Source organism: Humulus lupulus, chromosome X (assembly GCF_963169125.1).
Source record: "Humulus lupulus chromosome X, drHumLupu1.1, whole genome shotgun sequence".
Classification (NCBI taxonomy): Eukaryota; Viridiplantae; Streptophyta; class Magnoliopsida; order Rosales; family Cannabaceae; genus Humulus; species Humulus lupulus.
Window position 1 is genome coordinate 94,924,253 of NC_084802.1, and position 72,089 is coordinate 94,996,341.

Below are 72,089 nucleotides of genomic sequence, written 5' to 3' on the forward strand. Positions count from 1 at the left end.
CATTTTTGATCAATTGTGTAAGTATGGGTCCAAGGAAACAACCTACTAGGGTTGCATCTTCTAAGAACACTAATCAACCCTCAACATCCCGAACCCAACCACACCAAACTCAACCAATCCCGCCAACACCTCAACAAATTCTAGATTATGATCCAACCCAATTTATTAACAAGGATGCCTTTGATCACTATCAAAGGTTATCTAATTGTCCAGTCATTCAAGAGCGTGGAATGGAATATCGAGAAGATCTGTACCCTCAAGAATTTTATAACATTATTAGGAATGAGATTCTACGTCGAGGTTGGAAACTTTTTGTGGATGATAAGATGCCAAAGGCCAATTGTTCACTGGTTTATGAGTTTTATGCCAACTTTCCTGGGGCCGTTAATAAAAAGGTGTTTGTTAGAGGAGTTTCGGTTGAGTGTGCCATTGATAATAATGATGCTCTATATAGATTATCAATGTTGTCTCAAGAAGAAGATGATTACTATCAATTGGCGTATCATAGTGATATAAATTGGACTGAGGTGGCAGAAACTTTAGGAATTCCTGGTGCTTCTTTTGTTATACAGAATGGGGAGCCGAAACATTTACGGAGATATCAAATGAATTATGTGGCCAAAGCCTGGACTCTTTTTGTGAGTGTGTGGCTTATGCCCAACACCGACTGGTCTGAGGTGGGGACTGATAGGTGTCTTCTGGTGTATGCAATTATGAAGGGACTCTTTATTGATATTGGCTGAGTTATTCGCCAAAGCATAAGGGACTTATGTAGATTGACTACAACTGCTGGGTTGGGACACGGTTCCATGATTGATCTGTGTGAAGTCTGGGAGGTACCTAAATATACCAGTGATATTTATAGGAAGGCTATGGGGCCTATTTCTCGTGCTACAGTGAATAAATTCAATGCCTCATCCTTAGAGCCACCAGTACCGCTACCCAGGAATGTAAGAGTTGAAAGGGAAAGAGAAAAGGCTGAGGAACCCATACTTTCCAATGATCAACAAGATGGATCAAGGGCAGCTGAGGAGGAGTGGAGAGAAGAATATCCTCAATAACTGGCACTTGAGGCTCCACTGAATTCGCACTTGGCCAGATTAGATTATATTATTCGGCAGAACCAACATACTCACAATTATTTGGGAGAGCTTCATGATTTTCATAGAGCTCAGGTTGATAGACAGAATGAGCTGGTTTACTAATGGTCAAACCAAGAGGTGGACCGCCAATATTTTCCTTATCCACCACCATGGCATCCTTTTCCAGACCCACCACCATTTTAAACGCGATTCGCACCAGGTAAGTTTTCTTTCTTTACTTATTTATAAACCTTGGGGACAATGTTTAATTTAAGTTTGGGGGAGGGAGCTTATTTTTTTTAGTTTTGTTTTGTGTGATTTGTTTAGTTTATGTTAGTGTTTAGAGTTTTGTTTTAGTGTGTTTAGATCCAACATGAATAATGATTGACAAAAAATGCCGATGAGAATAAAGTGAATGTTATGAGTATAATTCAAAGAATATGAAATTTGAAAACAAAATATGTGTGCTTGATTGAACACTCCGTTAGTTCATTTTAGTTTAGATAACATTTGTTGAATATTTTGTCATAATGTTAAATTTATGTTTTTGGATATTGATCATGCTTGCTGAAATTGGTTAGTGGAATGATGAATGGAAAGTGAAAATTATTTTCTATGATTCTAGAACTTGCATACTTGTTATTTGCGGTGAAATAATATATCATGTATACTTAGGAATATGATTTAGGCTATCATTTGGATCATTTGAGCTTTTCTTGCAAACCTTAAATTACTTAATCCTTTGTTTACTCCTTTTGAGCCTAATCTTGTATCTTTTTGTTCTAAAGCATCATTTAAGCCTAATATTTGAAACTTGGTTATATATCCATCCCTGATATACTATGAGCATATGATTGAGAAAAATTATGGGGATTGATGTGTAATGGGGTTTAATTGTGATTTTAGTGGGTTTAGAAAATGAAAAGTGAAAAAAAAAGAATTAGAGAAAATATATATATTGAAAACAAAATATTTCAGCACACTCCCAATATGAATATATAGAAAAATCAAGTTTGGGGGAGTGTAGTTATTATTGAAAAATATATATATATATATATCTCTCTCTCTCTAACGTAAAGAAAAAAATAAATAAGAAAGGGGATTATGGGATTGTATTATTATGAAAGTAAAGTTGGTGAGTTTTGGTCATGAGCTTATAGTATAGCGAGCTTAAAAATTACTTTGTCATCTTCCTTTACCTAAGCCATCATTACAAGCCTATAAGTCCTATAAATTCTTATGCATATCATGATTTATATTAGTGGAGAATTGCAAGTAAGTGAGCTTATGGAATTATTTGGTTTGAATGGATCGATTGGAAAGAAATTTGGTGAGCATAATTGATTTCAAATATGTTTATTTAATGATCATGATTTGATAATCCAAAATGTTAGTAGACTAAGGTGTGTTGATGGAGTGTTTTGATCAAAATTTTAGATTGACTAAACTGTTGGGTAGTTTTCTGATAATTATATGATTAACATTCATAATTTTGAGGCATAATTGTTGTTGTTGGTATAATTCATGTTGTTAGAGTCTAGGTTTGTTTGAGTCCTTTGTTCGAGGGCGAACAAATAGTAAGTTTGGGGGAGTTTGATAACTTCATTTTAGTGTCATTTTAGAATGTATTTTTGTGGTAATCTTAAGTCTTTATGTGTGTTTTGTGCAAGATTACACTTTTATTTGTCTTTGTTGTAGGTTGGTGCGGTGAATCATGAGAAAAATGTAAAAAGAAGTGAAAATGATGGAAAAACGATGATTTTGGCGGTTGTTGGAATCAAAATGATGCTAAGGACGATTGAAAGTCAATTTTAGATGAAGAGACGAGTTGAAAGAAGTAATTTAAGAAAAAATGGAATTAGAGCCGCAACTTGGGCCTACAAGTCGCGACTCTAGGCAAGTCAGAGATGCATGGCTGCTGGAAGCAATTAGTGTCGTAACTTGGGCTTACAAGTTGCGACTTAAGGCGAAGTCAGAGGCTCAGCTAAGGGAAAAATTGGACATGAGCCGTGACTTGATATTGCATAAGTTGCGGTGCTTGAGGATTTACACGGAATCAGAAAGGCTCAAAAATAGACACGGGTCGCGACTAAGAGAAGGCCAAGTCGCGGCCCGGATATGAAAATTACACAATTTATGTAATTTTTTTTATAAATTTGTATTTAGGGTTTAATTAGGTTATTAGGTCAGTTTTTAATTACATTTTTAGAGACTAATTTTGATTCTTAGGCTAGTGATTATGCATTTTTATATTTTTCTTTCTTCTTTAAGCTTGTGAATCTTATGTTTTTGAATTATTATTTTGTTGATTTAGTCATGTCTGATATGAACTAAACAATTTTATCTAGGGTTTAATGTAGTCACTTGGATTTCTATCTAATTTAATTATGATGTTCTTTTGATTTTTCTTCTCTATTCTAATCTATATAATGTGTGTTTAATGCTAGGAAATACTTGATCAATATTTGCTTGATTTTATGATTTAGATTCAAAATTCGAAAGATGAGAATTGAATATGCTATCATTATATAGACATAGGTTGCATATTGGACGAAAGTACTTGTATGACTTGTGTAGTAATTAGGTTTCCATGCTTAATGCCTTCTATATGTTTAAGTTTATCACATAGATGTAGAAAACCTACATATAGGTTGAGATCCTATATCTTGAAAAAGAATAGGAATCGAATTATGTTAACTTGCTATTAGAATAGGAAGAAAGAAATTTAGAATTGATTAATAAAAATAGTAGAATGAAAAGTTGATGAAATTAACACCCTAGGTCTTTTTAATAGTGCTTTAAATCTTTTAATTAGTGATTCTTGTTCTTAGTTTTCTTTTATAATTTTAAAATTAAATTCATCTAAATTTTGATTTCCAAATAGAAATTAGAAGAATAATAAGTGGTACTTGGAAGATAGTCTTCATGGGAACGATACTCTACTTATCATATATATTACTTGAATCAATTACGTGCACTTGCTTATATATATTTTCGCGATCACAAAGCATTGTTATTCAAAGAATCATGTCGAAGGCAGTGCAACAACCTCCAAAAAGACGATTAATACTGAAGAAGAATGGGATTTTGAAGCATCTTTTGCAGTAGCAAAGTGCAAGAAGAAGGATGCAAGTTCTTAAGAAATGGCATTGACAACAGTCGTCCTAGAACAAATTAATTACAAGAGCGATTGGATTATTGATTCCGGATGCTCAATCATATGATTGGAGATAAGGAGAAACTACAAGATGTAACAACATACAAAGGAGAACATGTAGTGGCAACTGCAAATAATTAAAGATTGCCAATCACTCACATCGGTAAGACAGATGTAGTACCTCACTCTATTTCAAATCAAGTTCAATTACCAAATGTTTATCATGTGCCTGGAATGAAGAAAAATCTACTATCAGTAGCACAATTGGCATCATCATGAAATTATGTTGTATATGGTCCTAATGATGTCAAGAGTTATCGAAATCTTAAGATTTTTGGAAAACCATTGATAGAAGGGCGACGATTAGAATCTATCTACGTTATGTCATATGAGACTGCTTACGTAGATGAGGTTCGAAAAAATGAGACATCATACTTATGGCACGCCAGACTAGGACATGTTGGTTACCACAAATTAAAGGAGATGATGGAGAAAATGGTCCTCAAAGTTCTTTTACAACTTAAAGTCAAAAGTGACACTGTTTGTGCCGGATGTCAATATGGGAAGGCGCACCAATTGCCATACATGGAGTTAGTCTGCAGCCCTCTTGGAGCTAGTTTACTCTGATGTATTTGGACGAGTCAAGCAGTCTTCAATTGGTGGAATGTGTTATATGGTGACGTTCATTGATGACTTCTCCAAGTATGTATGGGTTTTCTTCATGAAAGAAAAATCTTAGACTTTAGAAAAGTTTAAGGAATTTAAAGAACAAGTAGAAGGAGAAGTAGGAAGAAAAATTTGATGCCTGCCCAATGATAATGGGGGAGAATATACATCTGATGAGTTCTCTCAATATTTACAAAAGTATAAGATACGTCATCAGTTAACGTGTCCGCATACACCACAGCAAAATTGTGTAGCAGATTGAAAGAATCGACATCTTGCTGAGACTTGTCGAAGTATGTTAAATGCAAAGAATGTGTCAGACAGATTTTGGGCTGAAGGAATGAGAATAGCAGCCCATATCATTAATAGGCTTCCTTAACCCAAGCTTGGCTTTTTATCACCCTTTGAGAAACTGTGGAAAATAAAACCCACAATTAGTCATTTTCGTGTTTTGGTTGTGTATTCTATGTCTTCATACCAGATCACCTGGGTAGCAAATTTGATAAAAAAAAAGCTATCAGGTGCATCTTTGTGGGATATGACAGTCAAAGGAAAGGGTGGAAATGTTGCGATCCTACTAGTGGTCGATGTTATGTATCAAGGAATGTTATGTTTGATAAGGCATCTTCATGGTGGTCTCCTCAAATGGTCATGCTACCTGATTCAGAAGAAATTGAAGACAAACTTCTTTTGAAAGAAGAAGAAGAGCAAGCAGGAGGAGCAAAACCTGATGACAAAGAACAGTTAGAGGAGTTAGGTTCCAGTGAGGAGTCAGATCACATGGCAATTTAGAATCCTTGGAAAACAGGAGAACATCAAAGCACACCAAATGAAGATGAATCACCACAAGATGGGAGTTCGTAAAACAATCTAAGGAGGTCAAATCAACAACCAAAGCCAAATCCTAAGTACGCAAATGCAGCATTGGCAAAGGCGGAAGCAAAAGAACTATTATCATATGAATAAATAAAAAAAAGAATTGTTAACAAGAAGAAGCTTGAAGAGATTCGGTAATTATCGGTAATGAGGGGGAGTGTTAGAAGTCATTACCGTATCTAAAATGCTCTAGAATTCTAGAATGTTCTAGAATGTACTAGGAAGAATATAGAACATTCTAGAAAGTTTTGGAAGAAACTTAAAAGTCATTAGCAACTCTAGAATGCTCTAGGAAATTCTAGAATGTTCTAGAAAGTACTAGGAGAAACCTAGAACATTATAGAAAGTTCTAGAAGAGTCTTAGAACTAATTAGACCATGTATAGATAGTTCTAGAATTATTTAGAAAATAGTAGAGAATAGTTAATTACTTAGAAAGTTAGAAAATTCTAGAATGTTTTAAATGACTCCTTGGTTGCCTATAAATAGAAGCAAAGTATGTGCCTAAAGTAAGTGAGAAAATAGTCCAAGTGTGTGTGATTACAAGAGTGTCTAAGAGAGTCTACTTGTTCAAAGTGTTCTAAGCTTGTATTACTTTTCAATAATAATAAACATAATTTCATATTGCCATAAAAGCATGCCCATGGCAACCAGAAAGATATTTCTAGAAGTCACTAATGGAGTTTGCATGTTCCATTTGCTAAGCACCATAATATATCATTCAAAAGGAATGGAAAAAGGTTTAAAGATCCATTCTTTGGTGCTCCAACAACATACCCTGAGAAACAAAATTTGAGTATCATATACACGAGCTAGACAATTTATATAGAATAAATAGATTTTTTCCCACGAATTATGATCACTATCAAATTGTGCTCCCCGAATAATTTGTGATGTTAAAAATTCCCCAAAACTATAATGTTATCGAAAAGGTTTTTTTTTTCTAGTTGCAGTCCTCATTCTTTACACTTTGTAACACTTAGGTACCGAAAGTTGATTTTGTATCAGTTAGGTCCCCAACATTTTCAAATCGTATCATTTAGGTCCACAAATGCTATTATTTATTTATTTATTTTTCTTTCAAAATACATAAATAAAATATAAAAAAATGTGAATCAATCTTTAAAAAAATTGGACCACTTAATTTTTGACAATATCAAACATGGCATTGAAAAAAAATTTATTTTCATCACATTTTAAAAATATTTAATAGTTTTACAAATTAAATTAGTGCTTCATTAAAACAAAATTTTACCTATATTTTTTTTAATATTAATAACTGAACTATCAAGAGATTATCAATATTTATCATATATATATTTATTTTTATTTTGTAAATTTTTTCTATGATGCAACTTATAACAAATCATACATATATATATATGCACATAAATAACTTTATATACACTATTAAGTTAAAAAAAATATGAAATAAATAAGCATAAACATAATAAAAATTGATAATATCAAGATAATCAAGATAATATAGTTATCAATATTAATTATAAAACAACTAGGTAATAATTTCTTTTAATGAAACATTAATTTAATTTTTAAAAAATATTATGTATTTTTAAAAATGTCATGAAAATATTTTTTTCTCATGTTATGTTTGTTATTGTCATAAATTAAATTTCCAAATATTTTAAGAATGATTCAACATTTATTTTGTATTTTTTTATGTATTTTAAAAGAAAAAGAAATAGAAATATTATTTTAGGACCTAAATGATATGATTTGAAAAGGTTGGGGACCAAACTGATACAAAATCAACTTTTGGGGTCCTAAGTGTTGCAAAGTGTAAAAAATGAGGATTGCAGCTGAAAAAAAACCCTTATTGAAATGTGAGACTTTTATTAAATTTCGTCATACGTGGCTAACAAAATATGACGTGACATTTTGGCCGTTGATGTGGTAGTGCCACATCAATATCACGTGTAGAATAATTTACAATTTTTTCCCTCGAACTTTGACCACTACTAAATCGTGCATCTTTTATTAAAAAATTAATTTAAAAAATTATTAAAAGGGAAAAAAACTTAGTTAGGGAAAAAAACTTAGTTTCAGGATTTATTTTTTATTTTTATTTTAAAATAGATTTATTTTATATTGTAAAAGAAAAGAATTGAAAACTTTTTATATGTTTTCTTAATCTTTTAAATTGCTTTTTAATTATTTTTAAGGTTTTAATTTTTAAATTAATTTTTTTAATAAAAGGAACACGATTTAGTAGTAGTCAAAGTTTGGGGGGCAAAATTACTAATTATTTCACTTGTGGCATTGCCACATTAGCAGCCAAAATGCTACATGACTATTTCGTTAGCCACCTAGGATGAAATTTATTAGATTCCTATGTTTTAGTAACGTGTATAGTTCATAAATTTTTTTTAATATCACGAATTATTCGAGGGGCACGATTAGAATCGGTCATAGTCTGGGAAGATAAAAATACTATTTATTCATTTATATAATTGCATTTAAGAAAATTGGATTTAAAAAAATTGGATATCACTAATGGTCACAACTTCACTTCACAAACAATACTCAGTATTGATATCAAACTTTGTTGAATCGCTGAAAGCTGCTAAAGAGTTATCTCTACTAGAATGCTTGCGTGCATTAGTCCAATAATAGAGCTGAACAAATAGAAACACAGTCAATTCTACATTCATACATTTGTCAAGAATTCCATAGCTAGATAGGGCTAAAGTTAATCTAAAGCTTGAGATAAAATATTTATAGTGTTAATTCAATTAAATATCAATTTATTTATTTATTAACAATTATTCTCATTGTAGGAATTTTCATATTTTGAGCGGATTCGATATGAAAAGATGTTATTTTGGCTAATAAAAAACACTGGAGTACTTTAATGATCTAGATGTATAGGTGTTGATATTCAAATGATTGAATGAGTTTATATTTTTTTTTGGACCCTGTGTTTTAAAAAATTTATTTTTGGACTTTATATTTTTTAAAATAGTTTAAATAGACTCCTAAACTCAATTTTGATAAAGAAAAAATTGAATAGAACAACACAGTTTTTAAGCAGAATGATTTTATTTTTGTTATGAATTGTTAGATTGGTGAATTATTTGCAATTTTAGTTGATAAAACTTTGACAAAAATTCGGTTTAGGGTTCTATTTGAACAATTTTACAAAACATAGGGTCTAAAAAATAATTTCTCAAAACACATGATCTAAATAAGTAATGATACAAAATACAGGGTCTAAAAATGTATAAATGATTTCATTTTTAGTAGGCGGATGCTGATGCTTGAAGACAATAATTTGGTATTGTTGACATGTGGCGTGACACACTTTTTGAGCCTAGTAAAGGGTGAGTTCATGTAGACACTGAGACAACATATGTAAGTGTCAACAATTTTCATCATTTAACTATAGTAGGAACTGTTTTTTTTCACTTCCGATTTGTATTTTTAGTATTTTCGACATATGGATAAGTTACAATTTTATTTTTGTATATGACAGTATATAATGTAGTTACATGAGACATCCCACAAATTTTCAGGAAATTCTGAAGTATATAGGATGCCGAAATCAAGATTCAAACAACTTGTTGCAGGCGTATTTGTTTCGATATTTATACGAGTGTGCAACAAACTATTTAAATTTTGATTTTGACATCCTAAATCATCTGAAATTTCTTAAAAATTTGCGGGAAGTCTTCTGTAACTACATTATACAATATCACGTAAAGAAGAATTACAACTTATTCATATGTCGAAGTGAAAACACTAAAATTACTTATAGGTATTAATTAAAAACAATCACTACTTAATAATTTTTCATACATATATTTGTTACATTTTAAAATAATAGCATATAATATATTTTAGAGAACCATATGACACAAGTTCCTGAAAGTTAACCATACCCAAGGTTCTAATGTCTCAATTGATCCAATTCAATTGGCAACTTCAATAATTGATGAAAGACGATAATGTCATGTTGGTCGACAAGGCAAACCCAAAATTAGAAAAGTGAAAATACATGCATCTTTTTCATGGGCTAACTTCAGTTTCTCCATCATACCTGATATATATAAATATATATACATATGAGCATTATTAATGGTTACTACCATGAATAGTTACTTTAATATTAATTATTGGATTAAAATCAATAATTCATATTTATAATTGTTAATTAATATTTCTAAAAATAAATTTTGATTTTTTCAAACTTTTGGAAAGGCTACCTGATAACATGATAGTCACATATTTATTAATTAAAGAATAAAAAATGAATCTTATTTAATATTCATTCTTCATTCTTGATTCATTCATTTTATCTATTCCATTAGAAAAAAAAATCATTTTGGAATTAATGAGAATAATTAGTGTGACCATTATTTTTCCAACTAATATTTATTACCTAATTAATCTAAAAAATTCGAAATTATTGATTTTATATATTTTATTTATTTATTTTCATCATCGTTATAATAATTCCTTATCAAAAACATATTTAGTGATCTATGGTAACCATCCACGGGTAATAACTATTGAGAAATATTATATATATATATACACACACTAGTGATGGAAGCTCATGCAAAACATGCACTGTTATTATAATAAAAAATATATTTATACAGAGACAAAAAATTATGTAAATATATAAATAATAATAATCAAAGTACATGATAAAATTTAATTTATATTAGAATAGCTATTACATAATTTTTCTCTATACAAATATGTTGTACCCTAAAATTAACACGAGTTCAATTATTCAGCTCGGGTACAGCTGAGAGGTAAATATGTAGAAAAATAACAAAGTAGAATATCTGGTTATTAATGATGTGAGCAACTCGAGACTCAATCCAGTTCGTGCACGATATACAGGTTATTATCTGACCAATACTTAAGGTAACAATCGAGTTCGAGACTCATGATGGTCAAATCCAACTTTGGGTGCTCTGAATTTACTACGAGCTCAGAGTAAGGTAGTTGTTAAACACGAGCTCGGGTGAGATATTCAACTCATGAGAACCTAGACATAACGCATACTGAAGGATCCCAGGAGATTCGGGGATTCTTTATACGCTCATTAATGACCAAGATGTATCATATATATATATATCATTTATTATCCGAGATAGCAGGAGTATATTTATTCTATTATCAAATCATATCCCAATGTAAATGAGAATAATCTGTTTTAATTATATACCTTATTTAATTACGCGGTTTATTAACACAATTACCCAAACTTGTCCATGAAATTCTCCTATAAATACTAGGAATATTGGACAGGAAGAAGGGGAACTATTATTTTTGTATTACCGAAACTCAGCAGAAATAGAGATAAAAAGTAATAATATTGACTCATGGACTAGGTGGATTTTCACCACTGAACAACGTAAAAGTTCTGTGCTTTTGAGTGAATGCTTACTATTTCATTGCAGTTTATAATCTAACTAATCTACCCGTTTAATTTCTAAATATACTGTTTGTAAAAAATCGCGTCAACAGTTTGGTGCTTTCATTGAGAGGAAATTAGTGCTTCACAAGTTCTAGTCAACTTTCATCATGGTGTTCACTTGATCAATGCATGATAATGAGATAGAACATCCTGGTGGGCAGGAGGCCCATCATTCTGCTGTTCCCAATGAAAGAGGCCCGATGTTCAGCAATGTCTGGGAAAACAACCGGCGGGTCAAGACGATACTGGAAGTTCAGCGTCACTAACGCCAAATCCTAATCCAGGATACCTGACTGCTGTCAAGATAGAAAATGCCCAGTTAAGAAGCCATCTCACTAAGGAAAATAGGAAGATTGATGAGGTCTTGGCTCGGTTACCCCCTCTTGCAACCGACATTAATGTCAGAAAGAGGAAAAGTGGGTCTCATAAGTCCCACAGGAATAACCAGTCTAAACTGAGTCGATCTGTTAGAACCGCCACTTCGAGTTCTGTGCCTTCAAGGCGAAACCACCAGAATGCCCAGCCCACTGGTCATCACAGGGGTCATCATCAGCATGTCAGTCGGCCGGTCAAGATTGCGACCCCAAGCTCTGTACCTTCTTCACAAATTCCTAGAAATGCCCATAACAATCCGCAGGGAGGGGCTGGGACAAGCTCACGAAGGCACAATGCTCCAACAAATCCTTCTGTGCCACGATCAGAGCCTCAGGTACAGAGAACTAGGGACATTGGAATAGAACCAAGGCGGGCTAGATTAGTCCGTCTTGATGGAACGAGGATAGCCTCGCCCATAAGGCATCCTTCGTCGCCTGTAAGACATCCAACACCACCTCGTCCTCAACGAGATGTTCCAGCTCATGGGAACAGTAGGAGAAATCCTCCCTCGTCCGCAAATACTTTCGCCCCACGAACGCGTGTTGAGAACCCAGGCCCTTAATCTCAATCGCGACCTGTAAGTGATCCACAATCTGACCTGCGCGATCATTTAAACTCACAGAGAATGTATCCATCTCGGGATGAGGATGTTAGCTGTACTTGACACGAGGGAGGTCCGTCCATTGTACGCGACAATGGGAATGCCCCACATAACCAAGCTCAAACTTGGAGGGACAATATCCCGTCAAACGTATATAATAGGACGGGAGCTGTTGAACAACCCCCAGCTAACCTAGGGACTAGGGACCAAACCCTTGAAAGACTGGCTCTAATGGAAGAGCAAATGAAAAGACTCTTATCTGGAAGGAAAAGGACGATTGCAACTCAGATGAGGATGCAACACATGTCGAAGTTTGATGGAGATGGAGATCCTTCTGATCACCTCGGAATGTTTAACACTATGATGATGGCCCATAATGTTGGGCTCGATCTAAGGTGTATCTTGTTCCCTACAACTCTGGTCGGACCTGCTAGACAGTGGTTTGAACAATACAAGAGGCATTCGATAAGCTCGTGGAAGAAATTTTCCTCCGAGTTTAAAAGAGCATTCCGAGCTTCGCAGGCAGCTCGAGTCGAAGCCAATTCATTGGCCAACGTAAAGAAACAACCTGGCGAGACATTGAAAGCATACCTTAGCAGATTTGCCAATGTTGCTGCATGAGATAGGGACGCTGATGACAGCTCCAAGCTCATGGCAATGAGAACGGGAATCCTCGTCGGGGGCGACCTGTGGAAAGAACTCCAAAGAAAAGGAGTTAAAAGCGTAGATGCATTTCTGGCTCGAGCTCAGGAATGGATACACCTGGAGGAGGCACGAGTTTCTGTCACAGGAACCAACTAGACCCCTGTCCAACCCGTTGGAGCAGTAACAGATGTTGCAGCTACGACTCAGGCAGTTATCCAGAATAACCAAGGGGGGAATAACAAAAGGAAGGGGAATGGTGAGGGCGACCAGAGCGGAACGAAGAAAAACAAGGCTGTGGAGAAGTTCCAAGCCCATTTACACTACTTATACCGACCTAACAGACACTCGTGAGCATATCTTTCTGGCTAATTCTAATTGCCTCCCATGGAAGAAGCCAAAACCTTTAAAAAACCAGAGGGCGAAGAAAGATCCTTCAAAATTGTACCGATTCCACAATGACATCGGTCATAACACTGATGACTGCCGGTAGCTGAAGGATGAAATTGAGACTCTCATTTGAGTTGGACCATTGGCTCAGTACGCCCAAAATTGGTAGCTCCCAATCAGCCTGTCGGGCAAAATTCTCAGTCAGTCCCAGGAGCTTCGATAGGCCAATTTGGAGCTCAGGCGAATCAGGTCGATCCTCCTCCAATAGTAGGAGGATATATAACCACTATTGTTGGAGGACCTCATTTGGCGAGCACGAGCAACGGGGCCTAAAAGAGGTACATCAATGAGTTGAAGGCTCATAACGGAGTGGAGTTCATCCTACAGCAGCGGCTATCGAAATAACAGTGATTAGAAAAGCAACCAATTATTTTCATGAAAGAGGATGCAAGCCACATCCAATTCCCACACAATGATCCGTTGGTGGTAACCGTGCAGCTCGCCAACCGAAGGGTACGGAGAATACTGGTGGATAACGGAAGCTCCATAAATTTACTTTTTAGGTTCACATAAACCCCATTGTGACTTCCCGCTAACTAGCTCCTTAGGATCGCCTCAAGTCACACGCTGCAGATTTACCCACATAATAATGTGGTTCTCACAAATATAGCATTAATATTCATATAATCATACAAGCATGCTTATCATGTAATCATGCATTAAATCAATAAATTCACACATAAACCAATTATGCCCATCCGGCACACTAATCAAGGCTCTTAAGACATATTAGCGATTTTGGGTCATTACAACTATCCCTTCCTACTGAGAATTTCATCCTCGAAATTTACCTGAATAGTTCGGGATACTAATCTCGCATCGCTGTCTCTAACTCCCAGGTCGCTTCCTCGAACTTGCTATTTATCCACAACACTTTAACTAACGGAATTGTCTTATTCCGTAGAACTTTTTCCTTTCGATCCAAAATCTTAACTGGTCGCTCTTCATAGGACAAGTCTGTCTGTAACTCTAAGTCCTCATACTTCAGCACACATGTGTCGTATCTGAAACATACTTCCGTAACATGGAGACATGGAACACATCATGAACTACAGGCAGCGACGGTGGCAAGGCCAACCTGTAAGCCAACTGTTCAATCCTCTCAAGAATCTCGAAAGGTCCAACAAACCAAGGGCTCATCTTGCCCTTTACTCCCAATCTCCTCACCCCTCTCAGTGGTGAAACTCGCAGAAACACATGATCCCCAACCTGGAACTCCACGTTCCTACGCTTGGGGTCAGCGTAGCTTTTCTGTCTACTCTGTGAAGCAAGCATTCTGGCTCGAATCTTTTCAATAGCCTCATTGGTCTTCTGAACCATGTCTGGCCCCAAATACTTTCTCTCACCTATCTCATCCCAATGAATGGGTGATCTGCACTTCCTTCCGTATAACATCTCGTAAGGAGCCACTCCAATCGTGGACTGATAATTGTTGTTATACGAGAATTCAATCAACGGAAGATACTTACTCCAAGATCCCTTGAAATAAATCACACATGCTCTAAGCATGTCCTCCAATACCTGAATCGTCCTCTCAGACTGTCCATCAGTCTGATGATGAAAAACTGTGCTAAACTTCAACTGGGTCCCCATAGCTCTCTACAGAGCTCCCCAAAACTTGGAGGTGAAGATAGGGTCTCGATCAGATACTATAGACTTTGGAACCCCATGGAGACGAACTATCTCCCTCACATACAATTCTGCATACTGTTCCACTGTATAGGTCAACTTCACTGGCAGAAAATGAGCTGACTTGGTGTATCTGTCTACTATTACCCACACCGAGTCACAAAGTCCCACTGTCCTGGGTAGTCCTCCCACAAAATCCATCATGATGTCCTCCCACTTCCACTCTGGGATACCCAAAGGCTGAAGCAATCCCGCTGGTCGCTGATGCTCAGCCTTTACCAGCTGACATGTCAAACATCTAGCCACATACTCCACCACATCCTTCTTCATCCCGGGCCACCAATATAATGTCCGTAGATCCTGATACATCTTCGTGGTACTCGGATGAAGCGAGTATGGCGTAGTGTGAGACTCATCCAGTATCTTTCGTTTGATCCCCTCATCTGCCGGAACACAAATCCCTCCCTGATATCGAAGCATACCAGTCTCAGAAACAGAATAATATTTAGCTGTCCCTGCCAAGATATGCTGTCTAACTTCCTGCAACTGTGCATCCACCAATTGTCCCTCCTTAATCCTCTCTAGCAGGGTCGACTGCAAGGTAATATTAGCTAACTGGCCCACCACCAATTCTATCTTTGCACTGGCCATCTCATCAGCTAACTTTCTTGAGATCTGGGTGGAACTGTACAAATGTCCTGGGCCCCTCCTACTCAACGCATCTGCCACCACATTGGCCTTCCCTGGGTGATAAATGATATCGCAATCATAGTCCTTAACCAGCTCCAACCAACGCCTCTGTCTCATGTTCAGATCCTTCTGAGTGAAGAAGTATTTCAAACTCTTATCACTACAAGAAAAAATGCTTTTAATAACACCGAAAATGTGTTATCAAAACATACGATAACACTTTCTGATTTGTTAAGACCGACTATGTTATCGTAGGTCAGGGTACTTTACATAACACTTTATCAGTGTTATACAGATGTGTTATTGTACTGTCAACGATAACACAATTTCTGTGTTATTTTAATATATAGATAAGTGTTGAATTATGTTATTTATAGTCGATTATATAACACTTTTTTTGTGTTATACTACACTTTAGTATAACACTTTTTTTGTGTTATACTATTCTTTAGTATAACATTTTTTTTTGTGTTATACTATACTTTAGTATAATACTTTTTTTGTGTTATACTACACTTTAGTATAGCACATGTGTTATATTAGATTAGAGAAACATAATCTTTTTTTACTTACACAAAACTAGGAAAACAAATATGAAAGTTGAAGCCAAATAAAGTAACATAAATAGATTTTTATTAATTACTCAAATGTAATTACAATATTTAGTCTACTAGTCTAGGCTTAAGAAATCATATTACAACATAATTTATGCCCAATTCAGATTCCTTTATCACTAAATACAAAACAAGAAATGTATACAAAAATTAGTGAAATACATTCTTCCATTCTAAAGGCCTCAACTACAAATGTTGTCAAGAATTGCTCCAAAGAAATCATCTCAATATACCTGCACATTGTAAAAAAAAAGTCCTTTTATTATTAAGAACATAAGACTTAAGCTAGTTTCCACCTGTAAGCATATAAAGTTTAAATTAAATTTGTAATAACTCCAAAACTTGACAAAACAACAAGGTATAGCAAGATGTACTACCATACAAAATAATGACTGAAGCAACAAAACATGAAACTTAAAACAAGGCTTGTGAAATGTATCAAGATAACAAATATATCTATAAGAGCAACACAGACAAACATCAACATTTAGAAATGGTCAGAGAGAGAGAGAGAATGAAAGAAAGGACCTATAACAACTGTTATGCTTGCAATGATCACTACTAAGATACCAAAATGAATTAAAAAAAAATCTGAAGCTTGAGAAGATGAGATTTTCAGATAACCAATACTAGACTAGATAGAATCTCACATCCATTATTGGAGGAAGAAACCTAAATAATTAAATAATTAACAAGAAACTAAGATATACCATAAACAACATGACACATGCATTATTTGAAGAAAAAATTGCTCATGAAACTTTACCCATGGCTGGCTATAACAACAGACATATTCATATAACAACAGAAGAAAAAGAAATCCCAGACCAAATGCAATATTCATTTATTTCATAAAATTATGCATAAAACAATATGAATCTACTTTCTCTAGTATAAGTATAGCTGTAATATCACAAAGATATCTTTTAAGTATAGCTGTAACAAATGACTCTGTGCATGAATATTACAGCTTCTGGATAGTTAAAAGCCTCACCTTCTCTAGTACTAGTCAAGCACAAAATAATGACAGAGTAAAGAAATTTTTGAACTTTTCTATCCTAAAGTTTACAGTATATGAACTAGTTACCCATTGGAATAAAATTAGTGCAAGTAAAATATATCAGAGAGAGCATAGTTACCAATGTCTCTTTTATTCCACAGCTAAACTCTCAACAGAAATTTAAAAGAATAAATGGAAAACACGAGATCACTTCACATGAGTATATGTAGAAAGCATAAGCTTAGATATGTAGAAGTACTAAACACATTTGGCCATATTATATATATGTAGTGTAGATTCATCATAACCCTAAATTATCTACCAGTGCTGATAGATAATTATCCAAAAGAGAAAAAACAACTTTTAAGCTATTGTTTGCAAAGTGTTAATAAGGACAACACAAGGATTCACCATTTGTATCGGCTAAATCCAAAGAATAACAAAGAAAACTAGAGAAAATATATAGAACAAGAAAAGATTCAAAAGAGTACAAGCAATACATCAAGTTTCACACATTATCTATTATCTCTCCAAAGCTTATCGCAATAAAACAATAAACAAAGTTTAAATATGCAAAAGAGCCATAAAACTAGTTTCTTATATACATATATAGACATCAACATAAAAATTACGATAGCAAGCATATAAAGATATAGCAAACATATTAAACTAGTTTCAGCAAGCAAAACAAGCCAGTGCAGAATTTGGCACAAATTATTCAATAGATTTAAATAACAGTAGAAAAAACTAAAAAACAACACAGATAACTATTGTAACGACCCAAAATCACTAATAGGGCTTAAGGGCCTTGATTAGTGTGCCAGGAGGGCATGTTGGGATTTATGTGTGATTTTATGAGTTAAATGCATGGTTATGATTTAAAGCATGTTATTTGACTATTTATTTATCTGTGATGCATGACTATGTGTATTAGTATGCATGTAGGCCCTGACTGTGTTTGAAGGGCATAATTGTAATTTTGGCCATGATTGGGCATAGCTGTATTGATATGTGAGAATTGTATTTTGTGATTTGGGCCACGTGAGTGTGGTGTTATTATTGTGATGCACGTGCCGAGACGGTCCTAGAGAGCTAGTTAACTCAAATGTCACAACGGGATTTTATACCCGGCTCGGGAGGAGCCTATGAGTAATTCGAGGATTTTGTAACGTAGTTCTTGAGAGATTTTGGTGACTGGTAATTTTGGTAACTTGTGTAGCTGTTAGTAACCATAGAGAGTAACAGGTTTTGATGGTAAAATGGTAGAATTGTAATGGATAGGAAATGACAAGTAAGCCCTTGAGGTTTAGTTAGGAAAGGATGAGCAAGGAGGGGTAATGTGGTAATGTGGTAATTTGGCAAGGGTAATAGGCAAATTTCAACTGGGTTATATAGGGGGAACGGTTTGGCACTTACCCATTTTGATAGTTTTATTCAAAATTTAGAAAAAAGAAAGCTAGAAGGAGACCTAGGACAAGAATGAGAAGAAGGAGAAGAAGAGGGGTGAAGGAGCTGAATTTGAGACTTAGGAGATGAATCAAGGATGCATAGGGTTGGATTCTTCATTCAAGGTAAGGATTCTAAGTAAATTTAAGGCTTGCTTTTGTTATGGTTTGAGGAATTAAAGCATTTTGAAGTTTGATTAAGTTTGTTTTTGGGTTTAATATTTTCTGAAGTTGAAAATCAAAGATGTGGATTTTGGGGATTTGATTGTGTGTTTGGGTTTCTTTGATTGTGTTTCTGAGTTGTTAAATGGTTCCTATGAACTTTGGAATTGAGTTTTGGGGTTGAGATATGAGTTTGGGCTGTTTTGGAGGTATTTTGGATGAAGGAATTGAAGGTGAGAAACCCAGAAGTTTCGGGTTCGTAAGGGCGCGCCGCGGCCCTGTTCTTGGGCGCCGCGGCGCAAGGCTGGTTCCAGGGGAGGTGTGGCCTCTGACTTGTTAAGCGCCGCGGCCCTGTAGGGCTGAGTCGCGGCGCTAGGCCATTTTCAGGACACCAAAATTTGCATTTTTCAGCTTTTGCTCCGGGGGTTCGGGGGATGTTTCCGATGATTTGTTTTAGGAATTTGGGAGTCCCGAGAGTGTGGGATTGGTCCCGGGAGACGGTTTTATGATTTGATTAGTCTTGAGGGATGTTTCTTGTGTGTTGTGACTAGGTTATTGGAGAGGCTCGTGCTAGAGGACCGTGCTCGCGGCTTTAGTGCATCAGGAGGCTCGGAATACATGTAAGAAAACTATAACACCCGTAGGATAGGGCGTGGGCCCATAGTGTGATTGCCGGGCATGGCCCTATATTGCATGTTGCATGATGAGATGATTGCCGGGCATGGCCCTATATTGCATCACATGTTAGGGTGCAGATTTAAAATAAATTGGCATATGTTTGAATGATTGCTTGATTTATGTTATATATGTTTGTAATGAAATGAACGGCAAGGGCCGAGTGAGGCGTAGGCCGGGTACGGCAGCGGAGCCGAAAGTAACACCTATCACATGGGATGCTATAGTCAGGGCGGGGCCCGGTGGATACATGAGTTATCCTTGCGGTGAGAACCGATACCCCAGGGCTTTGGTAAGGTTTCTGGGGCGGCATGGCCGTGTTTGCTTAGTCTAATGGTTGACTTGTTTATTTGTGGATTATCTGTTATGATAAACTGTATACATTGCATATGTTATGTTCTGCATGAGTTTTCTTGCTGGGCTTCGGCTCACGGGTGCTCTGTGTTGCAGGTAAGGGCAATGACTGAGTCAACCAACCATGAGTACGGAGAGCGTGAAGCGACGCGTACATGTTTGGCTTGCCCGACTGCTTTGGTTGGGGGTTTATTCGAAAATGGCTGTAATAATCTATGATTTTATGATTTCTCAACTGTAACCTTATTTCAAGATGTAATTAGTTTTCATACCTTATTTTGGGATCCCAAATGTTTAATGATAGAAGTTTTAATGAAACGACGCATTTTCAAAGATTACAGCCTTAACTTTTAATTAGTCACACTTTTGTTCAAAAACCTCGGTTAGCGAGTTCATTGCACACTGTTTTGTCTTAAAAACTCACTTAGTAACGGCTCTAAGGAAGTAGGGCGTTACAACTTGGTATCAGAGCGAGCCAAGGTTTATTGGTTCTGGAGATCGACCGAACATGTACGCTCGCTGTCAGTGACAAGCTCGACTCAGGGTTGGTTGGTATGAATGATTGACATGTCTGAATATATGTTTGAATGCCCTGTTTGCCTGCTTATTTATATGGAGCATGAGGAATGAAATGACATATGCATGAGATGCTGTTGGGCTGGGCCCTTGAATATTGCATGTTGAGATTGATGCATGCTGAATAATACTATTATGCATATGGATGAATATTGGCATAATGGTTCGCATATTGAGTGTACGTGGTTAATTTTCTGGATTAAATTCATATGTTATATCTGTATATTGGCTTGTATGAAGCATGATGAGTATGGATATACTTAGTGAGGTTAAAATCTGGTAGTTAAATGTATATTATTGTGGACTTGACCTAGTATATGCTTGTATGTGCATTATACCTGTGGATATTTGGATCTAGTTGTGGGTTGGTTCAGGGTATGAACCTCAGAGTTCAGGAGTTGGGTCAGTTTTGACAGGTGAACTCGAGTTGTTGGTTCCTAGAAGGGTGTGGACCTGATATTGGGTTGAAAGGGGGATTCTAGATATAAGTTGGAGTTGAGATCTCCAGTTATCCCTGAAAGCAGCAGCAGAGAGTCGCTAGTGTGTGAGTTAGCTGTGGAGTTTGTTGGTTAAGATGGGATGGAAGAACAGCGGATTTCTCTGGGGAAATAGCTGATTCTGATGTGATTAACAGTAAGATTACCAGTGCTGGCTTACTGTGAGGGTATGGACGGAAAAGGGTATTAATGAAAGGCTTAAAGGGTGTTATCCTCGGGTTTTGAGGAGAGTACCGGCTGACAAGGAATTTATCAATAGGTGAGCAGAGTTAACTCCACCCTTGGTTAAGAGGATGAGAGATCCTGATTAGAGGGTTGTGTTAAATGTTGAGGCAGAGAGATGCCCGGAAATGGTACTCGGGCTGAAGTACGGGCTTATGGGTTGGAAAGAACCTAGATGATGAATGGTTAGAAGAGATTGTAAAGACATGATGAGAACCGTGGAGACGGGCAAATGTTTAAGTCTGGTTTGGACTGTTAGGGGTAACGACAGCGTAGATCAATGGGTTTGGTGAATTGGATAGTTCATTTCAGAAATTTATACAGATGGATGTATTTGGAATTGGTGGCGACCCATTTAAGGATATGAGATCTGGAATAGTCTAAGGCATTCGGGCAGCTCTGATGTAAGGACTTATCGTCTGCATGTGGATGGCGGAGAGGGCCATGTGGTTCGAGGAACTGATGGTTGATGTCTAGAGCATGAGTGCTAGAGTCGCTATGGCGGTGCTTCTTAGGATGGAACTAGTAAAGTTAGATTCGTGATAATCGAGTTAGAGGAACCCCGGATAGTTCTATGGCTTCTGGTTTGCCAGAAAGGGGGAAAAGTCTGATTGATAAGATGGTACTTGTGTTGATAGAACGCAGCGAGGTTGGATTCTCACTTTTGAGGGGAAAGGATCCCAGACAGTGCTTGGGCACCTAATTTGAGATTTGAAAGAAGTTTGGTTACTAAGGTGGTGGTCGAGCTGGCGACAGGAACCAGGGAGGTTATTGGTATGCGTGAGGGAGAGGATGCCACCTGAGAGGAGGTCAGGCGAGGGCATGACGTCTACATGGAATGACTCGGTATGATAGAATGGAATTCCCGTGGTGAGGGAACAGAGAACTTGAATGCCTCGCTACTTTCGTAGTTCGAGGCCGATTCCTCGAGGGTGAGTATTTAACAGAATGGTTTATGCTTTGGTCATGTAACGAACTGGAAGGACTCGGTGTTGAGAATGTCCAGTGAGAGAGATGGACATAGAGAGGTTTCCTCAAAGGTGCTATTTGAGAGGCTGAGGATAGTAATACTTATTAAGAAGAATTAAGAAACTCTGGCAAATGGATTGTAGAGGATACCTTCTGGAGTATGCAAAAGAGACTGAGTGGAAACTGAGCTGGCCAGTGGAAAATTCTGTGGGTATGAAAAGAAATATTTGGGAGTACTTCAAGGTCGGACTACAGGTAGGATTGGTATAAGGAACGGTGTAAAGGACGGTTATGGCTGACAGAAAATCTATTGAAGCAACGAGGGAATTCAACCTTGGGGTAGCCAGAGTGTTATACTGAGAGGATTATTAGCATCGTCGGGTTAGAACGGAATGTGCAAGGTTGGATACAAGGTGGGACGATTTCCCTAAGAAGTGATCTATGACCTGGTGGTTACCAGTTGGAAACCGAGGATAGAGACAGTTCGGGAAATTGTCTAGTTTGCACCGGGTAGGGTGTGAGGAGTTGGTAACAAAGATTCTGGAATGGTTCAAGCTACAACAGCACAGGTAAGTTCTTTAGACAGAGAATGCATGAACAGTATGGACGAGTCCCCTTCAAGCTCACGAGCAGTGCATGTGGATTACTCCCAGACGGAAATGGTGAGCAACTGATTATTATGCTGCAGACGTTAGTACCTAGAAGGCAGAGTCTCAGGTAAGGTTCTACGGAGTGTTAGATGGGTGTCATCAGGAGTACTCAGATTAGAGCTACAAGGAGAAAGGCTAGGCATGAGGAGATTTGATCTGAAGCCGCAAATGAGCTAATGAAGAACGTCTGAAGAATTGAAGGCATAACAAGACTGGTAAGCGCGTCATCTATTGCACAAGCATCTCCGGGGACAACTACATCAGAGATGAGGAGAACAGTAAAACTTGAGGTTAGACGGACTGAGTGGTGTCACATCAGAAAGAAATTCAGAGGACAAGGTAAGAATTGATTGATACCTAGTGAGGCCGGATTGTGTGTGTGTTAAGGTTAAGTAAAGAGTGATTGCATAAAGGATCTGATCTATGATGAGGGTATGGAATTGTGGGAGTGCATCACGGATTGTGCACGCCCAGGTGCAATTGACGCGAGGGTGGATTGAACCTTGCGGGAGATGAAAGAATGGATCATGGTTGATATCCTTGGAGCGTTAAGGCGATTGTTGTGCATGGCATAAGGTACTTGAGTGTTGGGTATTAGTAAGAAAGATAACGTTGAGGCGCAGATGCGGTGAAAAGTAATAAACGGATGATCAGTGTTTGAAATCCTCGATTGAGCAAGGGGAGATATAATTGGAGGCGGAACTCCTAGCTGTGAGGCGTGTGTCAGTGAAAGAATAACACCATAGATTGTAATGAAGAGGACAAGGCAACGACTGAGATTGGCGTAACATTAGTAGGTATGATTAACTGGTGAGGGTCACTGAGCTATGGAATCCGAAGTGTCGGCTTGGGTCGAAGCAGAGAAGAACCCTACTAAGGTGGTACAAGTTAGGATACCAGGAATGGATGAAGGATCCAATTAGATTTGGTTTGCGAATGAGAATTCTGAATGGATATCATTCCACCTCCTAGGGTACGTCGTACCGGGAGGGTCGAGCGGGTGACAGAGTCTAGTGTTTTCCTTTGGACCCTGAAGGGTTAGGTGATGTGGTGGTGCATCGTGGGGATAGACCACAATAGACCTTAAGTAAGACGTTTGGACATGAAAAGTTTTAACTTTGTTGTTTGAGTTAATGTTGTTGGGTCAAGTGAACTAGTTTCAGGATGGAGCGTCGATGATATCGAATTGAGACCCTATAGTATTTTAAATTTTGGAATGGACCTAGAGAACGAAAAGAACAGAGTGGGAATCTGGGATTATCAGTTGATTGCAAGTGAATTGGCAGTCTGAAAGTTTATCAGATAACTTAAAGAATTGAGCGCCGAGTAGGCGAATACTTGAGATATTAAGGGAAGTGTAATCCCTGATGAATTAGCTGTGGTGACAGTTGCTGGTATCTTGTTAATGTAATGCGACATAGGGCTTGATAAGAGGTGAAGCATAGTGAATACTACGGTTTGGCTTTAGTTCAGAGAGAAAGCCAGAGAGGTCGTTGAAACTTCTTAAGGCAGGAGTGTCTGCCTATTTGAAAGAATTAAGAGCTCGTAAGTTGTTAAATTATGAGGAAATAAAGCTTTGGAAGGAAAGAGTTGCATCTCTGCGTAATAACAGACAAGGATCTGTAAGGTGTTCAGAGAAAGAAGGGAGAATTCTGACTCTTGATTCAGCATAAAATTCTGGAGTTTTACCAAGGGTTAGGCCAGCAGGGCCTACTAACTGATTCCATCTAGTAAGGTGATGACTTTTGAGTATCTCTGGAATCAGGAATAAGACAATGAATTGGTCATTGTAATCTGGGCAGACCCTGAGGTTTCAGCAGGGTTGTGGTGTTAACAAGAAGCTATCAAGGTATGGCTATTAGACGAGATCTTGCGGGGCAAGATTGTTACTCCTGAAAGAGTGTTGTTGGGAACTAAAGTAAAGGTGGTGGACCTTGGGATTCAGGGTCAGAGTTGCGGGTTTACTGACTGATGTGTTTGGACAAATTTCGAGGACGAAATTTTTATGAGGAGGGGATAGTTGTAACGACCCAAAATCACTAGTAGGGCTTAAGGGCCTTGATTAGTGTGCCAGGAGGGCATGTTGGGATTTATGTGTGATTTTATGAGTTAAATGCATGGTTATGATTTAAAGCATGTTATTTGACTATTTATTTATCTGTGATGCATGACTATGTGTATTAGTATGCATGTAGGCCCTGACTGTGTTTGAAGGGCATAATTGTAATTTTGGCCATGATTGGGCATAGCTGTATTGATATGTGATAATTGTATTTTGTGATTTGGGCCACGTGAGTGTGGTGTTATTATTGTGATGCACGTGCCGAGACGGTCCTAGAGAGCTAGTTAACTCAAATGTCACAACGGGATTTTATACCCGGCTCGGGAGGAGCCTAGGAGTAATTCGAGGATTTTGTAACGTAGTTCTTGAGAGATTTTGGTGACTGGTAATTTTGGTAACTTGTGTAGCTGTTAGTAACCATAGAGAGTAACAGGTTTTGATGGTAAAATGGTAGAATTGTAATGGATAGGAAATGACAAGTAAGCCCTTGAGGTTTAGTTAGGAAAGGATGAGCAAGGAGGGGTAATGTGGTAATTTGGCAAGGGTAATAGGCAAATTTCAACTGGGTTATATAGGGGGAACGGTTTGGCACTTACCCATTTTGATAGTTTTATTCAAAATTTAGAAAAAAGAAAGCTAGAAGGAGACCTAGGGCAAGAAGGAGAAGAAGGAGAAGAAGAGGGGTGAAGGAGCTGAATTTGAGACTTAGGAGATGAATCAAGGATGCATAGGGTTGGATTCTTCATTCAAGGTAAGGATTCTAAGTAAATTTAAGGCTTGCTTTTGTTATGGTTTGAGGAATTAAAGCATTTTGAAGTTTGATTAAGTTTGTTTTTGGGTTTAATATTTTCTGAAGTTGAAAATCAAAGATGTGGATTTTGGGGATTTGATTGTGTGTTTGGGTTTCTTTGATTGTGTTTCTGAGTTGTTAAATGGTTCCTATGAACTTTGGAATTGAGTTTTGGGGTTGAGATATGAGTTTGGGCTGTTTTGGGGGTATTTTGGATGAAGGAATTGAAGGTGAGAAACCCAGAAATTTTGGGTTCGTAAGGGCGCGCCGCGGCGCAAGGCTGGTTCCAGGGGAGGTGTGGCCTCTGACTTGTTAAGCGCCGCGGCCCTGTAGGGCTGAGCCGCGGCGCTAGGCCAATTTCAGGACACCAAAATTTGCATTTTTCAGCTTTTGCTCCGGGGGTTCGGGGGATGTTTCCGATGATTTGTTTTAGGAATTTGGGAGTCCCGAGAGTGTGGGATTGGTCCCGGGAGACGGTTTTATGATTTGATTAGTCTTGAGGGATGTTTCTTGTGTGTTGTGACTAGGTTATTGGAGAGGCTCGTGCTAGAGGACCGTGCTCGCGACTTTAGTGCATCAGGAGGCTCGGAATACATGTAAGAAAACTATAACACCCGTAGGATAGGACGTGGGCCCATAGTGTGATTGCCGGGCATGGCCCTATATTGCATGTTGCATGATGAGATGATTGCCGGGCATGGCCCTATATTGCATCACATGTTAGGGTGCAGATTTAAAATAAATTGGCATATGTTTGAATGATTGCTTGATTTATGTTATATATGTTTGTAATGAAATGAACGGCAAGGGCCGAGTGCGGCGTAGGCCGGGTATGGCAGCGGAGCCGAAAGTAACACCTAGCACATGGGATGCTATAGTCAGGGCGGGGCCCGGTGGATACATGAGTTATCCTTGCGGTGAGAACCGATACCCCAGGTCTTTGGTAAGGTTTCTGGGGCGGCATGGCCGTGTTTGCTTAGTCTAATGGTTGACTTGTTTATTTGTGGATTATCTGTTATGATAAACTGTATACATTGCATATGTTATGTTCTGCATGAGTTTTCTTGTTGGGCTTCGGCTCACGGGTGCTCTGTGTTGCAGGTAAGGGCAATGACTGAGTCAACCAACCATGAGTACGGAGAGCGTGAAGCGACACGTACATGTTTAGCCTGCCCGACTGTTTTGGTTGGGGGTTTATTCGAAAATGGCTGTAATAATCTATGATTTTATGATTTCTCAACTGTAACCTTATTTCAAGATGTAATTAGTTTTCAAACCTTATTTTGGGATCCCAAATGTTTAATGATAGAAGTTTTAATGAAACGACGCATTTTCAAAGATTACAGCCTTAACTTTTAATTAGTCACACTTTTGTTCAAAAACCTCGGTTAGCGAGTTCATTGCACACTGTTTTGTCTTAAAAACTCACTTAGTAACGGCTCTAAGGAAGTAGGGCGTTACAACTATAGAGCCTAATATGCTCCATAGAGCCTATCATTTAACCATATGTATTATGCAAAAGAATAAGAAAAAATCTAACTTGTAAGATGACACATTTAACAACATTAGCAAGTCACCCATAATAAAATATTTATAATAGAATAAAACATAAAGAACAATAGAACGAATTGCAACTTTTATTAGGAGACAATACCTTCAACACAAGATTTCCTTCAAACCATTGCATGGAGCCTTATAAGAACTGAGCAAAAGGATAAGAGACAGAGAAAAAAAAAGGGGGATAAGTCTTCCAAAAATAAGATAGTAACTTAACATACAAATAAGAGCAAAAATAAGACACTTGAAACATATTTATTAAGTGCAGTGCAAAAGAGATCACACAGTTTTAAGCTCACTTATACCTGTCAATTCAGGAATAATGACAAGCAAAAATAAGGAACTATCTATCAACCACCAAACAACTAAGAAGCCAAATACTCGTGCAAAAGAGATCACACAGTTTTAAGCAAACAAATCCCAGCTCCAAACTTATGATCAACCAAAACCAAGGAACACTTACCCAAAAGGCAAAGCACTAGACACTTCTTAGGAAATTTGGTTGACGAAGAGGCTATGAAAGTAACAACTTCAATAACCTGCTGCTGAACCTGCACTATTCAAACTCCAAGCCTTAAATAACTATCTTCACAGCCAAAAATATCCACAAAGGTAAAAAAGACAGATATCTGCAGCAATGAAACCTTTAAATACCTGGACATTTTTCTCACTCCAGCCAGGGACAACACACAGTAAATGAATCAATAACTCAACCCAGTGGTCTAGGTCTGATAAACCTTCCACTTGTTGTTTAAATGAAGATATTGCTGCAAAAAAAGTCATTTTAAGTAAATAGAAACTAAAGCATCCAAAAAGATATATCAATTCCACTCCCATAAGGATTTTATCTAAGAAATATATTACACTATTATACTAATTCTTTAATGTAAAATATCTGGAAAAGCTTAGTACCATCAAAAGTAATATTTTTGTATAGTTACTGCTTTCATGGTGTCTCGGTGTACATGAGGTGCTACGAAAAGGAGGCCAACTAAGTTTTGTGTCCTATATGATGTGTTTTAGGCAAAAAGGCCAGAGTTAGTAGATCACTTGTTTCTGCATTATAATTTTTCTATATTGCTGTGGTTTAAGTTATAAAGAGAGTTTAAAATAGCAGTGAGCTAAGCCACAACATTGCTCCGATCTCTTGGGATATGTTTTTTCGGGTGACAAGAGGTTACAGATGTATATTGTTGTAACAATGGCTATCTACTGAGCTATATGGCTGGAACACGGTAGAAGAATCTTTGCAGATGTTGAGGAAGGTTTATAGATATTTTGCATCGCCATTCAATTATATGATGCATAAGAGTTCAATGATATTTTGTTTTAAGACTTGGTATGGTAGTGGAGTTTTATTTTACATTTGTAATGTTATTGTAGGCACACTAATATCACACTCCCCTTGTATTATTTCGTCAAAAATTCAAGTATAGTTTCTTTTCAAAAAATAAATAATATATAGTGAAATGGATAGACATTAAAGGTAGAAGCCATGCCTAGTGTGATTGAATAACCAATAGGAAACAATCACAATTAAATAAATAAAAAATCACCTAATTTTTTATTAAACAAATCAGTATCATTATAACAAACCTTCAAGCCGTTCCTTCCACACAACACTCTTCAATTTGGAAATAGTATCTGCTTGTACAAGAGAACCCAATTTGCTTTTAATCTCTTCAAGACCCATTTCAGATGGCTGCAAATATTCAGAAAAACAGTGAGACAAAAAGATGTAGAATTTGAAGTAAAAATTAGAAAACTCACATATCAAGATCAAAATAACTTCAACAACCTATGAACAAAAATAATTAACAGTGTCAAGAACTCATAGCTGCTTGAACAGGCCTCTTCCCACTAAGCATGCTTGCTGCTGACTTTTTAACAAATGAAGCATCTGATGCCTGCATACATTAAAGACGTAAATAATTATCCTTTCTCGTTGGAGGTCTCAAGGATCATTCTTAACAAACAAAAAAATACACGCCAGTAGGTGGAAAAATCATGTTTATTGACCAAATAACTTTGTAATCCAGAAGAATATTAACTAAAAGCATGTAACATAGCAACATTACATGCAACCTCTCAACATAGCATTGTTCTTTAACTTCCATAAATCCATTATATAAGAAATAACTCACCTCATGAGAGGATGCAGTTGCACCAGAAGCTTGGACTGCTGCTCACACAACAATAAGTATGCACACAAGGTTATAAAAACTCACAAGAATGTTGAACAAATTAGTGATATAAGAACTGATGCTATAAAGATATTACAAACCTGAGCTTGTATTGGTGGATGTGCCACCTTCAGAACCTGAAATCATTTCAGAAAGCTTCTTTCTTCTAACATCATCAAGTTTCTCAAGTGACCGCTCCAAGGGTCTCATACCAACCAACTAAATAAAATGGGCAAAGAAGAAATAAATCCATACCATCAATAATCAAAATTCAGAATTAAGCAGCAAAAGCACAAAATTGATAAATAAATAAAACGATACCTTAGCTATCGCTGCCAAAGCTGAAAAGGCTGCATCCCTCACATCTGGAGTCCCATCATTGAGGCACTGTGAAAAAGTAAGAAACGATAATATAGATAAGAGAGTCCATGAAACACCATGAACAGGATAATCCATGGTCAAAAATAGGTTGCACCATTATTTTTTTATTTCCCTTTGTCTTCTAGATTACAAATTAGAAAGTAAGAGCACCAAACCATGAATTAGTGCTCTAAACTCATCAAAACCAGTACTGAAGCTGTCTTCTAAAATAAATGGGAATAAGCAATGTTTAGCACATTTTACTCAACTGATTGTTCAAAAATATGAAATATATTACAACTACAAACATAAATGCACTTACCTTCATAAGGATAGGCACATAGTCCTTGTGCACCTTTAAAATAACAGCCTTGTTACTTGTTTCAATACAGAATGTTACCCAGTTAAGAGTTGATGACCGTACAAGAGGAACTTTATTTTTTACAGCTGTCTTAATATCTGCAATAGACAACATCCATTACAGTTTGGGCAAAATCAAAATTACCACCTATCAAAGCGATTACAAACACTCAAATGCAAATAATTTATGTCGTCTAATCTCTAATAAAAAAAAAACTTAAACCAAAAACATAGTAAGGAATCCTATGACAATACTATATTCTGAATTAAAGAACTACAGCGTAGGATAAAGATATACTTGCCTTCCACAATGTCAGCTAGACTTAAGCACCCAGCTGTATGCATTGCTTGAAGACTTTGATTTAGTGCCTCAGTAGAGGCAGGTTTTTTCTCTTTCAATTTTCCTTTATAAAAAAAAAATAAGAGAGAGAGAGAGATAAATCAAAGGAGTTAGATAAATGCAATAAACCAATATCCCTTCTTCAATCTTTATTAAATTATTTCTAAGAAAAATCTGAGATAAACCAGATCAAAATATATATTAAAAGAGAATTGAATAAAAAAAAATCACTTTATATACAAATCAAAGCTACGATCAACATCATTTGAACTTCTAAAAAAGAATCTACTCGTATGACTAAGTGCACTTTTATTAATAAGAAAAATGAATGTACAAGTCAAAATCCAAAAAAAAAAAATACCACCATGCTCAGTTGTAAGTAACTGGCAAAAAGTAAATGAACACTTGAACAACTTGGTTACATTCAAACAGTCTGTTTGCATTTTAAGTTGATATAATATTATTTTTTTAGCTAGCAAAAAATGAACATATATGTTTATTAGCAGTTACTCCACAAAAGTGGTGTAGAAGATACTCCAGACTATTTCTCTCCAATTTCAGTACCCTTGAGGCCTGAGGCAAAGAAAAAAGAGAAAAACAATTCAATAATGAAATAATAGCAGATAAATGTTTAAATAATTATTAGGTGGAGGCATTTCAAAATTTAGAAGAGTAACAACACAGCTCACAGTTACTCCTAATTAAAAGGAAAATCACTATAGCCTAGTTCTATAATCACTGCTCACATATGGTATTATGTTACCATTAGAATATCAATTGACAAAATTTGAAGCATTATAAGAAAAACAAAATTAGTCAGCAACTACAAGGCAGGACATATGGTATTATCTCTCTACAACTGCTCACATATGGTATTATCTCTCTATTTAAGCCACGCAAGTCAATCTTTAGCCCCAATACTTTTTTGTTATTTTACCAATTACGTAAAAGGGAATTGCAGAAAGAACTAAAAATTATGAAAGAAAAAAAATAGACACCAAAAGAAAAAAATCAATCAAGTGAAAAAATTGATAAAGTATTTGGAGCAAGGTAATTATCTGAAACAACTAGAGACATTAAGGCCAAGTGTCAATCTCATTTCAGATAATCCACTCCATTGTCCTTTGTTCTGCTTCTTCATTACATTTATCTAATATTTAGCCTATGTGCTTATAGTATATATACAGAGAGGAGGGGGTAGATGGAGATGGAAACAGATTTGCAGATTATTGAGGGACACTCTAAGAGACAAATTTGTATTATATGTAAGGAAAATTGGACTGAAGAAAATTACATAGAAAAAATCAAACCACGCTTCAAAACAAGATATTCACATCCATCTCAATTTGCTATGACCAGTTAATTCAGTCCAAGACACAAATTTTTCTGCTTAAATAATTAGGCTGCTTCAAACAATAAAAGGAACAAAACACAAGTTAATAATCCAATTAGTTTGACTACCTGGTGAAACAAAATTGCAAGAAAGAGCAATTTGTATTGCAGTATTCTGCTGGTCACCAGTAAGCATCCAGAAATTGATTCATGCTTTTCTTAATGCCTCTATTGTTTCTGGTACCCCATCCTGACAATTATAGTTTAAAATATCACAACTATAAGTATCTAGTACAATCCAAGCAATAGTATCCCTATTCTAACTATGCTTCCCCTTCTACTGAGCACTCTGCAATTAGTAGAAAATATACACACATATATATGTTAGAAAAAAGTAATAAGTGCATTATGTCACCTGTAAACGGTCTTCTATTGTGGTAACCCCAAGGATCACAAGATCATGTTCTAATCTTTGACAGACCTCAGCTAGTCTCCATTGCACAAAGTAGGGAAGTAAAGGGAGTGGATAGACAGAAAACTCATGACATGTGAATGAGTTTGTGTGCTTTAGGTGTTTACCTCTCTATCAACCACTGTACTACTAGCCTCTTTAAACATTGAAGACCATTCCTGATACTCATCTTCCTCCAAAATACGCCAAGCAAGACAAAGTGTACGAACACTTAATTGAGCATATTGTTCCACAGCTTCAATAAATGTCCTTGTCTGCTGCCCTGAGGTGCATTGGAAACCATCAAACACCAATACGAACAATATGCATTAACCATATATTTCTAGACATCTAGTAGCATATATAACAGTAAATAATTGAGAACTAATATACATGAGCAGATAAAAAGAATCAAAACCTACTCTGTGGGGGCTTATATTAAAATGAATTATAAGAAATCAATTAGTGCGAAGGTTTCAACAAGAAATATATCAATCCCCTGAGCCAAGAAACTCCAACATACTTCACCTTATAGGTGACTAAGAAAGGGAGGCATTAAAAAGTACAATTAGATTTACCAGCACTTGCATACGGAAGAATTGCTTCATCTGCACCCTTTGATAAAAGAATAATATTCCCATTCTGGCAATCCTTCACCACAATTGACATTCTTTTCCTATCCGAAGTAAACTCCAGAGTTTCCAAAACCTCATATCGAAGTGTAGAAGCATTGAACTTGATCTCTGTAATATATTGATCAATACCAAATAGCCAAACCTAAGATCAAAACAGAATATCCAAATAGCAAAGAACAAACCAGCGTACCAAGAATATTTCCACTTTTATTGAAGAAAACCATATGGAATTGAGCAGCAGCTTGGACAAGTGCATCCTCATCCTGGGACTGCGCCTTGTACATGATAGCACCACTTTTGCTACAAAGAGCAAAAGAAATATGCAAAGATCAGAATCCGTAAATAATTGCATTTATTTTTCTTTCATATCTCCTACATGCTATCACAATAAATGGTAGTCTTCTTAATCTATGGGAAAATCAAAAGATTGTAAAACCATCAAAAACAGAAAAAAAATATATTGAAGCAAAATCACCTCTGTACTGGTATTACTGTATTACATATTGCCATTATTGTAAGGAACCGTATAACATCAGGAGAACCGCTTGCAACAACATTGAGCAACCTTGCATCTTTTTATCATAAAACAAAACTAATCAGAAAATAAAGTTAAATTATAATCCAAAAAAGTCCTATATCTGTCAATGATATCAAATCAATGACAGAAATAAATTAGCCAATCACCAAGCCCATTTAAAACAAATACTACATTTTCTTTATTATTTGTCTTTGAACCTACATATTAACATATGAGCAATTGAACTATGAACATAACCACATAGCCCAACATTCATAGGTCTTAAACAAATCATTCAGAGGCCTGTTTGACATGGCTTTGAAACTTTTCCAGAGCCTAAATGTTACTTTTTTAAGTGTTTGGATGAATTTTGTTCTTTTTTTTTTTTTGAGGAGTGCTTGGATGAATTTTCAAAAGTGTTTTATGAATTTTCAAACTCTATCAGGAAGTAAATGTCCATTAACTTCTTCATAAAGATCTTTTGAATAAAAAAGGGAAGTTGTTTTCAGTTTTTTTTTTTTTTAAAATAAAAACTTAGATTCCACTATATACAATAATATATGATCTCCATTACTTTTGCTTCATGCCAGATGCCAAATACAAGGGCATTCAGGCATGGGATGCCACAATAGATAATACCTCTCTAATTCACCAAGAATTGTTTCATCACTATTACTTTCTACAGTAACAATACTGAACATCAAGACCAAGAATCTTTGCAGCAGAATAAACCGCTAGGGCATATACACAAGGGAATTATCCCCAAAATACATTTTTGATGTAAGGTCAACTTAACACCAATTTACAACCCCAAATTAAGTTAATAACTACATAAGTTTAACAGAAATATTTGTTCAGAAAAACACCATACCTTTTAAGGCATCTCCTGTCTCATTTCCATAGAAAATGCCACTGATACATCACCTTCTAAAGATCATCTTATTTTCTGTTAGAGTACCAGTTTTGTCAGTCAAAATGTACTCAACTTGGCCCAAGTCCTCGCTGATTGCTGTACTGCCACATATTATATAAACCTCATATACATATATTCAAAAAAAGGGGGGTGGGAGGTGGGAAAGCATTGACAATTACTACAATACCAATTACACTCACTTTGTTGCATGGGCTGGAGTAATAGTCTCATGGTCAATCATTTTATCATCCCAATCAATAAAATTTGCATACAAGCTCTTCACAAGGTCAAGGGACACCTGCCAAAGATATAACAGTTTACACTAGAGACTATCAACCGCTTTCAAATAGAGAAATTCTAACTTTTGTTAACAAAAGCATTGCTGTGTCTTTTATTCTTATAATGATTTATGTACCACAGTTTCTCACACATTTTTATACAGAAGGATACCTTAATTGATATGGGGATCATGATTGAACAAAGTAGCTCAAAACGAAGTGGAATGACCAACAGTTCATACCATGGACCTTCGTCGGGATACTCGACATACCATTGCTGTAAATTACATTTATCTAATATTTAGCCTATGTGCTTATAGTGTATATACAGAGAGGAGGGGCAGATGGAGAAGGAAACCAATTTGCAGATTATTGAGGGACACTCTAAGAGAAAAATTTGTATTATATGCAAGGAAAATTGGACTGAAGAAAATTACATAGAAAAAATCAAACCACGCTTCAAAACAAGATATTCACATCCATCTCAATTCGCTATGACCAGTTAATTCAGTCCAAGACACAAAGAAAGAAGAGAGCTGACAGAACCTGTTGGAGGAGTCCCTTCCTGCGCTGTTGTTAGTCAGAGAGAGCGAGCCGAGAGCCTGTTGGAGAAGTCGCCGTCGGTGGGTGCTCTGCTTTCTCCGCTGCTCGGCTTGCTGGACTGTCCGTTGCCGAGAAATATGGAGAGAGAGTGTGAGAGCAGAGGTCGGGGGAGGCCGGAGGTAGAGGGAAACGGAAAATCAAACAACCCATTATATTTATTCCCAAATTAAGCTCGATTAGCATAAAAATCTAATGACCCAGATCAATAACACCTAAAACTATATATCCTTACCTGGCTTGCCAAGACCGAAGAGGAGTGAAACAACCCAACGAATGGAACCCTACTGACAGAGAGATAGAGAAAAACGAGAGAGAGATGGAGGAGATATGAGGGATGGAGGAGATGTGAGCTCAGATTTGAAGCAGGGATGATGAAACCGAAGATAGAGTTCGAACTTTGCTTAGCCGAAGAAGAAAATGGTGAGTCCGAAATTGGTGTGATTTTTTCTAAAAAAAAATTATGAGTGGCGGGCTCCCAAAATATTACCGCCTTTTTATTTTGCTACATACATAACATTTACCGTAACTCTTTTTCATTTCTATTATATTCATGTGTTATGGAAATGGGTATTTGGTGTAGTGTATGGTCAGTGTATATCTCACACTTCTCCCCATACAAATAATGCCGCCAAACCTTCAGTGCGAATACCACTGCTGCTAGTTCCAAATCATGAGTAGGATACCGCTGTTCATACTCCTCCAGCTGTCGCGATGCCTAGGCTATAACTTTCTCATTCTGCATCAGCACGCAGCCTAAACCCATCCTCGATGCATCACAGTAAACTACAAATTTTCCTTCCTCAGAAGGAAGACTCAGTACAGGTGCAGATATAAGTCGTCGCTTCAACTCTTGGAAACTATTCTCACACTTCTCTGACCAAACAAACTTTTGATTCTTTCTAGTCAATTCTGTCATTGGTGAAGAAATCTTTGAAAATCCCTCCACAAACCTCTTGTAATAACCTGCCAACCCAAGGAAACTCCGCACCTCCAAGGCATTCCTTGGCCTTGGCCAATCTCTCACCGCTTCCACCTTGGACAGATCCACCTTAATCCCTTCTGCGCCAACTATATGTCCAAGAAAAGTCACCACTGGTAACCAAAACTCACACTTCTTAAACTTGGCGTATAACTGATGCTCTGCCTCTGAGATGGAGCATACTAGAATGTTGTCGATGAAGACAATAACGAATTGATCCAAGAAGTCCTTGAACACCCTGTTCATTAAATCCATAAAAGCTGCCGGGGCATTGGTCAAACCAAAAGACATGACCAAAAGCTCATAGTGCCCATATCGCGTCCGGAAGGCCGTCTTCAGTATATCCTCATCTTTGATCCTCAGCTGGTGATAACCAGATCGTAGATCAATCTTTGAGAGCACCGTCTTTCCCTGCAGCTGATCGAACAAGTCATCAATCCTTGGTAGAGGGTACTTATTCTTGATAGTCAACTTGTTCAATTCTCTGTAGTCTATACACATTCTTAGAGTCCCGTCCTTCTTCTTAACAAACAACACTGGAGCGCCCCATGGAGAGTAACTGGGTCTGATGAATCCTAAATCCAGAAGCTCCTGCAACTGTATATTTAGTTCCTTCAACTCTGCTGGTGCCATTCAATATTGGGTCTTTGATACTGGCCCTGTCTCCGGTGCTAACTCAATCTCAAACTGAATCTCCCTGGGCGGTGGCAACCCTGGTAGATCCTCAGGAAATACATCTAAAAACTCACACACCAATCTGGTCTCTCCCGGCCCTGCTGGCATAACCCCAGTGGTATCCACTACACTGGCCAGAAAACCTATGCATCCCCCTTGCAACAAGTCTCTGGCTCTTAATGCTGAAATCATGGGTACGCGGGGTCCACATACCGCACCCACAAAGACAAAAGGATCCTCGCCCTCAGGCTCAAAAGTCACCATCTTCTTCCTGCAGTCAATAGTAGCCCCATATCTAACCAACCAGTCCATCCCTAAAATCATATCAAAATCCTCCATGTATAACTCAATTAGATCCACCGAAAGTTCCCTACTATCAACCATCACTAGCAGTGCCCTAATCCATCTCCTAGAAATTACCAGTTCCCCTGTAGACAATAAAGTCCCAAACCCCGCAGTCTGATATTCACTAGGTCTACACAATTTATCAATCATTTTACTAGAAACAAAGGAATGTGTAGCACCAGAATCAATCAATACAGTAAAGAGAGAGCCAGCGCTAGAAAGCTGACCTGTCACTACCGAGGGACTAGCCTCGGCCTCTGCCTGTGTCAAAGTGAATACTCAAGCTGGAGTTAAGCTATCCACCTTTCCTGCTTCACCTTTCTTCACTGTTGGGCAGTCTTTCTTGAGATGCCCCACTGTTCCACACACAAAGCAAGCCTTGGCCCGACATTCGCCCAGGTGGCGTCTTCTACACCTCGGGCACTCTGGATAGTTCCGCCATGCCTCACCACCACTCTGACGGCCACCCTGACCACCCTGACCCCTCCTGTCAGGACCAGCAGCAGTCGAAGTCTCAGGAGTCTTTCTCTTAAAGTCACTGGGGCCTCTGCCCCTACTTGTCCTTGAATAAGGAGGCACCACTCTGCGGCCCTCATGCCTCACCGCACTTTCCCTCCACATCTTATTCTCCGCTTCCTCAGCGGTAAGAGCCTTCTCAACGTCCTGGGAATAAGTTGTTCCTCCAAGTACCGTTGTAATCCTAACATCCCAAGCTATCATAGCATTAAGCCCCTAATAAATCTATCCTGCCTAGCAGCATCAGTAGGCACAAGATCTGGTGCAAACTTCGCAAGCCTGTCAAATTTTAGGGCATACTCAGTAATAGTCATATTGCCCTGCACCAAACCCACAAACTCATTAACTTTTGCTGCTCTCACGGCAACATTATAATATTTCTGGCTGAACAAGTCCTTAAATCCTTCCCAACTCAAAGTAGTGACATCCCTGGTCTGTGAAGCCACCTCCCACCAGATGCGGGCATCCTCTCTCAACATATACGTGGCACAAGCCACTCTGTCATGTCCCTTTATCCTCATAAAATCTAGGATAGTAGTAATCATATTCAGCCATTGCTCGACCTTCAATGGGCCAGGTCCTCCCTCAAAAATTGGGGGTTGTTGCTTCCTGAACTGCTCATATAATGGCTCCCACCTGTTCCCAACCTCCCCAGACTGTACAACTGGTACCACTGCAGGTGGTACAATAGAGGCAGCACTCCTTGATGGAGCCTGCTGTCCCAGTAAACGAATCTGTTCATCTTGGCTCTGTAATCGAGCTTGCATATCTGCCATAAGTTGCTGCCAGTTCTCAGGGACTGGCGGAGGAATCTGGCTCTGGTCATCACCCCCGGTCCCAGACCTAGTGCCGGCTAGTCGCGAAGATTTTCTTGGACGCATAGCTATCCAAGTCAATCTGCAATCAACGACTCGGCAATCAGACCATGATGACTGGGTAAAAGCTTCTCCAACATCCACCAAAGGAATATAACCAATCATAAACAATCAGAATATATGCATTTATCCACATGCACTGGCTGCTAGTAAGCATGCCCTAACATCATCACACAACAGCTATGATATAAGCATTCATCCATACATAATATGCAATTAGTCATCCAAATATTCATTTACATGCACTGCGATGCTGATAAGCATGCCTTAATATTTTCATACAACAGTCAAGGGCCAGGCCCTATCAGTATCTCATGCTTCCTATTGATCCAATAAATAATAACATTCGTAATTCATTCCAGACATACAAGCATATATGCACATATACACATTACTAGACCCTGAGTTGAGCTTGTCTCTAGTAGCGAATGTACATGTCCAGTCGGTCTTCAGGAACCCTCAAACCTAGGATGCTCTGATACCAAGTTGTAACGCCCTGGATAGCCAAGACCGCTACACTGTGTGTTTATAAAGATGCAGAACTTGCTAATCAAGTCATTTAATTAAAACGTGAAACTGAAACCACTAATGAACTAGGGTTAAAAGATTTTGGTCTTAAATGTGTACATTTGTATAACAAAACATTTTATATATGTATGGGACCCCAAAAAGGAACAGTGTCCGAAAGTTAGTTTACAAAACTTCCAAAGTTTGAACAACCATCAGCCATTCTAAGGCAAAACAAACATTTCTGGTTCCCATGTTCCTGTTTGCCCCTCAACCGTGGCGGCTGAGCAGCTGGTCATTTACATTCAGCCCATAGAGCTCTCCAAGTCAGGGCTAATCAAGCTTGCCCTTGCCTTTACTTGCACCACGTAGCACCCGTGAGCCAAGGCCCAGCAAGAAAACACAGTATACATCACAACAACAATAGCAGATGAACAATTCTTTAAGCATGATTAAACACTCTCAGTAATCACATAGCACATTTTCAGAATGAAAGATGCAGCTAGCATAAATACCAACCAAGTTACATGATAATCAGGGCCGAAAATTTAGGCCGCACCCTCTATTTACTCCACTGACTCCGACCCGCTTAAACTGAGCTCAGTGCATAGTAAGCTGTCCTCGGCTACCAGTGGCCGAGCCGCGCCCTGTGCGCTAGTTTAACCTTAGCACTCTTAGGCTGTTGGTTTATTGTTTAAATGGCATAATACTACTCTTTCAAAGCATACATATAAGGGAACCCTTAGTCCCATTACAAACACACAACTGGGTGCAGTTTTCTTACCTTTAGTTCTCAGGTGTACTGATTACAAGCGATGCCTCCTGAGCACGATCCGATCCCCGAGCCCTAGCTTAGCACCTAGTCACAATCAAGATAATGGATTCCATTAATACTCAAACAAAGGTTCCCAGATAAAGTTCTAGCTTCCGAGACATCGAATTCCACCAAACATAGTGGTGGGATCGATCCCGAGCACCCTAGGTTAGGTTCCCGCACTTAAAACCTCCATTTAGCCAAATTTTCCCTTTTCAGCCGCAGCCCACCCCCAAAAACAGAGGCTAAGCCTCTCTGACGCCCATTTGAGCCGCGGCCCTGCCCTGTGGTGCCGCGCCGCTCCCCTTCAGCAGAGCCTCCCTGGCTCCTTTGCTTCGTAGGGCCGCAGCGCTCTAGAACAGAGCCGCGACCCAACCCTTCGTGCCCAGAAACTCCACCATTTCTAACATCCTAACCTTAATCAAAACCATCCCAAAGCACCCTAAATCCAAAACCCATTAATCACAAGACTTTTAACATGATTCTAACAACATAACCCAATAGAAATCCAGCTTAAAAACCCATTAAAATCTCATTTTGATTTCTGAAACCTAGCAACTCAAAACACCAAAAACCAGTCATGCAAACTCAAATTTTAACCTCTAAATTACGAATTGAAGTTTACCTTCTTTGATGAACCACCTCCTTAACAACTTCTGAGCCAAAACCTAAACTTCTCAGCTCCAATTCAGTCCTTAAATATTCAAACCATAAACACCCTTAATATTCAGCCAAAACTCAGAATTCTAACACCCAAAAATAAAACTCAATTCTTACCTTGGCCTTGGTTGAGTGCTCCTTGGTTAGAGCTGAGCTAATTCCTCAAACTTCAGCTCAAATCACAAGATTTCCAGCTGAATTCACCTTAGTTTTCTATAGCTTTCTTGAGAGAGAAGAGAGAAGAGGAGAAGAACTATTAAAGGGTTGGTTTATCTCTTTTGTTCCACTGGTTTCTGTTTTGTTAAGTCTAACCTTGGTTAATTAAATCAATCCCGAGGCTCGGGGTGCCGGAAACGTCCCCGAGGGCAAAACGGTAAATTTTCCCAAAATTCCCGCCTAAGCTTCCTAACCTTAAAATATATCTCCATATATTTATTTCCATAACTCGATAACCCAAATAATCATCTAATACCCAAATTACCCCTTGACTTACCCCAAGTCAAATATTAAGCCCCATTGTGACTTCCCGCTAACTAGCTCCTTAGGATCGCCTCAAGTCGCATGCTGTAGATTTATCCACATAATAATGTGGTTCTCACAAATATAGCATTAACATTCATATAATCATACAAGCATGCTTATCATGTAATCATGCATTAAATCAATAAATTCACTCATAAACCAATTACGCCCTTCCGACACACTAATCAAAGCCCTTATGCCATATTTGCGATTTTGGGTCGTTACAGGAAGGGTGGCGGCTTTAAATCATTTCATTTCAAAATCCATTGACAAGTGTCTCCCATTCTACAACTTGCTCAGAGGAAACAAGAAATTTGAGTGGACCGAAGAATGCGAACATGCATTCCACGATCTGAAATCGCATCTAGCTGAACCCCCTATGTAACGACCCAAATTCACTAATATGGCTTAAGGGCCTTGATTAGTGTGCCGGGAGGGCATAACTGGTTTATGTGTGAATTTATTGATTTAATGCATGATTACATGATAAGCATGCTTGTATGATTATATGAATATAAATGTGATTAAATGCTATACTTGTGAGAACCACATTATTATGTGGGTAAATCTACAGCGGGCGACTTGAGGCGATCCTAGGGAGCTAGATAGCGGGAAAGTCACAACGGGGCCTAATGCTTGACTTTGGACAAGTCAAGGGGTATTTCAGGTATCGGGTGGTTATTTAGATTACCGGGTTATGAAAATAAATAATTTGAGATATATTTGAGGTTAGGAAGTCTAGGTGGGAATACTGGGGAATTTTACTATTTTGCCCTCGGGGACGTTTCCAGTACACTGAGCCTTGGAGTTAGCTTAATTGCCTAAGGATAGACTTAAGGAGATGTAGAAAACAGTAAAACAAAATAAGACCGACTCTTTTTCTCAGCCCTTTTCTCTCTCTTCTTTCTCAAGGAAAAACACTGAAAATTTTAGAGGAATTCAGCTGGAATTCAGTGGATTGAAGGAGTGATTTAGAGGCTTAGCTCAAGAATCATCCAGGAAATTTAATCAGTACTAAGGTAAGCATTGAATTCCTTTCTTTTTGGTTAGAAATTCTGAATTATGGCTGAGTAGTGAGATAGTTGTGATTTTGATGTTAAAGGCAGAATTAAGGTGGAAAAGCTTGGGAATTGACTTGGATTTTCCTTAGAGAAGTGGTTCTGCAGCTGAGGTAAGCTCTAATCTAAGGTTTAATGGCTGAGTTATAGTGTTTTCATGGCTGGGTTTTGTGTTCTTAAGTTAGAAAGTTTCAGTAATTGAAATGGGTTTTTGATGGGTTTCTAGCCTAGGTTTCAGCTGGGTTGTGTTGTTGGAATCTTGTGGGAAGTTTTTGGATAATTGAGTTCTGGAATTGGGGTAGTTTTGAATGAGTTTGCATGAGGTTTGAGAGTTAAAAATGGAGGTTTTTCTGGGTTCGAAGGGGTCGGGCCACGGCATAGTTCTTGGTGAGCCGCGGCCCTTCGAAGCTGTTGTGTGCTGAGGAAGGAGGGCGGGCCGCGGCATGGTCTGAGTAGGGCCGTGGCCCTTAGCTGTTTTTGGGCATTGGGAGGTCTCTGGTTGGGGCCATGCCACGACATGGGTGGCTAATGCCGTGGCCCTTAAGGGATTTTTGGATTTTGAGATTCTAGGATTGGGAATTTAACCTAGGGTGCTCGGGATTGAATCTTTTACTATGTTTGGTAAAGTTCAATGTTCTAGGGACTAGAAATTTGTCTAGAAGCTCATTTAAGATTGTTGATGGTATCCTTTATCTTGGTTGTGACTAGGTGCTAAGCTAGGGCTCGGGGATCGGATTACGCTCAAGGAGCATCGCTCGTAACTAGTTCACTTGGAAGCCAAAGGTAAGAAAACTGCACCTGGTTGTGTATTTGTAATGGGACTAAGGGTTCCCTAATATGTATGCATTGAAAGGATGGTATTATGCCATGTAAATAGTAAACCAATGGCCTAAGAGTGCCAAAGGTTACACTTGCGCACAAGGCGCGGCTCAGCCACTGGTAGCCGAGGACAGCTTATTAGGCACTGAGCTCGGTTTAAGCGGGCCGGAGTCAGTGGGGTAAACAGAGGGTGCGACCTAAGTTTTCGGCCCTAGTTATTATGTGATTTGACTGTTATTAATGATTGGTTGCATCTTTGATTCTGATTACATGCTATGTGATTAATGTGGAATGTTAAGTGGTTGATCATGCTTGATGAATTATACTCTTGTTATGATTGTTGAGATGTGTATTATGTTTTCTTGCTGGGCCTTGGCTCACGGGTGCTATGTGGTGCAGGTAAAGGCAAGGGTAAACTTGATCAGCCCTGACTTAGAGAGCTCTGTGAGCGGAATGTACATGACCGGCTGCTTAGCCGCCACGGTTGAGAGGATAACAGGAACAGAGAAGCTATAAATGTCTGTTTTTCCTTAGAGTGGCTGATGGTAGTCTGTAATTTGGAAATTTTGTGAACCAACTTTTAAACACTGTTCCTTTTTGGGATCCCATATGTAAATCTGTTTAAATATATGAAATGTATCTTTTGAGACCAAAACCATTTTAACCCTAGATCATTTATGGTTTAGTGACACGTTTTGATTAAATGACTTGATTAGCAAGTCGTGCACCTTTACAAGTACACAATGTAGCGGTCCTGGCTATCCAGGGCGTTACACTCTGTTTCTTTACCAGGTCATGACAGAAAATGCAGTCAGTGTCATGTTAGTTCGAGAAGAAGACCGTATGCAGAAACAAGTGTATTATGTAAGCAAGAGGCTTTTCAGAGTTGAATCACGGTACCCACTGATAGAGAAGTTGGCATTCTATCTAATTTTGGCTTCCAGAAAGCTCCGACCATATTTCCAGTCCCATTCGATCAACGTCTTAACAGAACAACCTTTAAGGAAAGTATTGCAAAAACCTGAAACGTCAGAACATCTCTTAAAATGGGCCATCGAACTTAGCCAGTTCGAGATATTACACATGCCATGAACTTCAATCAAGAGTCAACCCCTTGTGGATTTTATGGTCGAGTGCACTGGTTTTCGGACGAACTCATGAGGGAGCCAGTGCAAGAATTATGGAAAATATTCATTGATGGATCGTCAAATGAAAACGGATCGGGAGCTGGGATAATCTTAATCTTGCCTGAAGGACATCAGTTCCATACAACTCTTAGGTTCAGATTTTAAGCATCCAACAACGAAGCAGAGTATGAGGCCTTATTGGCAGGGCTGAGGGTGGCAAAAGAGCTGAAGGTGAAAGCCATCCAATGCTATAGTGATTCCCAACTCGTCATAAATAAGATATTGGGAGAGTATCAAGCTTGAGGCATCAAGATGGCGGCCTACCTGGCTAAGGTAAAGGGAGAATTGTCTGAATTTGAGTTTAGCTCTGTTGAACAAATACCCCACAAGCAGAACTCTAACGATGATGCTCTGGCACGACTTGCTACCACCAAAGAGGCTGAAACATTAAATGTAGTACCATTGGAGTTCTTGGAAAGCCCGAGTGTAACGGGAGAAATGGTGGGGGTCGGAATGATTAACCGACCTGGATGACTCCTATAATGGAATTTCTCACGACTGGAAAGTTGCCTGACGACAGAAAATACACGAGAATACTGCTTTATCAAGCTCCATGGTATGTAATAGTTGATGGAATGCTATATCGGCGAGGTCATTCGTTGCCCCTTCTACGATGTGTTCTGCCTGAGGAAGCCAAAACCATTTTACAAGAAATACACGAAGGCTTTTGTAGAGATCACGCTGGGGGGCAAAGCTTAGCGCTGAAGGTACTAAGACAGGGCTATTTCTGGCCCACTTTAACAAAAGATTCGATCTCGTATGTTCAGAAGTGTGACAAATGCCAGTGTTTCACCATATTTTCCCGAGCTGCTCCAATTGAGCTAACAATGATTTCATCCCCTTGGCCATTTGCAGCATGGGGAATTGACCTGATAGGTTCCCTGCCTATGGGAAAAGGAGGAGTTCGATATGTGGTAGTGGCGATCAGTCACTTCACAAAATGGGTAGAGGCTGAACCTCTGGCAACCATCACTTCAAAGAGAGTTCTGGATTTCGTGGTGAAGAATATCATATGTCAATTTGGACTCCCTAAAAAGATTGTATCAATCAACGGGATGCAGTTCGATAGTGATCTCTTCATAGACTTTTGTGAAAGATATGACATAACGAAGAGTTTCTCGTCAGTAGCATACCCACAAGCCAATGGTTAGGTCAAGGCTGTAAATAAGACCCTCAAGGCGAGCCTGAAGAAAAGGTTGGATGAAGCCAAAGGGTTATGGCCTGAGCAGCTCCCACAAGTACGTTGGGCCTACCGAACATCTCATAGAACCTCTACGGGACCTGGAATTCTCTACATTTGAAAAAGTATTATCAATAGTATTACCATCAATGTAAGAGTTATTTATAAAAGTCATTTCAATTAAATAACAGATGGATCATTAAATAACCACTTCTTAGTTTTATCATTAGGAGCTCGTGTTCTCAGATTGTAAAAGCAACCAGGAATGTTCATACGTTCTGGTTACTTGGGGGGCACATAACCGAGGTGAGTTTTGAGAAAATTAAGCTTACTCGGATAAAGATTAAAAACTTAGAAGCTTGGAGAAATTGATTATTCAATGACTTTTTAAAGCTCGAGTTTTCAATAAACCCAGCGCGAACTAAGTCTAAAAAATCATTAAGAACTCTGGATATAACCAGGCCCAAGGCCTGATTCCTAACAGGTATAATGCTATTAAGTTTATTAAAAACCCTGGATATAACCAAGTCTGAGGCTTGATTCTTAACAGGTATGATGATAAGTGAGCAAAATCTTGGATACAACCAAGATATTGATAAAATCTATCTCGATCTTAAAGTCAAACCCTATGGTTTCGAATGTACAAGAGTCTAAGGATTAATAAACATGAGAAAATAATAAGGAAAAAACAAATAGATCACAAGTTAGGTGTATATTAATATATATATATATATTGTCATCTCGAGGAGAAGAAACCTCGAACTAAGCCCGAAGGCAATTGTTTTGATCCTAAGGGATTGTTACAGAAACTTAAATAATAATAATAATAAAAATCTTGAATAAAAGTCATTGGGCTCCGTCAGCACGCTCCACCAAGGTCACCTCCTCACCATCTCCCTCTGCAGCTCCGGAAGCCTCGCTAGTCTCCGAGGGTTCCTACGAAAACCGAATCTTGAATCTAGCAAGATATGGGTCCCACAGCTCGGGCTGCATGAAAGAAAAGTTCCCATCCTGGTTAAAAGCCCAGCAACAGTAAAACATCTCCTCCATTTGTGACGAGGATATTGTAGCTTCTTCCTTGGCCTTAGCCTCGGCCTCGATCAACTTCATTTTGAGTTCATCGTTCTTGGCCTGAAGCTGATCAGCACAGTGACTTCCCTCCATGACTTGAGCCTGAGAGGTGGACATGGTGGCCTTCGCAGACTGCTCACCCTCTTAAGAAGAAATAAGAGCAGCTTTGGCAGCCTACTCACTCTCTTAGGTAGCACTCAGGGTGGCTCTGGCAGTCTGCTCATTCTCTTGGGTAGCAGTTAAGGCAGCTCGAAGTTCCTCGTTCCTAGCTTTAACACGAGCTATGCTTCGGTATTGAGCCAAGACAGACTGTAGAATAACGAAGCAAGTCAAAATAAAAAAAAAATTAAACCAGGTGATGAAATACTTACAGAGTGTATGTTCGTTCAAAGAAGATGTAAAAATGTCCATAGGAAACTCCTTGAAAGCTTCTGAAAGTTTGAAAGGAAATGAAAGTTTTTGGGGATTTTGGAGAAGAAAAAGGAAAGCTTGGGTTTTTTAAAAGGAATTTTTTTGAATGCAAAGGTGGTGAAGCATCAGGACTGATCATCCTATTTATAGGTAAACTACATAAATTAATCCGAGCCATCCGATTGGGTTAGTTCGAGATCCGAGGACCAAGATTAAATGGACCATACAGAGGCAAAAAGTTGACAGGATAGTTGTTTCAGTCCTCGAAACTCGAACGGATGCCAATTGCAGGAAGCCACATGTCCAATACTTGAGTAGTGGGCAGACATGATTTTATATGGCAGAAGTCTAAAAGTCCCTACAGTGCATATCAAAAAGTGATGACATCAAACACGAGCATAAGCTTGGGGGGCAAATGTTGTACCCTAAAATTAGCACAAGTTCAATTATTCAGCTCGGGTACAGCTAGCAGGTAGATATGTAGAAAAATAGCCAAGTAGAATATCTGGTTATTAATGATGTGAGCAGCTCGAGATTCAATACAGTTCGTACACGGTATACATGTTATTATTTGACCAACACTTAAGGTAACAATCGAGTTCGAGACTCATAATAGTCAGATCCAACTTTGGGCACTTTGAACTTACTACGAGCTCGGAGTAAGGTAGTTGTTAACACGAGCTCGGGTGAGATATTTAGCTTGTGAGAACCTAGCCGGCCACCTTTTTTTTACGTTAGAAGAGTACATAACACATACTAAAGGATCCCAAGAGATTCGGGGACTCTTTATATGCTAATTAATGACCAAGTTGTATCATATATCTATAATTTATTATCCAAGACAGCAGGAGTATATCTATTCTGTTATCAAATCATATCACAATGTAAATAAGAATAATCTGTATTAATTATATACCTTATTTCATTACGCGGTTTATTAACGTAGTTACCCAAACTTATCCATGAAATTCCCCTATAAATACTAGGAATATTGGACAGGAAAAAGGATAGATATTAAACTCTACAGAAATAGAGAGAAAAAGTAATAATATTGACTCGTGGACTAAGTGGATTTAAACCATTGAACCACGTAAAAGTTATGTGCTTTTGAGTGAATGCTTACTATTTCATTGTGGTTTATAATCTAGCACTAATCTACCCGTTTAATTTCTAAATACACTATTGGCGAAAAACTGCGTCAATAAAATAGTTATTTGCAACGGAAAATGAATACAATAACAAAGTTACACGAAATAAAGAGAAAAATAGTATGTTTAAAAAGTGACAAAACTAAGATAGCTATAATATACAAATAATTATAAACAAATAATGAGGAGTCAAGTCAACAATTATTAATAATATCAAAGTTCTTGAAAAAAAAACTAACGTCATTGATCTCATTTATGTTTTTTTTTTTTTGTGATAACTATTTTATTTTCAATTACAAATAAATTGATTTTTTTAATTTTTTTTACTATCTCATTTATAATAAGAAGACCTACATATAGGTGTTTGTCATAAATATTCAATCAAAATTTAAAATATTTTAAAAATGATTGTGATGGAGTATAGGTGCATTAAAATCACTATATGAATCAATAATTTTTTATACAAATAGAAATTCTCTTGTTTCTTTTTCTTTAGTTATAGTAAGAAGAACAAATGTGAAAATATAAAATACTTTTGAAGTAAAAAAAATTCATATATACTACCAAATCACATTATATATTTTTATTAGTTTAAAGTGATTGGTTATATACCAATAAAAATAAGATTTTAGATATATTGTATAGTTAATGATTTTTTAAGTTTAAGTGTAATATGTACTAATCCAACCAAATAGAATACAACATAAAATATAAAAATGTTTATTTTATCTTTTTCATATAGCATTAAAATTTATTAAACACATTTTTCTTTTGTTAAATTTTAAATTAGTTAGTTTGTGTATAGCTTAAAAAATAATTGTGTGATGTTGTTTATTACGTTTAAGTTTAATAGTGCATTTAAGTTTTGGTATTTGTTTATGTTGTAGTTTATATGTTATATATATATAGTGAGTTTTAATTTAAATTAAACAATGATATATTTTCTAAGAAGTAATGATATGTGTATCCAAAATATACACCCAAATATTACACACAGTGATGCGGCAGTTTAACATAGCCAATCGCATTTATTAAAATTGGGACCAACTGTTTTAAAAAGTAGTGATACGTTACTGTGTGTAATATTTGAGTGTATATTTTAGGTGCACATGTCATTACTCATTTTCTAAGACTACATACTTATGAATTTGAATATAATAAAATATTGTAAAAGTTTAAAATTTTAAACTTAAATTTTAATTTGATCAAATTTTAATTAGTTATAGTAAAACATTTGAAAACTACCCAAAAAAATGAGTTAAAAAAACTGTTATGATATTGATATAAGATAGATGCATGCATTATTAAAATAGTAATAATTAGTATTAGTATTAATATTGATATTTCAAACTACCAAAATATATAAATATTTTATTTAATTAATAATTGAAAAATTAAAATATCTAAATCTTATAAGAGAGGATGAGCTAAATACAAAAAAAAAAAAAAGACTTGATAAGATATTTATTATTATTATTATTTATATAAATAATTAAATTATGCAAAGTAAGCAACATAAAAGACAAAAATGATATAATTAGAAATAGAATAAAAGATTATAGGATTTTGTAAATTAGAAGGGTACATAGGCTCTTAGTATATAGTACGATATATTTATATATATATGAAGGAATTGCAAACTTTCAACGCGTCTACAGCTAAATAAATCAATATCCAAGCTTAATAACTACTGAAAATGCTAGCAGTCTTGATACGAAAACTTGAGCTAGCCATGAGTCTCTTGCAAGATCATCTTTAGACGTTGGAGGACTGTCTTAGGCACATCCAAATACTCCGACCGCCAGTGCCGCCACCTGAGCTTATAGATGAAGATTGGGTTATATAGTATGTAGTTCTAAATATTATTCAAAGCATGGTAATAAATAACCTATCTATCAAATAAAGATACACAACAATATTATAACCATAAGTAAACAATTTATAGTTATAATCTATCTAACAATTATAATTAATCTACCTAACAATTATAATTAACAATATTATTAACAAATATAAAGAGTTGAGAAAATTAACCGTTGGTATATTCTCAACATAAAGATATATGAGGCCCGTGTAGCACACGGTTTCCTTAAAACAAAATCGCCGCCTCCCATTGGTAGCGTCTATCTCCCAGGATACAACGGAGAACAAGTAACTTAGCGCACCACCAAATTACTTCTGGCGAACTAAATATGCCAAAACTCTATCACACTAAAAAAAGCAAAGCCTAAGAACTCTAATGAGTAAATAAGAAATATTATATTGAGTATATATATTATTCTTCAAAGAAAGATATACATATACTAATATTTGGTGTAAGTTTAACTAAGACCATCATGGTCTTTATATAGGCCTAATAATCTATGAAAGTTAATTCACAAAAGATGTGGGACTAACCATACTTAGATTTCATTCACTAAAGTTGACTTAGTCAACTTTTTCTAACAATCCCCCACATGAATGAAAACTGACACATGAATAACTAACAGATTGTTTTGACCTTGGTGATAGAGTTCAACGTTTGAAACCTATATATGGTAGGTGTTACCCTTTGAACTCTCCCTTGTGTAAGTATATTTACTTTACAAACTGATTAGCAGACGCGATGTCTTTGAAATGTTCTGTCATTCTTGTAAACGATGATATACCACACACCGGAATCTCTCCAGACATACTTTATTTCTCACTTTTATGTTTGTTTTGGCCCTGAACATTTCCCTGGTTCTGCAAGAGATATTCTAGGAATTGAGCCCTATTCAATTCCTATATAAGCGGCCTTTCTTATCTCTTACACAGGTAATTTCTTATTTGAGAGTAACCTATATTACTTTGCTCAACATATCGACGCATAAGAATTCATTAAAAGCATAACTTAACCTTTTCCTTTTGAGTCACTTTTTCATCATAGGAATAGATAGGAGGAAAACTCCCACAATGATCCATCATAGTATTTACAGTTGTAGTTGTCCCTTTGAACCTAGATCTTGGGATCTCTAGTCAACAAGGTGGGGTATCTATTGTATTGATTTATTCATTCATGGGCTTTAGTTCCATTCCCCTCGATGATTTTTCAACTAACTCTCTATTTAACCCTTTGACTTTACATAGTTAACAGAGATAACTCTAGTTGAGAGTAGTTGTCTAATGGTATTGTGTCTAGACTTACCATTATACAAATTGTTATGCGCCCTTCCAATTACAGATTGACTATCGCAATGTATGTGTAATGCACTACTACTTAGGGACCATTACACTATGTATTTTAAATAGTGCTAAACTCGCTAAACAAGTCATTTGTCCATAATCATGTAACTAAACATGATTAACGATTTATGGTTAAATATTTTGGTCAAAGGTACAATCGTTTCACTAAAACGTTTAATTTATACATGGGATTCCAAAATTTCTTTAAAAGGTTAACTACAATGACAAAAGTTACAGCTTGCCGACCTAAGCGGCAAAATAGGGTTTGACCCTAGTTCCTCTTTAAAACCTCAGCCGTGGTGGTCGAGCAACCGTGTTGCTATATTTTTTCTATACAAGTGCACACAGTCGCAAACTCGTAATAAAATGGTAAAACCAAGTATCGTCCTCAAGGACTGATTTATCAATTACCAGTCAATTAATTTCTTGTTCTATTTGATGAATTGAAATTCTTGATTTTTGTAAATACACCAAAAGAAACTATAAATTGCATAAACAATAATTAAAAATTGAATGGAATAACAACTAATAGAAAAACTTTTAATTTAATCACTGAGAAACAATTAGGATATTCAATCTCATCAATTATCCTCCCTATTATTCTCTAATGCAAAGTGTGAATTCTTCTTCTTTTGACCTAATTCAATTAACAAGTTGATATAGCAGCCTATAATCATACTATGAATTATAAACTCAACCTAGGTGACAATTTCCTATATTTCTATGGTAAATTGAACCACACAGGTAGCATTAATCTCAACAACTTAATAACAGTTACACAATTAATTCAGATACTTTCGTTCTAAATTAGAATTATGTCCAATATAACCACAGCAGAATTAAATCTCACTTCTCAGATTTTGACTTAAAAACATATGTAAATGACTAAAGATGGCCAATCAATAATCAATCTATAAGAACAGGTTATATGGAATTGAAGAAGATTGAAGAAGAAGAATATAAAAATTGCATTAGTTCATAACAGGGATTCAAGTGATTCAATTAAACATCCTAAACAGAAAATTAGTTCATAGCCATAGTGCTAATCACAACAGAAATTAAGAATAACATCAGGAAGAAGAAAAACATGTAAAAATACTCTAAGCTTGAGTCTTCAAAACCAGCCCTTTTCTCCCTCGTCCGTACGTCCTTATTTGCTTCTCCTTTTCACCATATTAAAACCTAGGATTTCAAATTTTAAAGAGGCGGGCCGCGGCTCTACATACACTATTCCGCGGCCCGTGTCCAAATTCCTGGGCGAAAAGCCCTTTCCATGCCGCGGCCCTCTGAAGCCATGCCGCGACCCGCATTGACGAGTTCTGGGCAAAATGCCCATCTATGCCGCGGCTCTCTATAGCCATGCCGCGGCCCGAGGATTTCCTCAAAAACATTGCTTCTGTTTCCCCCCTAGCCGCCGCGGCTCCACTTTGCTCTTGCCGTGGCTCTTAAGGGATTTCTCAATTCTTCAAGTTTTCATCCCAAAATTTCACCAACACTTCCAAATTGTGTTGAGAACCATTCTTTATCAAAATATGATGAAAAACTTGGTTATTTCTTCCCTTTCTTTGGCATTTTCTTCCACATGCTCAATTCTTCCTGATATTCACAAAGACAAACAAACAAAGCATAAACCCGCACTAAATGAAAGAAAAACGAAATAAAAGACTACTAAAAACATCACCAAAACATAACAAAAACTAGACTCAACAAGCCGCATATGTACACATCGTCACCTAAGCTCTCCAACTCAAGGATGATCCATCTTTCTTTTTTCCTTACATGCACCATATAGCGCCCGTGAGCCAAGGCTCAACAAGAAAACTTAAACATGCTCATAAGAAGTTAATAACATTTTACCAAATCATAATAAGCATGCCTAGCAGTAATAACCCAACTTATGCATGCATACGATTCATATAAATGACTATAGTGTCATATGGGGCCAATTGCCCAAGATAAATGATCAATGAATCATATCAGGGCTCAAGGCCCTAGAATATGGGACTAATGAGTCACCCCGGGGCCCTTCGCCCTATCTTCTGTATAACTAGCCTTGGAACTGGCCCAACGTATCTGGCACTCTAGTTTTCTCATGACCAATAGGTCGGTCAAGCGTATGATGCACTCCTGGTTAGACATAACCATAACGACCAGCGCTCAGTGCGCTATTGCCGTCCTTGACTCATAAGCCAATGCTTTTCGACCATCACTAAGTGTGCTAAGGCCGTCCATGCCTCATAAGTCAATGCTTTTCGACTAGCACTCAGCGTGCTAAGGTCATCCCTGACTCATAAGTCAATTCTTTTTGACCAGCACTCAGTGTGCTAATGCCATTCTTGACTCGTAAGTCAATTCTGGGGCCCAGCCCTAGCCTAGGATATGGGACTAATAAGTCACCCCGAGGCCCGTTGTTAGGAAACTTATACAGGATATTTATTTATTTTCATGTAGATCTAATATTAAACAAATTAATATGAGATAACCTAGAACGTGTTTCTAAAATTGAATTCAAATAGAAACAAAGACAAGAATACTTACAGTATATGCAGCGGAATGAAAGAGTCCTTCCTTCAGTTTCTCTAACTCTTGTATCCTCTCTGTCGCAGAGTATTATCAAGAAACTGAATCGATCTTCTATTTTTTTCATAGTCTTCCAATGTATCCTTAGAATCACCTAGACTAGTGTGGGAAATTCTCAACACATGAGATAGATATAGAGAGAAGAAGAGAAAATAACAAAGAGTCTTAGAAAATGACTTATGTTTAGAGAGAATCTAAAACTATCAGAAAATCTGACTTGTGACTTGTCAAACTTGTGTTTTGACTTCTCTCTAAGTACTCCTTTTATAGACTCAATTAGGCCATTTAATTTAATTAAAAAATCAATAAAATAATAGTCATTTTAAAGCCCTAGGTCGAAATTATCAAGAGCTTTAGGCCCCTGAAATTTCTCATTTGATTATAAGCCCATTGGACTTAAAATCAAGGCCTGCATTATTTTTCTATTGATTTAATTAATTAAATAATTATTTAAATCCTTTATCAAATTAATTATTTATAATTTGAACCTTGATTTAAACTTATTTATTAAATTAGATACCAATTTATCTTAATTAATAAATCTACCATGATTTCTCTTTTCTTCTCAAAATTATACAACTCTGTGAAACTATCCAAAATTGACCTGGTCAACTTTGATAATTCTAATTGATAATTAAATCAATTAATTGAGACTATCTAGATGATTTTATCCAAGGTACAATGGGGACCATGGGCCTATGAAATCAAGCTCCAATAAGTTATCATAAATCTAACAAATAAATTTACTAACTTATTAATTCCTCGTGATTCCACTATAGACTCGAAATTGCACTCTTGAATTCATAGAACGCTCTATAATAAATATAGATACGTTATTAATTATCCATTGTTACAACCATAATTTTCACTCAATCTTCTATAGATGGTCTACAATGAGATAGGATTAAAATATCGTTTTACCCCTCATTGTATTTTATCCTTAAAACACTTAGTTCCTTGTAAATGATATTTCAGTAAACTAATTTAATTACTGAAATGAGATCTCTATCATTTAACACCTTCAACCAAACTAAAAAGGAAACCATCGTTTCACTTCTTCATATCTATGATTAACACTCCCACTCAATTATACTACCGAGTTCCCAAGATGTAAGTATGGGCTAGTCCGTAGGGTAAGCTGGTAACAAACAAGTCAAAGAACTCAAATAATACAATCAATTAGAATACTAACCACTCATAATTGAGATTGAATTGACCTATGGTCAACTATATGATATGACTAGAATAGATAATAACGGTATGTTTACTTATCTTATCAACTGTCAATATCGGACCCGTCCGATGTAACAAATACATCCAATCTTATCTACTTTGCTAATGTTCTGGAAAGAACTTAACACTGTAATGTGTAAGTAGATCATATCGTAGATTGGCAAGTCAGTGTAAATCCTGTGCACTGACTAATCTTAGGACTAAGTTATTTTGAACATATAAGCATATTTATATTCCACTGTGATTACGTCACTATAAATAAGATTATCTATATGCTCGGGATTTAATAGAAGTTTATATTAAACAAATAATCATGAAAATAAAACATGTGTGCAAAGTGATTGACCAAGTCAAAAAATGATTTCTATTCTTTTATTGATAATAAAAGGAGATTACAAAGAATTTGGGTTTTAATTAGGGCATAAAACCCCAACAAACTCCCACTTACAATAATTGAAACTAATGCATTAATTCTACTAATCTCATTTCCTTGATATGCTTATAAAATGTAGCTTATGGTAGTGTCTTTGTAAACGGATCCCCAAGATTGTCTTCAGTTGCAATCTTCATAACCTTCACATCTCCCCTGGTCACATATTCTTAAATAATATGATAATTCCTTTCTATATTCTTACTCCTCTTGGGACTTCGAGGTTCTTTCGAGTTGGCTATCGCTCCTGTATTGTCACAAAACAACACAAGCGATTTATCCATTTCTGGAATAACACCAAGATCTGAATGGAACTTCTTTAGCCAGACTATTTCCTTAGCTTCTTCAGACTCGGCTATGTACTCAGCCTCCATGGTGGAATCTGAGATTGTAGACCGCTTTACGCTTCTCCAAATCACAGCTCCACCCCCAAGAGTAAACACCATTCCAGAAGTAGACATCCTGTCATCGATATCAGTCTGAAAATCTGAATCGGTGTAGCCTACAGGGTTCAGAACACCACCCTTGTAGACTAACATATAATCCCTAGTCCGTCTGAAATACTTCAGGATATGCTTAATTGCTATCCAATGTTCCGGTCCTGGGTTTGACTGATACTTGCTCACTACTCCCACTGCATAGCAGATATCTGGTCTAGTACACAACATGGCATACATCAGACTTCCAACTGCAGATGCGTAAGGAACTTTTCTCATCGCATCTTCCTCTTTAGGAGTTTGGGGAGACTGCTTCTTTGAGAGATGAATTCCATGATGGGACGGGAGACTCCTCTCTTGGAATTTTTCATTGAGAAACGGTCAAGCACTTTATCTATGTAAGCTAATTGAGATAGAGCTAAGATTCTGTTCTTTCTATCCCTTATGATTTGGATACCTAGAACATAACTTGCTTCACCCAAATCCTTCATCTGGAAGTGAATGCTCAGCCAATTCTTCATATCTGATAATTTCTTAACATTGTTTCCAATGAGTAAAATGTCATCTACATAAAGAACCAAGAATACCACTATTTGATTTGCCTTCAGTTGGTAAACACAGGGCTCATCAATATTTTGTTCAAAGTCATAGGTCTTGATTATTTCATCAAACCTAAGATTCTAGGAACAAGAAGCTTGCTTAAGTCCATAAATGGACCTTTTCAACTTGCAAACTTTTCTTTCTTGTCCAGGTACTTTAAATCCTTCTGGCTGATCCATATAAATGACTTCGTCAAGCTTTCCATTAAGAAAAGCTGTCTTGACGTCCACTTGCCAGATCTCATAGTCGAGAGCGGCTGCTACGGATAGGAGGATGCGAATTGTAACGCCCCAACTCCAGGGACCGTTACGGTGTGCCTTGTAAACAGTGCTAAACTCGCTAATCGAGTCATTTGGCCAAAAACGTGTAACTAAGTATGATTAGTGGTTTAGGGATTAAACATTTTGGTTAAGATGTAACGTTTCACTAGAACGTTTGATATATATATATATATATTGGGATCCCAAAAATATAATTTAAGAGTCTATTACAGAAAATATTTACAACAGGCCGTTCTAAGCGGCAAAACAGGGTTCAACCCTAGTTCCTCTTTAAACCTCGGCCGTGGCAGACGAGCAGCTGCATATGTACACATCATCACCTAAGCTCTCCAACTCAAGGATGGTCCAACTTCCTCTTGCCTTTACCTGCACCACATAGCACCCGTGAGCCGAAGCCCAGCAAGAAAACACAATAAAGCATGATATAATATCAACGATTATCATAATAGCCATTCAGGACCAATGGTCCAAAGCAGATAGGTGACAATAGCCAGAAGTCACAAAAGTGGATACAGCTCCCTCTAGCCATGTGACGATAGGGTCACCAGGGCTTAATTGATAAGTGGTTCTCTCATAAGCTTGATCAGGATAGGTGCATGATGATAGGTCACCAACATAACCATCCTCCCGACTCTAGAGTCATAACTAAGGACAACGTCCCCCAGCCATGTGACAAGCAGTCACCGGGGTTATATACCCTGGCTATGATCATCTGGTCTTAGACCAGGCAAGCGCTTATAAGTTCTTCGACCCTAAGGTCGGTCTAGCATTAATGCCATAGAGCCATTCAATGCATGTTCTTCGACTTTAGAGTCGGTCCCTGACTAGTCAGTGCCATACACAAGCAAGTCATGCCACCAAACATATATTACATGTTCAATATCCATAAACAAGGTATTCAACATGCTTACTAAACATATACCAGTACAATTAGGACCATGCACAACCAGAGAGGCTCAAGATCTGAACAATATCATACCCAGTATACAAAGCATGTCCTAATCACATGTTTCTAATGCATCATATGCAATATATCCAACAATCCAACATGCACCAATATTAGCCATGCATGTCACGTTCAATAGTCAACCAACATGCATCAGGAATAGCCATGCATGTCATACTCAATAATCAACCGACACGCATCAAGGGTAGCCATGCATGTCATACATAATAATCAACCGACATGCATCAAGAATAGCCATGCATGTCATTCATTTATACAGAGTGCAATTTTCTTACCTCAAAGTCGAGCTAGAACGATTAAAAGAACGACCCTTGAGAACGATCAACTTCTAGTCCACTAGCGGTCACCTAGTCATAACCAAATATAGGATTCCATCAATACAAATGGTCAACATAAGTTCCCAACCAATATCTAACCTCCGAGACATCAAACACTACCCAACCGGGTACTAGGTTTAACCCCGAGGCCTAAGGTTTAAATCCCCAAGCTAAAAACATCATTCTGGCTAAAATGACCCTAAGGGCCGCGGCCCTCCCTTGCTGCACCGCGGCGCACCCTCCAGACAGAGAGGGCCTTCCCTGCCAGATGCCAAGGGCCGCGGCGCACCACAGCCGCGGCGCGACGCCCAGCCCAGACCAGCCATAAGGGCTGCACGCACCAGAAATTCTCCCATGTGTTTTTCCTCTCAAACCAGCCCTTCAAACCAACTCAAAACCTCCTCCAAACACCCATTTTAATCTCTAAACACCACCCATAACTCACCCTCATCAAAACCCAAACTTATCATCAATTAAAACCTCTTCAAATCCAATCTTCCAACAAGAATCAAAACTGAAAAACTAAAGAGAAAAACAGAGCACAACCTGAATTAGTGACTAGAACTCACCTTGAAACCAGCTTTGAACCTTCCTCAATAGCTAAACCAGGTCCACCAACTCAGCCCTTGGATTTCCTAGCTTGAATCCCCACCTAGAGCTCAAGAACACCAAAGAAGAAATTGGAGAGGTGTGGTGTACGGGAAGGAGAAAATCTCACTATTTTACTCTGTTTAATCCACAAGCTTCTACAGCCAGCAGCCAACTTAAGTCATATATATCCAAACCTAAATGACCAAAATACCCTTAAGTCATCAAAAGCTTCTCAAACTATTCTAAGGGTAAAATTGGTACTTTCCACTAATCCTGTTAATCTCAATATTCTCAAACACCAATATTTCATATCCTGTTACCCCAAAATCCCCGGTAACGCTCTAATCACCAGAATGACCCCGAGACTCGCCCCGAGCCCCGAACTTAAACCCATCATGACTAGACCGAGCACTTACATCTCATGATCGTCTCATGCCGAATAGCTCAAACCAATCCACCTTATAATGTGGCTATATTAACTAGTCACAATCATGAACCCAACATACACAATTACGCCCACAGTGGCCAAATTACCAAAATGCCCTCATAATTAAAATATGAACCCATATGCATGCATCCACCATCATATAATAATATAATTCACGTAAACATGCATATAATCATTAAATACCATAATAAATCAATTATGACCCTCCCGGCCTCCTAATCAAGGTTCTAAACCTTATTAGAAAATTTGGGGCATTACACGAATAGATTTGAGCATGGCTATCGGACTAAAAGTTTCCTCATAGTCTACACCTTCTGTTTGGGTATAACCCTTTGCTACTAATCGAGCTTTATAAGTCTCGATATTTCCATCAACACCTCGTTTCTTCTTCTAGATCCACTTGCACCCAATGGCCCTAATGTCACTAGGTGCTTCCATAAGATCTCAGATGGAATTTGAGTACATGGACTCCATTTCCTGTTTCATGGCTTCAAGCCATAGTTCCTTTTCAGGGCTTGCCATTTCCTGTTTGAAAGACAAAGGATCATCATCACTAGTGTCACCAACAACCATATTGGTTTCTCCATCCAAACCATAGCAAACTGGGTTCCTAGAAACCCTCCCACTACGACGAGGCTCCGTGACTGTTTTCTCAGGAACAGTGGTACTCTCTTCATTTAAATCGACTTGCGTCAGTTGGACATGAAGAGTGGGAATTTCATCATCAACTCACATTGATGACGAAGGAACATTGGTTGGAGTCAATTCTTTAACCATCTCCTCTAAAACTACTTTGCTGCGAGGTTTAAAGTTCTAGACATAGTCATTTTCCAGAAAAGTAGCATTTGTAGAAGTAAGCACTTTCTTTTCTGAATGACTATAGAAAATTCCACCCCGAGTACCTTTAGGATAGCCAACAAACATGCAAACTTCAGTTCGTGGTTCTAGCTTTTCCTCCTTTTTCCTTAGGACGTGAGCGGGACACCCCCAGATTCTATAATGGCGTAAACTAGGTTCACGACCATTCCAGCATTCTAAAGGTGTTTTGGGGATTGATTTAGATGGCACGACATTGAGAATGTCGTTCGCGGTTTCAATTGCATGTCCCTAGAACGAAGTTGGTAGAGTTGAGTAACTAAGTATGCATCTAACCATTTCCAATAAAGTTCTATTCTGGCGTTCTGCTACACCATTTTGTTGCGGAGTACCTGGGGCAGTAAGTTGTGATAAAATCCCAAGTTCAGTTAAATGATCTTGGAACTGCATATCCAAATATTCCGCACCCCTATCAGATCGCAAGATCTTTAACGTTTTACCTAATTGGTTATGAGCCATTGTTAGGAATTCCTGAAACTTTAAAAATGTTTCGGATTTCCTATGCATTAGGTAAAGACATGAGTATCTAGAGTAATCGTCAATGAAAGTGACGAAATACTCAAAACGACCCATGGCTTGTACATTCAAAGGTCCACAAACATCTGAATGCACAAGACCAAGTGGTTCTTTGGCCCTGTCACCTTTTACAGAGAATGGACACTTGGTCAGTTTGCCTTCTAGACAAGATTCACAGACAGGCAATTTACCTAAGGTGAGTTCCCTCAAAGGTCTGTCCTTTGTAAGTCTTTGAATTCTATCATAGCCAATGTGACCTAGTCTTAAGTGCCATATGTTGACCCTCGATTTGGCCAACGACACGGAGTCAAAAATATGACAAGAAATGAGATGATAATCAAGAATAGAATCTAATGGTAAAGAACAGACACAAATGATTTATAGTGGTTTGGCCCCAATGAATGGTAATGACCTTCATCCACTTAGTGCTATTATTAATATTGAATCCCAATGCCGTGATCAAAGAACTAGGGTTCTTGAGTTTCACAAGCCTTAGGGGAAATACAACTATTTGGAGGATAATCGAACTGTATGCTCTTTCTCTCAGTATTCAGAAGAAAGATTCAAAAGTAAAAAAAAAAGTCCCCTCCTTGAGCTCTCTCATGCATATTTATAGGCTCAAGGGAGGTTACATGGGCCAATGGGCCTTAACTATCCTTAATATCTGTATACCAAGGCAATAAAGAAGAAATAATCAACGTAGTTATTATAAGATTACAATCTTTTAAGGAAATGAACCACAGCATACGACTAGTCTAGTCGCATCTAATCGTGAGGTTTGATGAAGCATCAGGGAGCTGGTCGATAAGCGAACAACACCTTCTTCATTTCGACTCTGCCACGCGTGAGAAATTCTTGCCACGTCATCAGTAGCCATTTTTGGGTAAACATTTGCCCCCCAAGTTTATTTTACTGCGACCAGCATAAAGTAAACTTAGGAAATTGACCCTTCGCATACCCCACCAAATCTGTCAGAGCCGCCCATGCCTTCTCGAAAAAGGTAACTAATCATGTCTGTTGACTGCGTTTTTAGCCAACGACGTGAGAACGTCAAATACGACGAACCTTCAAGAGAATGTAAACGACAACAGACGGTATAAACAAGAAAAGTAAATAACACACAGGATTTTTATAGTGGTTCAGCCCCGATTGTCGGTAATAGCCTAATCCACTTAGAGTTGTGATTTATAAACCTGTACTCAAGATCAGATGGACTGAGCCAACTGAGTTTCTTCAGTACAAATTGTGAAAATACAAGAATTCTCTCTAATTTCAGCACTTTCTCTCTCTAGAATAGACAGACCCAATTTTCTCTCTCTAGAAAGAAGAAGCAGAAGAAGCCCCTCTCTCATCCCATACACTCTCTATTTATAAGCCTGGGATCCTCAACTGATATCCCCTTATAATAGGGATATTTTATTATATTTATTACATTTAAACATTCAAAATTCGAAATGTAACAAACCCCCCATTTGTGGGAAGAATGAGAGATTCCCGCGTACGTTGTTGGAGTTGTGTCTGACTTAGTCTCCTCTAGCTAGTTGGTCCACCTCCTACTCACTACCCATGCAAGTGCTGGTTGAACATGCATGGTGGTAGGATATGCATGGTGGTAGGACAAGTTTTTGGTGGGTTTAACGTGCATGGTGGTAGGACATGCACTTCTCTCCTCTAATATGGCACTCTCCTCTAGCATGCCATGTTCCTCCTTGAACCAATCTCCTTGGCTTCTCCTCGGACCAAGGTGGTCCGAGGCAACCTCCTTGGCACCTCACCTTGGACAACATTGAGGCAACCTCACCTTGGACAACTTTGAGGCAACCTCACCTTGGACAACATTGAGGCAACCTCACCTCGGACAACATTGAGGCAACCTCACCTCGGACAACATTGAGGCAACCTCACCTTGGACAACATTGAGGCAACCTCCTTTAGCATCTCCCAAACATGCCCGATCGAACATTGTATAGGCTCTCCTTATCAAAATCCAAGTCTCCATCCTCTTGCATGAGACTCCTCCTCCTTAGCTACTTACCTTGGACACGTTCGAGCCAACACTTAGGAAACCTTGGGAGGCTTGCCTCCTACACACCCTTGGGGTCTCTTAGGACCACATCCTCCTTGGGGTCTCCTAAGACCACTTTCTCCTTGGGGTCTCCTAAGACCACTCCCTTGGGGTCTCCTAGGACCACATCCTCCTTGGGGTCTCCTAGGACCACATCCTCCTTGGGGTCTCCTAGGACCACTCCCCTTAGCTCTCCTAGAATGCATTCTCCTTAGCCTCCTAGGATGCATTCTCCAATTTTTGGGTATAACAATGTCCAATAAAGTATTTTCGGTTTCCCAAAAACTTGTCTGACGGCTATTTCACTTCCCCATGATTCGAAAAAAGTAATTCCATGATTACCTCTCTTACAGTGCCATGATTAATATAAATAATCCCCCCAAGCACAATTTTTACTTTTTACTTTCCACTTATCTTCTTTTCTTCAAGAACTCTGAAGAACCGAGCCAAACAACCCAGAAGCTTTCATTGCTGATCTGTGGAACTTTTGCTTAGACGCTCAAAATGTTCGTGTTCGTACTCTAATTTTCATCCAAGTAAGTTTTCCGAACCTTTCAGTCGTTTGAGATGCCATGCAAAACCATTTTTTATCTGTTTCGTATCTGAGCTCTTGAATGTTCTTGACCGAAACTGTCTTGGGGTAAATGGGCATATTGATCGATGTTCGATAGGGTAGTGAAATAATGTTTCATAGGAGTTAAGAGTCAGTTTAGTAGTCGAGATTGTAGATTTAGGGCGTAAAATCGAAGTAAAAATTCAATTTTTAAGCTAGTTGAAAAACTGGGTTTTTCCCGCCCTCTCAGAGTCGAAAAAGTTTTCTCTGAAAAACTTTTTACTTCCGCTTTTTAATCTGTTTCTCAAACTGCTCGTATAAAACTTAGTGTTTTTGCTAGAATGCTGCTGGCCGTATTAAAGCTTAACTTCTATACGCGAGCAACGTTATTCCAACTCTCAACACAAGATTTTAGGCTTTAAGTTCTCATCTCCCCTTTTCTGTTCGCAGATTTTCATGCAAGATCCGTGGGGAGGTGAGATACCAATTGACGACGACCTGCTCGCTCAACTGCTCATGGACGAAGAATAGTCGTCATTACTTATTCTAGACATCCCTTTTTCTCGAATTCCACCTAACAGACCTCACTAAAACCCTTCAGACATGGGTAGAGTAAACTCCACTGCCCAGAAAAAGAAACCATCAAAACCTTCTGAAAACCAGCCTGCTCCTCATGCGGAAATTCCCTCGACCAGTGATAGAGCTAAGAGTAGTCCCGAGCCAGGAATCCAAACTCAAGCCCAACTCCGAAACGACACTCGACCAGATGTCGAACGATACGTTGCCCCTCCTAGTCGAGTAATGATTAGGATGATTGCCAATTATGTCAAGAAGTACGGGCTTCCTGGGGTGACCCTAGTCTAACCCACCAAAGACCAAGAGGCGAATCTGCCTAGAGGTGCCTTTAGCGCCTGGTCGAGGTATCACATCGAGGCAGGAGCGATCTTGCCTCTCCATCATTTCTTTCAAGGAATGGACAATTATTTTGGGGTCGCTCCTTTCCAAATAACCCCAAATGGGTATAGAATGCTCTCTGCACTCTATATTCTTTATAGTCATAAGAAGTGATCGGTCCCCACACCTCACGAGGTCAACTACCTGTTCGACCTAAAATCCAACCCCAACCAATAAAACACGGGGTTCTTCCATTTCTGCCACCAGGAAACGACCCGCACTTTCCTGAGTGATACCAATTTTATATCTAACGTGGGGAAGTGCCATCTGGAGTACTTTCTGACTATCGATATGGTCACCAACAACCAGGTCTTCACACAAGGAGGTAGTATCTTTGCACCCCTGGTCGTTTATTTTCCTTTGATTCTTCCTGCATTCCCCTTAGAGATTTAGTGCATTTCAAGTCCATGACTGCGACCAGTTCCTACTCCAAACATGGAACTCCGATCAGCCCTCTTGGCCAGCATGATTGACATAGAGAAAAGCATCAAACAGCTGGTCACAGAGGCCAATCTGAGGCTGGTCGGCCTTCTGGCACCTCACCAGGATGTGAGGGAATCTACCACGGGGAGTGCCACCAGCACTGAAGTCTCCGAGCAACAACAAGATGTGTCACAAACTCCAACGAGGAGGGCAACAGGGGTGACTATCAATGAACCAACCGGCGCCCCGCGACCTGCTACTACACCGGCCCCTCCAAGGAAGGGCAAGAAGAAGGCCTCAGAGCCTATTCTTGAGTCATCAGACGAGAACGGTACTGATTTTTCGCTTTTAGATAGTCTGCCTATTCCCTATCACCTTTTTGACGAGGATGGCAACTTTAAATACACACCTGCTTTAAATTGAGACTTCTTCAGGCCAGAGAGTGAGTGTAGCACTAGTAAAGTAAATAGTGTAGCAACCAGTAATTATAGTTCGTGTATTATACTTTTAATTTCTCTGCCCTTGTTTCCTAAACTTAGCAAGCTCCTTTTATTATATTGCCTGATTGTTCACTTGTTTCTTCTTTGCAGACATGCCTGCCAAATGAGCTTTTGACTTGTACGCCAAATCGGCGAACAAGAAAAAATCCCACAAGCGCCAGTCTGGGGAGGGCTACAGCAATCCCTCCTCGAAGAAGTCTCGAACAGAATACCCTCCTACGCCTACTCCCACAAAGGAGACAACTCCTCCACCAGCTCCTGCCAGAGATACAACTCCACCGTCTCCAGTAAATTCAGATCCCTCATCTCTGGTTGGACAGACTCCTCCACCAGCTCTAGCCGACCTTACGCCTCCAACATCCACCGTCGAGCAGCCGGCTGGTCGCCGAGAAGAAGCCTCGGGAGACGACCTCACGGGCGTGGTGCTCAATTCAGCTAAAGATAGGTTGTCTAGAATAACAAAGAATCATCGCAGCCGGGAGGCGATTCAGGAGACTGGCTCCATGGTGATTGATCAAGGCTTCAACCGCGCGCTGAACGAAGTGCTTGCTATAAGTTGCTTTCTTTATTGTACTTTATGAATTTTCTCCCCAATTCGCCCCTACAAACAACTTTTTCTCTTTCTGATCGCAGGGAGTTCTTACCATGAATTTTGGCTGGTGATGCTCGAGGACGTTGACAGCTCAATTTGAGAAGAAACTCAGCGATTAGCTTAGTGCTGCTAAGGCTCAATACGCTGAGCAACTCAAGGCGACTGAAGCTACTCATGTCGAGCAGCTGAAGGTAGTTGAGGAAAAGAATTCTGAGGCTCTTAAGGAAGCCGATGCGAAGCATACTAAGGCTCTTAAGGAAGCCGAGGCGAAGCACCTCGAGGCGCTGCAAGTGACTGAGGCCAAACTCGCTTCTCTTGAAGAGGAGTTGAAGAAGAAGGAGGTGAGCATTGCCAAGATCAATGCATCTAAGGAGCAGTACAAGGAGACTTCGCTCATAAATTACCGGGAAGCCCACAAGCTTCAAGCTGAGCTAGAGATAAGCCGCAAAGAAGTTGCTGCACTGGAGGAACAGAATGCCCGCAACCTTGAAGACTACGAAGGGGCGGCATTCGAATGCTTTTACCTATTCTGGAAAAGCAACCCCAATGCTAATTTATCCTATCTTCCAGACCATATCAAGGAGGCGGAGCTAGCTAGGTGTGTTGCTCATCTAGAAGAAGAAACAATTCCAAGGTCTCCAGAGATTTCTTTAGCAACCGGTATCGAGGGTGCCCGAGAAGAGGCTGGAGTTACTGTCGACCAGCAGCAACAGAAATCACCACAGGACCCCCCGACTACTTCATAATCTTATCTTTTTATTTTTGAATTATATGACCTACGGGTCATGATGTAAAAAAAAATTTATGTTTTAACTTTTATTGCTGCACGGGCAGCTTTTCCCTTTTTATTAAACAGTTATATCTGAGCAGTCACTGCTCGCAGTGTAAAAGAATTTATTTTGATATTATAATATTTTTATGTTATTATAATATCTATTCACATGACCGAACTTAGCATAGTACTTTGGATTGATTTAACAAAATAATAAAATTTTGAAAAATACTCTAAGTACCTTAGCATGCTTTCACTTATTTTGCTCATGTGTTTACATATCTTTCGTTATGCTTTGCTTACTAGATGCCTTATATGCCCCCCAAGTGATTGAGGAGATTTAGGTCCTTGGTCACTTCCCTTGACCAAAACCTGTTCGAACATTACTGCTCGGAGCAAAGAATTTAGAACGATAATACAGCAAAACAACACACGTAGTGAGCAAATACTTGTAATAAATACAATAATTGGCAAGAATGTCTGGCTACGCACAGTCCCTTATATTTCTCGTAATAAATGGACAAAACATGTCTGTACGAGTGATCAACAAGATCTTACACTTATAAGCGATCAGTCACGTAAAATGACCAACCCTTTTTCATAACTTGTAAAAAGTAAAATTAATACAAGTCAATTCTTTAAGAAGAATTATTTATTGATAGTACTTGCGCACGTGTTCTCCATTCCAATAGCGAGGAATGAGATCTCCATTTAAGAGAGCAATTTTATAGGTGCCTGGATGGAGAACTTCTTCAATCTTGTATGGTCCTTCCCAATTAGGTCCGAGTATTCCAGTAGCCTGGTTGCGGGTGTTAAGGAAAATTCTTCGAAGCACTAGATCTTCGACATTAAATTCCCTTTCACGCACTTTAGAATTGAAAAACTGGGCGACTTTTTGATGGTAAGCAACTACTCGGAGTTGGGCTTGCTCATGCTTCTCATCGATTAAATCCAGGATTCCATCAATAGTTGGCTATTAGAGCCTTGATCATACGTTATTCTTCGATGTGACGGCTGATCTAACTCAACAGGCAACATAGCCTCATACCCATAAGCCAAGGAAAATGGAGTATGGCCTGTTGCTGTTCGGTGGGAAGTTCTATATGACCAAAGGACTTCAGACAATTGCTCCGGCCATGCCCCCTTAGCTTCTTCAAGTCTTTTCTTCAAAGTATCCTTTAGCATTTTATTGACTGCTTCGACTTGTCCATTTGCTTGGGGACGAGTGACTGAATAAAAGCTCTTGATAATTCCATGTTGTTCGCAAAAATCGATGAACATATCACTATCAAACTGCGTGCCTTTGTCTGAGACAATTTTCCTTAGCAATCCATAGCGACATACGATGTTTTTTACCACAAAATTCAACACTTTCTTGGTCATTATGGTTGCGAGTGGCTTAGCTTCGACCCATTTAGTGAAGTAATCGACAGCAACCATAGCATACTTGACGCCGCCCTTTCCTATGGGCAGAGTTCTGATTAAATCTATACCCCAGACTGCGAACAGCCATAGACTTTGCATCTATTTTAGCTCATTAGGGGCTGCTCGTGGAATTTTGGAGAACCTCTGGAACTTGTCGCACCTCCGCACAAATTCCATCGAGTCTTCATTCATTATTGGCCAGAAGTATCCTTGTCTTAGGATCTTTTTCGATAAGCTCTGCCCCCCAGCATGGTCCACACAAAAGCCTTCGTGGACCTCTTTCATCAATTCTTTGGCCTTTTCCTTTGAAATACATCTGAGGAGTGACATTGAGTATCCCCTTCGGTACACATTCCATCGACCAGGATATACCTAATAGCCTATTGCTGAAGGGTCCTAGCCTTGTTTCTGTCCGTCGGTAATACACCTTGCGTCAGATACTCCATGTATGGTGCCATCCATGTATCGACTGCCTTGATCACCAAAGAGGTCTCCTCTACTTGGATGCTTGGTACAGATAGTCGCTCAACTGGTACTATGTTCAGAGTGTCAGCATCCTTCGCACTTGCTAATTTGGCCAAAGCATCAGCGTTTGAATTCTGGTTGCGAGGTACTTGCTGGAGGGTATACTTGTTAAACTGCGCCAATAGGTCCTTTGCTTTATTTAAGCAAGAAACCATTTTTAAGCCTCGGGTTTGATATTCTCCCATGATCTGATTTACTACCAGCTGAGAGTCACTGTAAATGTCAAGTGTCTTTATGTCCATGTCTCTGGCCAACCATAACCCAGCGAACAATGCTTCATACTCAGCCTCGTTGTTAGAAGCAGTGAAGTTGTTGTGATAAATTTAATATTTGATTTTAAATACGCAAGTGCACATAATAACACAAGTAATATAATGATAAGTAAATCGTCTCCACGGGGATTACAAATTAGAAAAAATAAGCTAAACAATTACTAAACAATTTTAAGAAATTAAAAATCAAGTGGGTTGTTTATAGGCTAAGAAAAATATTAAAATAAAATGGAAATACTGAAATTAAAAACTGAACTGAACAAGAAAATTGAGAGAAATATATGGATTGCAAAATGGACTTGAATTATTGAATTCCCCTATATTATTCATCCTGAACAACTTGCGGACATATTGTTGCAGCAATATTCTAGCAAAACTCCCAGGTTAACAAGAATTCATTTAAACACTCATAAAACTTTCCCAAATTTTATGAAATTAATTCTTCTACCTAATTAAACATATTCCTATGCAAAATCATATTTAAGAATGCAAATCAAAGTTTAATTCTCAAAAGTTACACAAGGCAAATAACATATCCCTATGTTACTTACTAACATAACCTAACCTAGATTATGACTTGTGTCATCCAAGTTCTTCCCATTACATTTAATCTTTCCAACATTAAACATAATTAAATAACTTGCCATTGCTGGCCAAACAACAACAAGAAATTAATATAAGCACACTTGAATGAACAAAAGAGATTTTACTAAAATAAAGTGCAAGAAATTTATAGACTATAAAATAGGGTTCATCAACAATTCAAGTCACCTAAAAATTAGTTCATGGTTGAGTTCATAAACATTAATCCACAATCAAAACAGCCCATAATATTCAGATTTAGAATCCAACTCAGAAATTAATAAAATAAAGTTTAGGAAAAGAAGAAAGAACAAATCCAAAAATGATGCTTGAGCTTTCTTTGTTTGTCCTCCTTCTTCCTTGTTGATATTCTGAGTTTTTCTCCTTTCTTTTTCTGGTTTTCTTTTCCAAAAATGGCTGCTGCTTCCTCTTTACGGCTGAAACCCTCTTTTGTGTATATTAGGTTTTCTCCTCCCTTTCCCAAAAGTACCATAATGCCCATTTTTCTCCAAAAACATCAATTTCTCCTTTCTCTTTTTGTCTTTTTCTCCAATATGTTGACTAATTCTTTCTTCCCTTGCCACCTCAGCCAAAATTTTTAACTTACTCATTGACTGCCACATGTTCCAAGTGCCCAAAAGTTTCCTGATCAAAATGCTTCTGTTTTGCTGTAGCAAATCTGATAATTCAGCCATCAACAACAAAATTAAATCAAAATAGTTTCACATGTTAGTTCATTCCTTGTGCGAATATTTATCCATGAAACTATTACCTTTAACCCAATAGCTATTAAATACTAAAAATAATAATTAAACTTAATTAAGATAATGAAAACATCTAGGTTAGCTACAAAAGCTAAAAATAAACTAACATCACCCATGATTTTTTTCACAATTATAAGTTCAAAAGCACATGAAATAACTCTTTATTCAAGAGTTATCAGAAGTCAAACTTGATTGCGCAGTGAAATCGATGCACTTCAGACATTATCAAAATCACTCCCGCTCCTGTGTGATGCTCATTAGAGGAGTCGTTCGTGAACAACCTCCATGAAGGAGTTTGGTTTTGAGGCTCAGGTTCTTCAGGTGCTTCTGGCTGCTCGCTATCTGGAAGCCCAGTGAACTCTGCAATAAAGTCAGCCAAGGCTTTCCCTTTTATTGCTGCTCATGGCAAGTAAGAGATATCGAACTGCCCAAGTTCGACCACCCATTTCAATAATCTGTCTGCGGCTTCTGGCTTCTGCAAAACTTGTCGTAGAGGCTGATCGGTCAAAACCGTGATTGGGTGAGCTTGGAAGTATAGCCGCATCTTTGTGGAGGCTAAGATTAAGCAATAGGCTAATTTTTCAATAGGTGGATACCGCAGCTCCGCTCCAATTAGCCTTTTGCTTACATAATAAACAACTTTCTGCACGCCTTCTTCTTCTCTTACTAAGACAACACTAGCAACGTATTCTGTGATCGCCAAGTAGATGAACAAAGTTTCTTTATCAACCGGCTTTGATAGGACCGGTGGTTGCGACATGTGCATCTTCAATGCTTGAAAAGCCTGCTCGCACTCCTCCATCCATTCAAATTTCTTGTTGCCTCTGAGTAGATTAAAAAATGCGATGCATTTGTCCATTGATTTGGAAATAAATCTACTCAGAGCAGCAATTATTCCGGTCAAGCTTTGAACATCCTTGATCTTTGCTGGAGATTTCATATCGACCAGGGCTTTGATCTTCTTAGGATTGGCCTCAATTCCTCTCAAGTTTACTATAAATCCCAAGAACTTCCCTGATCCTACTCCGAAGGAGCACTTGAGGGGATTCAGCTTCATCTGATATTTGTTCAAGACGTTGAAGCATTCTTGCAAATCCCCTATATGCCCTTCTGCCTTCTTCAACTTAACCAGCATGTCATCGACATATACCTCCATGTTTGTCCTGATCAGCTCCTTAAACATGTGGTTGACCAGTCGTTGGTAAGTCGCACCAGCGTTTTTCAAACCAAAAGGCATTACTTTGTAACAATAAAGCCATGTGTTAGTCCGAAAGCTAGTGTGATCCTCATCAGGAGGATGCACACTAATCTCATTATACCCGGAGTATGCATCCATGAATGAGAGAATCTTGTGCCTTGCAGTGGCATCGACTAGTTGGTCGATCCTAGGGAGTGGAAAACAATCTTTTGGGCAGGCTTTATTAAGGTCTGTGAAATCCACGCATGTTCGCCACTTGCCATTCGGCTTGGGAACTAGTACGGGATTAGAGACCCACGATGGATAAAACGCTACCCTGATGAATCCATTCTCCTTTAGCTTCTCAACTTCTTCTTTTAGGGCCTTTGACCTATCTTTGTCGAGCAACCTCCTTTTCTGTTGTACCAGTGGAAAGCTTTTGTCTATGTTCAGGACATGGCTAATAACTGCAGGGTCTATTCCGACCATGTCTTTGTGCGACCAGGCAAAGAATTCCTGGTTTTCCTTCAAAAATTCCACCAGTGCTTGTTTTGTTGTTGTCTCTAAGTTTTTACCGACTTCACAACCATGGTCGGATTTTATTCATCGAGTTGGACCTCTTCAAGGTCCTCGATGGGTCCTATCCCTTCATCAAAATCCCCAAAGCGAGGATCTAAATCTCTGTCCTCACTTTGGGCAACGCCCTATTTGGTGACATCATCATCCGATTGGGCTTGTACATCAGCCGCCATTCGTAACTCTTTTCCAGCAACTTCCCTCGATATACCTTTCTTTGCTTTTGTTATCAAGGCGTTGTAGCACTCCCTCGCTTCCCACTGATTTCCCAACATGCATCCTATCCTAGTGTCGGTTGAGAATTTCATGGCCAGGTGCCATACCGAGGTAACGGCTCGTAGGTCGACCAAAATTTTCCTCCCAATTACAACATTATATGCCGAAGGACAATCAACTACTATGAAAGTAGTGAGTAATGTCCTATTAGTAGGTGCAGTACCTGCTGTAACTGGGAGCCTAATCGACCTAGTTGGGTCGAGCCCTTTGCTAGAAAAACCA

General features: G+C 38.2%; 2 protein-coding genes and 1 long non-coding RNA gene across 3 annotated transcripts; all 3 read right to left on the reverse strand.

Annotated features, from left to right (window-relative positions):
- Window positions 1–29,015: 29,015 nt before the first annotated feature.
- LOC133806064 (protein MOR1-like) lies at window positions 29,016–30,519 on the reverse strand. Its single transcript, XM_062244198.1, has 6 exons — window positions 30,398–30,519; window positions 30,058–30,194; window positions 29,697–29,762; window positions 29,477–29,594; window positions 29,337–29,374; window positions 29,016–29,099 (listed from the first exon to the last, which is right to left on the reverse strand). The coding sequence occupies exons 1-6, from the start codon at window positions 30,438–30,440 to the stop codon at window positions 29,016–29,018; spliced, it is 486 nt and encodes a 161-aa protein (XP_062100182.1). The 5' UTR covers window positions 30,441–30,519.
- Window positions 30,520–31,833: 1,314 nt separating this feature from the next.
- On the reverse strand, window positions 31,834–33,647 carry LOC133806065 (phospholipid-transporting ATPase 2-like). Its single transcript, XM_062244199.1, has 6 exons — window positions 33,593–33,647; window positions 33,329–33,425; window positions 33,044–33,153; window positions 32,797–32,961; window positions 32,347–32,501; window positions 31,834–31,896 (listed from the first exon to the last, which is right to left on the reverse strand). The coding sequence occupies exons 1-6, from the start codon at window positions 33,645–33,647 to the stop codon at window positions 31,834–31,836; spliced, it is 645 nt and encodes a 214-aa protein (XP_062100183.1).
- Window positions 33,648–34,247: 600 nt separating this feature from the next.
- LOC133806266 (uncharacterized) lies at window positions 34,248–34,834 on the reverse strand. The gene is made up of 3 exons (XR_009879031.1): window positions 34,734–34,834; window positions 34,484–34,581; window positions 34,248–34,384 (listed from the first exon to the last, which is right to left on the reverse strand). It is a non-coding gene; the product is annotated as an uncharacterized LOC133806266 (long non-coding RNA).
- Between the last annotated feature and the right edge of the window lie 37,255 nt (window positions 34,835–72,089).

What these genes read in the sequence shown, in the direction of transcription:
- LOC133806064 (XM_062244198.1), bottom strand. Translation starts at nt 30,440, where the DNA reads ATGCATACAGCTGGGTGCTTAAGTCTAGCTGACATTGTGGAAG. An exon ending in CTTTGGCAGCGATAGCTAAG is followed by an intron (nt 29,595 to 29,696) that starts GTATCGTTTTAT and finishes CATTTTATTTAG; the next exon opens with TTGGTTGGTATGAGACCCTT. An exon ending in ATCCACCAATACAAGCTCAG is followed by an intron (nt 29,375 to 29,476) that starts GTTTGTAATATC and finishes TTGTGTGAGCAG; the next exon opens with CAGTCCAAGCTTCTGGTGCA.
- LOC133806065 (XM_062244199.1), bottom strand. Translation starts at nt 33,647, where the DNA reads ATGAATGTTGGGCTATGTGGTTATGTTCATAGTTCAATTGCTCATATG. An exon ending in TCTTCCGTATGCAAGTGCTG is followed by an intron (nt 32,502 to 32,796) that starts GTAAATCTAATT and finishes AATGCACCTCAG; the next exon opens with GGCAGCAGACAAGGACATTT. An exon ending in GTACAGTGGTTGATAGAGAG is followed by an intron (nt 31,897 to 32,346) that starts GTAAACACCTAA and finishes TTGTTTCACCAG; the next exon opens with GTAGTCAAACTAATTGGATT.